This window comes from Zingiber officinale, chromosome 5B, assembly GCF_018446385.1.
Source record: "Zingiber officinale cultivar Zhangliang chromosome 5B, Zo_v1.1, whole genome shotgun sequence".
NCBI lineage: Eukaryota > Viridiplantae > Streptophyta > Magnoliopsida > Zingiberales > Zingiberaceae > Zingiber > Zingiber officinale.
The window spans coordinates 106,270,819-106,340,615 of NC_055995.1; the positions used below are offsets into that span (position 1 = coordinate 106,270,819).

Here is a 69,797-nt window from a genome sequence, read left to right on the forward strand (position 1 = left end):
TCTCTCATCCACTTTTAATTTTTCTTTCTTTTATAATTATTGCTTGTAATTCTCCACCTTCGAAAGGTGCTCATAGAGTGACCTATCAGCCCTTGGGGCTATGGTGTAGTGGTAGAGTATCTAAGTTATCACCCAGACATTCACGGCTTGATCCCCAGCTATGGTGCATTTGTAGAAATTTTTCTTCCAAATGGGATATGCAACCAAGGGATGCTGGGCTTTTGAGTTGTCCGTCACGAGTGTTTCCTTATTTACCCTAGTGGTTAGTCCATGGGACTGGACCGATCACCCCAAGGGTAGCTGAGTTTATCATTTTTCTTTTATAGAGTGACTTATCAAAAGGTTACAGGTCATAGTGTAAGATCTTGGGGGCCAACTATCGAACCATATAAAAACCAAGTTAACATTGCATTCTTTACCTTACTTTTATGCATTACTTTGTTATTTAATATTTGTGTTTTTGTGAAATAACTCTCCTTGTCAAAGCCTTTGTTAAAGGATATTCATTCTCTTATAGCCTTCTTCTAATTCTACATTTAGTATTAGAGAAAGGTCTCACTTCCTAGGTACTAACTGCCAAAGGAATGACTTTTTTGTGGCTCTATAAGAAAAAAAATAAAAAGATAGATCCACTACTTTAATGTGGCTCTACAAGAAGAATTTAACATCACAAGGCCATACTACTTTGAAGGCACCAATTTCTTCTATTGAAAATGTAAAATAGAATACTTTTAAATAAATGATATAGGTGCATGGTTTAGTACTCTTGAAGGTTTTGAAATGCACATGAGCTTCCATCTCCTTTAATATCTTCTTTGGGCAATTAGTCCTTTAGAAGTGGTTTTACTTTGATATTACTTATATGATTGATGGAGAGTCTAGAGGGAGTGGGGTAAATAGATTTGTTCACAAGATTTGCATCTCTACATATATAAGTTATGTAGAAGAAACAAAAATGCAATAGAAATTAGGCATGCAACCTAGAGGGAGTGTGTATATATTGATCAAGTTGAAAATTGTAAGTATGTGTTTAGGGGATTCTTTTGGCTTGGTGATGAAATTGATAACTCTTGGGGTGTATTTGGTTCAACATTATTGTTGATAACCTTGATTATCTATTCAAGATTATCAATAAAAATTTTGTTTGGTTTAAATAACGAGTGATTCCTAAGTCATGATGCATATCTGACACGTCAACAAATTAGGCATGCAATCTAGAATAGGAAAACCTTAAAAAAGTGAGATTTTTCTAGATTCCGGAATTAACAAAATTTTCTTTCCAAAATTATCCCTCGATATTTACCCTTTGGAACAAAAATACCCCAAAATTTTTATCAAATCTCAATTCATCCGATATAACCAAAACCCTTGCGACAAAATCCTCTCTTAATGGAGAAAGCTCTAGCAGACGACGAGGAAGAAGAGATCGATCAAACGAGGGATGGAGTCGGAGAGCAAGATTCTAGTGATCGACGCCACTGAATACATCGGTAAGCACATCGTTCTCAACAACACTCGTGAAAGCCATCCTATATTTGCCCTCATCCATGCTTTCATTGCTTGCTTATTTATCTGTAATTTTACACATTTTTAGTTTTAGAAAACTTCAATTTGTTTGCCCTAACATTCAATTTTCTCCATTGAATCCTTCTTTTTTTATGAAATTAAAATAGGGGGATCTGTAAGACCACGAGAGCCTGGTGAGCGCCATCAAGCAAGTCGACGTCATTATTGTCCTCATGGTTTTGCTTTTGGGCTCTATCCAAAATATCTCATGTCAATAGAGATATCTTTTCTCTTATAAACTCATGATCTTTCCTATGTGTTTTCAATGTGGGACTATGTTTGCAACCTTGCAACCCCAATAATCCCCCCTCAAACAAAGGACCACAAGCTTCCCACATTTGATCCTCGACCCACCAGGTCTTCCTGCCTCTCGGTTCACCCGACCTACTAGGACTTCCTTGCCTAACCGCAACTAGGACTTCTTGCCTGGTGTCTAGTCCTCTTGATCTGAATATAGGAGCCCCCACTTTCTTTGTTCGAGGTGAATATTGTATCCACATGGCTCAATCAGACCATAGCTCTTGTGCATAGTCGGTGGTTAAACCTTCTGGCAGTCCGGGCTATGATATCAATTGTAGAATCAAAAAGAATTTAGATATCTCCACAATAATATGGTATTGTCCACTTTGGGCCTAAGCGCTCATGATTTTGCTCTTGGGCTCTACCCAAAAGGCATTATGGCAATAGATATATCTTTTCTCTTATAAACCCATGATCTTTCCCATGTATTTTTAATGTGAGACTATATTTGCAGTCTTGCAACCCCAACAATTATCTCCACTATAGGCTTATGGCAGTTGAAGGATCAAACCAAGATCATCGGCGCTATAAAAAATCCAACGTTAACATCAAGGTGCGTCAAACCAAGAGTAATATAATAAAATGTTAAATTATATTATACACTAAAATCTCTACACACATAAGTTTGTATTGCATTACCTAAGTTGAACCAAATAACATTGAGTTATGTTTTATTTCTCATAACCTTGGTTATATGATTATCTAATAATCACATAATCAAGGCGATACAAAATAACTTAAACCAAACACACTCTTGGGGCTTTTTGAAAACAAATAAATAAAATAAAAGGTCTTAGTTTTAAAAATCTTTTTTTAATCTTAGCAGCTGATCAACGATGAAAAAGTTTTTCGTTGCTCATATGTGACAAAAAGGTTTTTTCATTGATCAACGATGGAATTTGTCCGTCGCTCATTTATAATGAAAATAATTTTCATTGTTGATTTGTGATGAATTTTACAATGACATATTTGCGACGAAAAAAGATTTGTTGCAAAATTTATCGTAAATTTTTTTTTAACGATTTTTTTTTTTGTAAAATTCATTGCAAATCGGTGATTTTTTTGTAGTGTAAACTAAGCAAGAAGGCAAACCAATAATGCACAATCTTTTAATGTGGTTTGGTCATCCTCTAAAGGATCATTACTCCATGGTTATGATCCTTGAGGTGAATCACTCCTCAAAAACAGCTCTAATTTCCTCCTTAGTTAGCAATAAGAGGTGAAGAAACTTCTTATAATCTCTTTTTATAATGGTGAAAACTTTATTGAGATCATTGACATCGTTTGAGGGGGCGAATATGGATTTGCTTCGATCGTGTTAGTTTGCATGCTCATGTATAAAAGATTATATTCAAAGAAAATAGATACAAGAATAAAAAAAACACACAGGAGACACAAGATTTTACGTGGTTTGGAAGCACTGTTTTCTGCGCCATGATCGACTCACTGTCCTAACAATAATATGCTAGCTTTCTCCTCGGATACCTTCCCGAAGCAAAGATACCTCTTACAATCTTATTCTTTACAAACAAACACAACCAAAGATAAAACAAAATATAAAGTAAACAACAATTTACATAAATCTCTTACATTGGTCGCTTTATAATCACTTTGGATTGCCTCTTGATGTTTGGAAATACAGCTGTACTATCCTCTAAAATTTTCAAGAACTAGAGGCTAAAATTCTCTTCAAAACCTTTCTTTTATAGTCTTTAAATTGGGATGGATTTTTGCCTAACAATTGATTGATAGTACCTATCAGTCGATTGCTCCTTTTGAATTCGATCGTTTACTTGCAAAATGACTTCTTCAAGCTTAATTTTAAACAACAATAGTCAACTATTACTATTCATTAATTGATTGTAACTATATAAGTCGAGTTCCAACTCAATTCAGAAACCTTATACCCACTAATAGTGATAACAATTGATTGTTTCTGTTCACCAATCAATTGATGTCCATCAGTTGAGTTATTCAGTAGAGTTTTGACCGATCTATTTGCTATTACAGTGCCATCAGTTAATTGCTTAAACTCATCAATCAATTGATATGCTCATTGGTTGATTGATCAAACTCATCAATTGATTGAACATGCAACAAACCCCTTCAAAATTCAAATTAGAGTTTAGGGATTCATTAGTCATTTGCTACTATCAAACAATTGACTGATACCTCTACTTCAACCTTATGATGAGCTTGCCCACTAAAGACACGATTCTTCTAATAATCTCTCTATTTTAATATATAACAATATATTTAAATTAAAACAATAAATAAAATTTGGAGCATAAACTCGGCTCCCTTACACCTAAGCTCGTCCTAGAGCAAAGAATTTTTCAAGAATCATATTACTCAACTAACAAGTATTGAGTCGATTAAATCATATTTGAGTTGACTCAATAGTAATAATTGAAGCAATTTTAAAATGGCCCAACATCGTTGACTCCACGATAAAATACAAATAGGTAAATCATGAGACGTATTTTTACTCTAACGACCTTTTATACGGAGAGGTAAGATATCCAACAAAATATTTTACACCTATTAAAAATTAATCAAAAATCTATTAAAATAAAACACCCATATAAATATCAACTACACTAATCCGTGAAAACACTCAATAGTAATCATGATCAGCCAAAAGATAAACTTTTGAACTTATTGAATTGAGTCGACTAACAAGTATTGAATTGACTGGAATGAATTTGAGTCCACTAGATAGGTATTGACTTGACTATAGATACCAACTAGTAGATAAGACTTTTTTGCATTAATGTTTAGTTGGCTGGAAAAATATTTGAGTCAATTCAAATTAAATAGAATCTATATGGAGCTTAATTTGAAGGATATAAACGAGGGAATCAACAATTACCATAAAATTATTTTACTACTTTGGATCCATGATATTTCTATTTTTATAGTCTTTATTATTATTATGAGACTCCAAGAGCCTAATATCTCTATCTTCAAGCTCTTTTTTTTGGGTGCGTTTTTACAATTTTATATTTTTGAATTATATATGTTTGAAAAAGAAGAGTTTTGAATGAGAATAGAATATTAGTGGGTTTGCAAGGGTGACTCATCTAGAGATATATCCATCACATATCCTTTATCTCGACTAACATGAATGCTAATGAGTCTTTAAGACTTGCACATTTGAAAGAGAATATATTTTTTTTTAACTACAAGCATGTGCCTATTTACCTCCCTCTCCTCCCCATCCTAGTCACACCACCAATTCTAACTGAACTCACAGTAATTCATCAGCAAATTATCCTAAAATTTCTAATAGTAAATTTAACTTTCTCTTTAATTCTAAGTCAGAAAAAATTTATTCCCACTCCACTCTATACATGGATTTTTTTTTTTTTACTTCAACTCTCTTTCAACTCTCTAATACATATCGATTTACTTAATTGTGCTTTTAAGTATAAAAAATCTAAAATGAAGTATAATTCCTTCTAAATTTAACACCATTTAAATATAATTAATATATTTTCTATCAATTGGGTAACTCCGATTGATTAGTGAATTGATTGACAATCGATCAGTTTGTCGTGAGGGAACAAAGACCCTTATTATTTTTTATAGGTATAAAAAGTTAAAAATAAGATATAATTCTTCCTAAATTTAGCACAATTTAACTAGAATCGAGTATATTTTCTATACAATTGAGTACAACTCTTTTTCCGCCTGATCAATTAATTGGATTATGCCCAATTGATTGGGTCAATTGATTCAACCTAAATCAATCGATTGGTATGAGCTTCCAATGAATTGGTCAAGTGAGAAAAGAGTTATGGTCAAATTGATAGAAAATATACTAGATTCTAATTTAAATGTGCTGAATTTAGGAAGAATTATATCTTATTTTGAACTTTTAAAATCTAAAATAAATGAGGTCAATAAGGTAAATCGGTGTGCATTAGGGAGTTGAAAGGGAGTTAAAATAAATAAAAATTTACATGCAAGGAGTGCGAAGTTTTTTTTTTATATAGGAACTTAGGAGAAAGTTGAGTTTGCTATTAGAAAGTTTAGGACAATTTACCCATAATAAAAAAAAAAAATCAAACTGATTACTCAATTAATTCAACTAGCGGTTCTAAACAAATTCATCTAATAATTTGGATTAAAATTGTTGGATGATCTAATATTTTGTCCAAAATATAAATTAAAAAAAAATAATAGAAAGAAAGTGATATAAATATTATAATTTTAGAAAAAGTTTTAAAAATAAAAATGTAGATAAAATAAGTTATGATAATTTTGATGAAAATTATCACACAAGTAACATAACTATATAATAGTTTTGACCAAAAGTATTGTATGCCCATTTTCTAAGTTCATCTATGCTTTGAAAGTGATCAAATTATTCAAAAATAATCATATAATAATATTGGTTAAAACTACTATATGACTATTTTCTTTTTAAATTTTAAAATTAAATATATAAATACCATTAAAGTCTAATATACTTTCTAAGCGATTAAACAGCTTAAAAATGACAATGTATACATTTTAGCCAAAATTGATATACTATGGTTTGCTCAAATTTTGAATTTAAGTAGATTAATATGCTTCAAGAGGGCTTGGAATCCATCTATATTTTGATGATCAAATGATTCAAAAATAATTATGTAATAGTTTTACCTCAAATTATTTCATAATTCTTTTCTTCTCAAATATTAAATTTAAACGTATAAATGCATTTTAAAAAGTCATTGGAACCTACCTATATTTTTTAAAATCGCCATAACATTGGATATTTTTTTTCTTCAAATTTTGAATTAAAAAATAGATGAACTAAATTTGGAGTTCATACATGTTTTTAAAAATGACTTAAAAATAATCATATAATAGTTTTGATTAAAACAATTATATAGTCATTCTTTTTTTAAATTTGAATCTAAATAAATAAAAGGAAATTTATCTATTCTTTTAAAATGATCAAATGATTTAAAAATAAACATATTTTAATTTTGATAAAGTTATTTGATGACTAAAGTAGTTTTGATTAAAATTATTTAATGAATCTACCAATTTTGACAAAAAAAAAATTATAGTAATTTTGATCCAAATTATCATATCATTTTTTTAAAAATAACTACTTTTAAATTATTTTTTTTGAAAAACATATTTTGTAAATATTTTTCAAAGTTTATATAATAATTTTGATAAAATAGTTTTAATTGAAATTATTATATATATATTGTAACTAAAATTGTTAAATATATTATATGGGCGTTGAAGCACTTGCAATGCAGGTGTTATTGGGATGTTATAATACCCTTTGCTATTTACTTGAACCCATTCAAGTAAAGGTTGGGTGGGCCAGTGTTGGCCCATCCCATGTTTAATTTTTTTAAAAAATTTTATTTATTAAAAATGATAAAATTTAAAATTTAAATATTTAAAAATAAGATTATTATTAAAAAAATAATTTAAATTTTTTAAAAAAATTTAAAGTGTATTTATTTAATATGATATAATTTTAAAATGATTTAGTAAAATATGAGACTCATAAATAATAAGTACTAATATTAAAATAAATATAAATAAAAGAGATATGTTGTTATAATCATGATGTGATAATGGATCCTATGTTTTCTTTATAGTATGATGGATGTTATAACAATGATATCAGATCCTTTGGATATTTTTTGTGATCTAAAAAATGATTTCTTTGTATATATAAGATGAATAATTTTCACTTATTTTATAAATAAATATAATTCATTCCATCAATACATATAAAAAAACCATTTCTTAAATTGATCATTTTTTAAATTAGAAAAAAAAATGATTCAGAGGATGTGCTCTCCCATGTACCGTGGATTCTCTTCAAGGGTTGGATTACAAATCTTATTGCCAGGCTGTCACCAGTGAAGTCTTTGGGTCACTCTTCTATTGGGAGCTACCACATCCGCTTTATCCGTTCTCCTCCCTCTACCCCCTATAAATAAACTCCATCCTTCTATTTTCGCCACGTAATCGATTGCGACCGCAGAGATGCACTGCTGCGCCCTTCCATTTCTAACTCCGACACCACCACCGTCGCCCGCAGTACAAGAACTCACCAAAGCCAGCGTTTGGCCTCCGAATCTTCCTTCCCGGTGCCTTTCTCTGCCTCCCTGCTGTTCCCTCCCCCCTGCCTCCTCCTTTCCGACCGAGTCGGTCTCTCGGCGTTCCGTGAAATCCCCAATGAAGCCCCATCCAAGCCCTAATCTCCGGAGGCTCACCTCCCGGATCGTCGAGCTCTCCCGGAGGAGGCAACTCCGTCAGGTTCATTTCTCTTTTTCTCTCGCGATTTTTCTGTCGGATTTCAGATCTGTTTCTGGATTCCGTTTGTTTTTTTCTTGGTCTCATGAGGGAGATCCCAGTCCTCTATTTTTGGTTCGATCTCTCTTAGCTTCCTGTGGGGGTTTCCAGTTTCTTTTGTGCTCATCTCAGCTGATGCTATTGGTAGCAGATCTTCGACGAAGTGGAGCTCGCCAAAAGGCGGTACGGCCGGCTGAACACAATCGTGATGAACGCGGTGATGGAGGCTTGTGTCCATTGCGGGGACGTGGGTTCGGCTCGCCGGGTATTTGATGCGATGGCCCACCCCGATGGATGCGGCGTAGATGACATCTCATTTGGCATTTTATTGAAGGTAACCCGTAATTCGGCAACCTGTTATTGCAATGAAGGCTGGATTTCTATGTAATTATTATTTTCATTATCTTTGTCCTTGAAATGTTATTAGATCTATAAGTTTCACATGCTAGGATTATTATTTTGCATATATTGTTTTTTTTTCTTTTATAACTCCTTTAATTCTGTGTGTTCATCACCAAATTAGTTATATTAATAACAATCATTATTATTTATGTGGATAGATGAAATATTTGATCATGAGTAACTAATAATAATTGTTATTATTTATTTGGATAGATGAAATATTTTATTATTAGTAACTCCTCATTTATAAAGTTACTTATGAATTTTGAGTTTCCTTTTTTAGGTCTGGTATTTAGCCACCAATAAACGGCAACTAGCTAACATTCTAGGCATGGTCAGTTGTTGATTGGTTTACATTAGGTTCTATCGCCTGCTGCTCATTTCTTTCCTTTGAATGATCAACTCCTCATCATTTTTGCATGGCAATTATAGACTTTTTTCCCTGCTACCATATATTATTTCCAATTGAGGTTGAGATATGGCAAACATGCTTTATGTATTATTGTTGTTTGGATATGAATATTAGCTAACGTCCTTGTATTGAATTGGCTGTTGATCGTGTTAAGGGTTTAGGTGAGGCCCGAAAAGTTGATGAAGCCTTTGAAATTCTTGAGTCTATAGAACAAGGGTCTGCCACTGGGAAACCACAATTGTCAGCTCATCTTATTTTTGGGTTGTTAAACTCTCTAATGGAAGCAGGTGTGTTACTGTTATTGTTTCATTCCTTGATATCCTTAAACAAAACCATTTAACCCTTTTCAATATGTTACTTCTGAGGTTGTAAACGAACATGCTGTAAACATGAATAAACTTGACAATCAGGCTTGATAAGATGCCATTTATGACTGTTCATTATTTTAAAATAAATTAAATAAACAAGTTTGAATACTAGTGAGTTTGACTTGTTATTGTTCATGAACAATATTCATACAAAATTCACGAGTAAACTTGTGTATTATCTTATCTAAAGCCTAATTATGATATTATTTCTTTAGCTTTATTAGGTTTTAAATTCTATAATTTTATATTATTTATAATATATCAGAAATGAGAAAATAATAAATTTTCCCTATTGGATCATTCTCTTAACTAATTTTTAGTTTGGTGTCTCAATTTGAGCCTGGTGACTAGCTAGAGTTTCCTCGAGCTTAATAATATTTTTAATTTGCTAATAAACAAATTTGAACAAGCTCAGTAATTAAGACAAATGAATAAGATTGAACAAAATCAAGCTTGGTTTGGCTTTTTTGTCACCCAAGTTACTTCATCAGGATTTAGTCCAAACGTAAGTAAATGAAGCTGAATAAGCAGATAAATGTACTATTTTCTACATTCATAGCTGAGAAAAAACAATGAAGTTATTGGGGGAAAAAATAATACTATTTGAATTAGACAGTAGACATGATAATTCTGAGCTGTTTATTAGCCTACAGCAATAGTATGAGTGCCCATTGCAAAGTTGTCTCAAGCACCCAATCATAGCTTCATTTGGATTTGTTAACAGTTTTCTGTTGTCAGTCTTCAAAATCGAAATTGTCAAATGCAGGAGATATGCGCCGTGCTAATGGTCTTATTGCACGTTATAATTTTGTACTTCGCGAAAAGGGTCAATCGCTTTTGCTTTACAATATGCTAATTAAGGTTAGTTCTTGACTGGATTGCAATATTCATGGTGTATCATTGGCATGTATAGTTCTTGATTTAATAAAATGCACCACTCTCTCTATTTTATTTGTTTACACAGTAAAGATCTTGGTAATGAGATGTCTGAAAGGTTTGCACCTCCATCCAGGGATATGCAAGGAGTGATTTCCCTCTTGGTGCATTAGCTGTTTGGGATGAAATAGTACGTCAAGGATTAAAGCCTGATAAATTGACATACAATACACTTATCTTTGTTTGTGTAAAATCTGGAAGAACAGATGCTGCCCTTCAGTTGCTTGCAGAAATGAAGGTCTTGAGCAAGTAGTTTGAAGGCCAGTTCAGTTATAATGGATTATATTACTCATCAACAGATACTATAATATACATTTCATGAATAATTATTCATATCTTCTTTCAGGAAGAAGCTGAAAAATCTACTTGTGAACTCATTCCAGATGCTGTCACATACACAACATTACTCAAGGTAGTATTATCTATTCATATATTTTTGCTTGTAATACTGATTTATTTGAGGTATGTTGTTGAGGCCTGTTAGTGATTCAATCTACCTCAAGATAGTTATCCATTTGCATAGGAGAACCTCTACAACAACTTCCATTTAAAGCTTGGAAGCAACTCAATTGCCTCGAAAATGGCTATCCACCTAGATGATGCCTCAAAGTTATACTCACAAATTGGCGTAGGACTAAGTTAGCTCAATATTGCCCTCCAATTGCAACCTGTTAAGACACGGACAACCACACACTTATTGAGACCCATGACAAACATACACGTGCACAGTAGTCCTGTGAAACTTTGCTTTGATGGCATGTTAAACAACAAAAGCAACTCAATCCAGCACAAAATAAGTTGACACTTCCTCCATCAAAAATGTACAAACACACCAAGTAGTGGTGATGTGGGTCCAAGTAATCTCAAAGCATATCAATAATGCGACAATGACGATAATGCAATAAAAACAAACTCTCTATTAATTTTATTTTGCTACTTTGATATTTCAACATTTTGCACATTTAGTTCCTAGAACTTATACCGCTTTGGCATGCTTAGCTTGAATACATTGACGTTAGTGAGTTAATGGCTTCTAGCTTTAGCTGATGGTTTTGTCTAATAAATTATATACCATTTCTAACTTATTATAAGGAGAAAGGTTTCAATATAGTAGGCATGGTAATTGGTCAAGCAGGTTCTTAGACCTTATAAGTTGATTGTTTCATTCATACATCTTGTGATATGCTTTCACAACATTGCAGCTTGTCATAGTTAGCTCTACTTTTTAGAAGTTAAGTTGTTCATAGCTAATAGAAATGGAAAACAGAAAACTTGAACTTGGGTAAACAAGCATATCCCTTAAAATTTTTCATATTAGCTGCTCACATGCATTGGAGTCATTGTTCAATGTAATGATTGTAACAACAATGAACCTACAGTCGAATCTAATAACTGCAGTAAATATCGATCACCTAATAAGACATTAGCCTTTTATGTTTTTTTGTTTAGGAACTTAGCTATGACAAAAATGATATTTTTTTTGTTCTTTTATGTTCCTTAATTTTTTTGATGGAATCTAGCCTTTTATGTTTATCAGTATGTTTCTTTATGTGCTTTTCCTGGTTGCATTTTAATTGAATACTGCAATGTTGAAGCTATTATTAAGAGGGATATCATAATGAATTCATATGAGTAAGCCACATGTAAAGATGCTCATTTTCTCAGACAAAGTGAGATTCTCTGTAGGGCTCAAAAACAATCTATCGATACAACAATTCCATTGACATATCTCTCATGCAAATGGATGTGCCAATGAGACATTAACAAGTTCCTCATGTCAATCAAATGATTGTGCTAGTGAGGTGATGGACAATGTGATACAACATATCATATTACCAAGACTTATCGAAGAGGAAAAATATTATTAACTAAAAGATTGCTCAATAAATAAAATTCTAATCTCCTTTGTAAACGCAAAATAAGACTGAGTCATCAAAGAAAAAGTAATTTTTATCTCTAAAATTATAACAAACTTTTAAACACCCTTTAAAAACTATAACAAACTTTTAAAATTTAAAAACATATATCATTTGTAAACTATAAAATTTTAGAAGGAATTTTGAATTCATCTCCGCTTTTTAGATGAAGTCATTCTCCTAAACAAGGAGGACTCGGTTATAAGTGAGTAGTTAGCACTTTTTGTGGTCATCATTTTAAGCTAGGAAGTGTTTCATAATTTATTATGAAAAGCAGTAGTTAGATTGCTACCTTATTATGCATAAGAGATGATAGCATAATATAAAAGTATAGCAAGTTTCATAATTGTCAAAATAAAAGCACAAGAAAAGAAATAACAATAAATAAATGAAAAGCTTCACAAGTTACATGAAAACTCCAACTCTAGTAGCGGTAATGTTTCAAAGCAACAAATATGGTAGTTTGCTGAACTGCAAACTGATGACATCCCTAACATTCACTACAAACTGATGTAGAGGTAAGTATAATTATAGAATGTTGAGTAAAAACTAGTAGGAGAGCATCACAATCGAAGTTAAATAAGGTAGCCAAAAGAAAAGCAAAATGTGTAATTTAAATGCACCATAACATCACAAGTCGATCCATCACCGTCCCAGAAAAAGGGTGAAACACCCAAATCTACCAAAATGAATCTCTCAGGTATAAAGTTGTTATGTCATGTGATCAATTAGATATCAAGGACCCTTAGCTTTAATATGCCCTCTATCTTCCTAAAGTCACATAATATTTGTGGTTAGCCATTGGTAGCCTACTGTCATCCCTAAAATCATACAATCCTTGGTCAGACATGAGTGACTTAAACTGTTATGTGTTTTGTAATATTCTTGAAGTCATATGATTCCCATATAAGCAGCACTACTACTAACCTCATATGCCTCATCACCAATAGTCAAGGGCACTCTTAGCTTTGCCATTGGGCTAAAGTCCCCTTATGAGTCCAAGATGCATGTAACCACCATTATCATAACCTACTTCATCTCATAAACTACGTATAATAGGTATAGTACTTGTTCTTCATTCTTCATTTTCACATATGACATGCTAAAGCTATAAACATGTAATAATAGACTTCTATAAACATGCATTATCCGTAACATAAGAACAACACTATGCATGCATCATTTATATAAAGATACTATAATCATAAATCAACATATATGATGAACATGAAATAGAAAATAAAGATGCTATTAACATTCAAGGAATTCAACATATATAAGAAGCAACATAAACAATTAAGTAAAAAAGTAAAGGAACTTCTATTGAGCTAAGGTTCAATTGAAACTGCTACAATCTGTTATTCACAATGTATAGTCTTCACTTATGTTTTAGGAAACAGATATTAACCATGATGCAAATGGCTACCCCACAACCCCTCTCTTTAGATTTCTCCACAAAACTTGCTTCTTATTCTTTTAAGCCTTTCCAATCATTACAAGAACTCATCACACTAACCAGACAACATACATACGCCGCTCATCTGAAGAAACATGACCACTCTACCACTTATACCACCTAAATGTAGATCCGCTACATTAACGACCCTCATAGTGTCGGCCCCACGGATATGGTGGGAGGTACATGTAGGTACGCATCAGGCGCATAGTAGGGTAAATCCCAGGTTGTTAGTTTATGAGAATCGACCCCTAGCCATTACGCCAGAGATGCCTTGCGCTCACCGTCTGTGCTACGCCCTGGGGACCTTATACCACCTAAAGGTACTGCATCACATGACTACTCTCATTCTTTGATTTTGTTTCATCATTATCTATGAGCCTCCTATCGAATTTTTTATCTTGATAGTTTCCCCCTAACATATAGGTGACCATCCTACCTTAAGATGATTTTTTTTTGATAATGAACACTTGATCCGGATTCGTTGTCTCCCCTCTAAGCGTCTGCCCTGGAAAAAAACACAAGATTTTATGAATATTTTTATGTAAAAAGAGGAGAACAAACTAACTTTTAGATCCTTAATCAACCTACTAAGTTGCTATTGAGAACTTGATTCAAAGTGGTTGCTGGATATTGAAATCACCAAGTTGCACTAAGATGGTCCCTATTGTACATGAACAAAGGGGCTTCTCAAAGAAAGGAAGGAAGATATATAGAGGGAGGAAGATACAAAGAGGAAGGAAATCAATTATGGTCATTTGAAATTTCCTTCCAAAAAACAGTAGCCATGGCAGACGCTTCCTAAAACCAGCAACCACCTAAGGTAGGAAGAAGAAAGACTGATTGTCTTCCAAATCAGGAGGAAGTGAAATTTCTAAATTTTGCAAAGCTTCCAAATCTAAGAGAGTATGACTTCCAACTCAGCTGATAGAGTACTCAAAAAACTTTTAAAAAAAAAATATAGAGGGAGAGAGATTAAATTCTTTTCAAATATAAAACAGGGTGATTGATTTTTTTAATTAAATTTAAATTATACTTATTTTTACTTAATTAAAAAAATCATGGTATAGCATTCTACCCTCACAAAAAAAAACTTAGTATGTAGTAGCAAAGAAAATTTGGTATGTAGTTACATGTAGCAAAAATATGGGGATCTTTATCTCATATTTTGTAGTATAGGTTATTTGTCTCATATGTTATGCTCATGCTCCTAAGTAGTCCTTATTTTGCAAGTAATGCTCTTTTTAATTCAGAGTACATACTAGGGGTCATGGTTTAAAATATCGACCCGTGTTAAGATTTTGGTTCTAGAACGGAACGATACGGTTTCGATATCGTATCGTACTGCGCCGATATGATTTTGATATTTTTTTATTTACATATAGTAATTAATACATAAATATATTTATTGTGTATAATTTAAAAATAAACTGTATATTAATTTTATATAAATTATTTGAACAACTTAATATGGTTAAAAAAAATTAAATATAGTTTTCTTTAAATATTATTAATAACTCAAATTAAAATTGATATATTATAATTATATAAATTAATTTTTTATTCATTTAATTAATTATCAGTTTAAATAATATATATTTAAAATAGTAAAAAAAAAAAAATCAAAATATCAATTAAACAGTAAAACAATATAAAATAATAATAAAAATTTATCATAATATAAATATGTTTTTTTTTAAAAAAAAATTTAGAATTTTTAAATAAAATTTAAAACAGTACAAAAAATTTATAATATCAATTAATAATTTTTCTAATTTTAAATATATTTTTTATATATTTTATAAGGATAATTTAATTAGGGCTTATGAAAACCTATTCGAAATATCACACCTCAGGAGTTGGGAATTGTTTAAATTAATTAAATCTTTTATTTATCTTTTTCTGTAACAGTGCATCATCATCGCGACGGTTGCGAGGCGGGCACTAGTCGCCAGAAGCATCGCGTGACGCTTCCGGGGCCAGCGGAGAGGTCGCGCGACGCTTCCGCCGGCGACAGAGAGGTCGCGTGACGCTTCCAGAGCCGACGGAAGCGTCATGGGACGCTTCGGTTTCGCTTCGGCATTGAAACGGTAAATTTCGACAGTTTCGAGCGGCACGGCTCGACACTTCAAACATTGCTAGGGGCTTCTCATAATTTGTATTAATAGTCACACTGATAATCTCTTCAAGATGTGAGTTGGATTCAACATGTACTTTCATAGCATAGACCCATAAAAGATGTTATGCTCCCCATCTAAAGAAGGTAGCAGAGCAAACCCTTGGTAGGGGATAATGGCGAAGGAAGACATCATCTTCTCTAAAGAATTCCAAAATTCGATGTCTAAGGCTTGTGTAACTCTTTTAGTGGCTTTTGTCAATCAACAATCTCTTCTTAAATTCCTAAAAACTTGTCTCAAAAGAGTTTTTCTATATAAACTCATCCCTTTCAGAATCAGCAAAGTTAAGAATGTTGTTATCTTAGAGAACCCAAAGGGACTATAATATTTGACAAGGGTCAAAATTGTGAACTTGAAGGGGAGCTTTGATACAACGGTAAAATTGCTGCTGTGTGATCTGGAGGTCACATGTTTGAGTCACGAAAATAACCTCTTGCAAAGTAGGATAAAACTGCATACAATAGATGTTAGGACCCTTGGCGGCCGACTTGAGGGAGATGTGAATGACCTGAAAAAGAAAACAATACCTTTCCCGTTCTTTCAACTCAAATTAAAAGCAACAATAATAATAACTTAAATTAACAACTAAAATGACGAGACACACTATTTACTTGGTTACAAGCTAGGTGATTGTTAATCCAAGGGCAATGAAAAGCTCTAAAAGATCTCTTTCGTGTAGGCGGAGAAGCCTCTTACAATCGTTAAAAGAATATAAGAGTTGATTGATTATTTCCTAGGTCCAGGGGTCTTTTTATACCCCTGGGAAAAGTTATCCGTGGTTGGAAGACGCCTTCAATAGGGTGGAAGGTGCCTCCAGCGAGGTAGCAGTGGATAAACGTTTATCCACTGACAATGACTAATATTCCTGGTCGAAGGCGCCTTCCATGTGGATGGAATGCGCCTTCTATGGTTGGTTGAAGGCGCCTTCAACCCTACTGAAGGCGCCTTCAACCCTACTGAAGGCGCCTTCAGTAGCTCCATGACTCTATTTTAGTTATTCCGCTGCTCCGATCGCTTGAGTGATTTCGGCCAATCGAAATAGGGCTCACCCGAACCCAATTTCCGACATTCTTCCTCGAGCAGGCTTCCGCTCTGGCTTCTCGTCCTTTAGAACGTCGCGCACGTTCTTCTCGTCCACCGGTGTATTCTTCCGCAGCACTTCGTCTTTCGGATGCACCGAGCCCGTCGGCTCCCTTCCCGTGCCATTTTTCTCGCTAGTTGCGCCTTTCGCTCGACTTCTTGTGTTTCTAAGATCCTGCACACTTAGACACAAGGGTCAAACACAATAGGACTTAACTTTAACTTGGTTGATCACATCAAAACTACCACGGGATTCCAACAATCACCCCTTTTTTGATGTGCATCAACCGAAGTTCAAGTTAGGGTAAAAATATATTGAATTAAAGAATTTTGCAAAAAATGATAAAAATAGATCATAACTCCCCCTTAACTTGTACCTATCTCTCCTCTTTGATCGTATAAAAAAAATAGAAAAAATAACATAAGAAGTTAGAATATTTTGAAATTAATTTTAAGAGGTACTTAAAAAAATAGTAAAGAGAATGGTTAAAAATTTTCATAAAGTCATACTTTGTATAAAAAAAAATAAAAGAGTTAACAAAAATATTTTGTCAATTGTGAAAATTCGAAAAAAAGAAAGGGAGTCTTGGCGCAACGGTAAAGTTGTTGCCATGTGACCAAAAGGTCACGGGTTCAAATCCTGAAATAACCTCTTGCAAAAAGTAGGGTAAGGTTGAGTACAATGGATCCTTCCCCGAGACCCCACATGGCGGGAGCTTCGTGCACCGGGCTGCCCTTTTTTGAAAATTCGGAAAAAAAATTCTAACTTGTTAACAGATTATAAGAGTAAATCGTTTTAACAGTTAGTCAATTAAATATTTATTTCAATAATAGACTTCCAGTCTGTGGCGAGACACTAAGCCTTCTTGGATATTGGAGCAACAACCACTTTCTTAGACAAAGTCTTTTAAAGAAATTAATATTTAATTTTCTTTCTCGCATTTAATCCTTTTAAAAAGAATTTTACTCTAAGTGTGTTTTTAGAATCCAATATAAGTTCCTACATAGTGGGTTAATTAAAAATTTGGGGGTACATAATTTTTAGGAATATTCCTAATTTATCCCTGGTGATGTCTAATATACCAGTTTAGTCTACCATACTTTCTAGAATTATTCAAATTCAAGCATGCATGGTCATTCTTTAAACTTTTGACTTGAATTTTTAATTTATTATTTTCTAATTTCAAATTGTCATATAACTCTACGGGGCAAGTATTGGCTAATTGTCTTTTCAAGTCCATATTTTCTTTTTCTAATTTTACTAAATCCTTGGAAGGACTTTTAATAAATTTAAATGACTTTTCAGGAGATAGGGCATGTACCTAACTTACCTCGTATTCTGATGCTCCCCCTTCATCGTAGCTTTCCTCTGATGAACCTCCCCCTTCGTCGATGCTCATCTCTGAGCTGGTTTCGTCTTCCTTTTGATGGTATGCCATTAGGGCTAGTCCGGCGTAGGCTTGGATTTCAAATTCGGAGGACGACGATTCATCCCTTGTGGCTTTTAGACTGTGCTTGGGCTGAGCTGGCTTCTTGTTCTTTTCTTTATCCTTATTTTTCAATTTTGGGCAGTTAGCTTTGTTGCAGTTGTAGCATCAGACCTTTCTTTTATTCCGATAATGCTTTATCGTCTGCGATTTAAATTTATTAGATTTAAAAAATTTATTAAATTTTCTTACTAGTAGGGCCGCTTCATCTTCGTCGATCGACACGTCGGAGTCAGGATCTTCCTTATTGGCTTTCAAGGCAATATTGTTGTTCGACTTTTCGATTTCTTTAGAATTTGCACATCAAGTTTCGTGAAGTTCAAAAGTAGAAAACAAATTCTCTAGAGTACTTACCTCGAAGTCCTTAGAGATGTAGTATGTATTTACTAAGGATGATCATTTTGGGGTTCTCGGGAAGGCGTTGAGTGCGTACCGGATTGAGTCTCGATTCGTTACCGTTTCTCCGAGATTATTGAGCTGAGTGATGAGTTCTTTGATCCGTGCTTGGAGTTGCGCTACCTTTTCTCCATTGTTTATTCGCATGTCAGCTGGGTTCAGAGGATGTCTCGCTTTGTTAACTTTGCTTCCGAAGTGCCTTCGTGGAGTTTTAGGAAATTTTCTCAGAGTTCTTTGGCGGAGTCGTAGCTGCCGATTCGATTTACTTCCTGGGGCGGAAGGACGCTGAGCATATGGAACTCTGCTTTACCATTCGCCACAAAGTCGACTTGCTCCTTTTTCGTCCACTGATATTCTTTTTTGTCTTTCGGAACTACAAAACTATATTTCATAATTAACAGAATTTCAAAATTCGTTTTAAAGAATACCTCCATCCGACGTTTCCATTGTGTGAAGTCTCTTTCGAATTTTGGTGGGTGAATGCTTGTACCAGCCATCGCCTCGTTGCTTCAGTCGACGGTTAGTCCTTCTGAGGCGTCCTGGCTCTGATATCACTTGTTAGGACCCTTAGCAGCCGGCTTGAGGGAGATGTGAATAACCTGAAAAAGAAAACAATACCTTTCCCGTTCTTTCAACTCAAATTAAAAGCAACAATAATAATAACTTAAATTAACAACTAAAAAGACGAGACACACTATTTACTTGGTTACAATTTAGGTAAGTTATTAATCAAAGGGCAATGAAAAGCTCTAAAAGATCTTCCTGTAGGCGGAGAAGCTTCTTACAATCGTTAAACGCTCAGACAGTTGCTAGGAAAAGAATACAGGAGTTGATTGATTATTTCCTAGGTCCAGAGGTCTTTTTATAGCCTCTGGGAAAAGTTATTCCTGGTTGAAAGACGCCTTCAATAGGGTGGAAGGTGCCTCTCCATTTTAGCTCTTCCGCTGCTTCGATCGCCTGGGTGATTTCAGCCAACCGAAATAGGGCTCACCCGAACCCAATTTCCGGCCTTCTTCCTCGAGCAGGCTTCCACTCCGGCTTCTCATCCCTTGGAACGTCGCGCACGTCCTTCTCGTCCACCGGTGTACTCTTCCGCAGCACCTTGTCTCCCGGATGCACCGAGCCTGTCGACTCTTTTCCCGTGCCATCCTTCTTGCTAGCTGTGTCTTTCGCTCGACTTCTTATATTCCTAAACTCCTGCACACTTAGACACAAGGGTCACACACAATAAGACCTAACTTTAACTTGATTAATCACATCAAAACTACCAAGGGGTTCCAACAATAGACCCTTCATCGGAACCCATATTGGCGGGAGTTTTATGTACCGGGTTACCCTTTACTCAAAGTTGTGAACCTCCTGCACTCCTACACTCCTGCAGTGTCTTTGGTTGTTCTCACCTGGTTATTCCCCTAAATCTTTTGTAGATCATAATAACCTTTATGGTTACAATGTGCCTAGGCAATTTTGCACTTGGCAATCAAAGGACACATTTACTAAACTTAGGCATACGACTAACATGTTGAATATTGTAAATGAATATATTAACATTAATTTGAGATTTTCTTGTGCTCCACCTTCTATCTAGTGTACACCAAAGTATTGTTAATGAATGCTAAAAAGAAATTTAAATATTTATAGAACAGTCGACCATCAAACTCATGAATACAACTGACACATTAGTGAGTCCAAAGGGCATGGCCACATAAACTCGTAATGCTCATACAGAGTCTTGAAGAGTGAACATTTGACTATCAATGTTATGAATGTTTTTGTAACTGACACATTAGTGAGTCAAAAGGGCATGACCATGAGCTTATAATGTCCATGTTGAGTCTGTTGAACATTTTAGTCTTTGACCCTCAATTAAAGATAGTTTTATCACAGAAAGCCCTTCAAATACACCTTACACCTTGATATTGATGAAGTCATCAACTAGGACAAAAGATATTTGTTCTTATAACAACATTCATGATAATCAATGCACAGCCTCATGGATCCATCCTTATATTTGACGAAAAAAGCTGAAGCATCCAATGGATATGTGTTGAGCGAATTAATCCCTTTTCAAATATTTTCCTCAAATGGGACTTAAAAGTCCTATAATTTCTTCAGCACCATATATGGTGCTTTAGAGATTAGCATGCCACCCAATTATTTCAATTAAAAATTGAATTTGTTGTTTGGGTGGCAGATTAGGCAACTCCTAAAGTGCAAGGTTATCTTGTCATTCTTTATCAATAATTACCTTTCCTTAAGGGTGGAGATCAGAGTCATAGTCTGCTCTCAAATCCAAATGAATTTATATGGAGATAAGTCAAGAGGGTAGGAGGTGATACTTCTATTTGACAATCGACCATGACAAATCTAGTAGATCACCAATTATGTCTTAAGATCAATTAATTTGGTGAAGTTTAATAAAAGGTCTACAGGGAGGACTGTGTCAAAGGCAAGTTACAACCCTTCAACTCTAGGTCTGAATAAATCACCTCGCTAGACCAAGTAATCATTGCTAATCTCTACTCCTACTTTATACCCTCCTTTCCTAATTTACCCACAAATAAGAGTGATAGAAAAGAATGTATACATTCAATATCAATCAAAGAATTTCCATGAATGTTGAAAATTGAAATCATTCCTTAGACCATCAACTCAGTGGCCAACTAGGACTCCTGCTTGTCAAAGAAAATAAGGTGATAACCCTGGTGCTTGCTGCTACTAATGCACAGTTGAGACTTGCAATGATGACTATTGTTGAGTGCACTATCCCCCCTAGTTTGGAGATTGCTGGATGCCTAGGTTGCTTACTGTTGAAGCACATTTTTTTACTTGATTGGTATACACAAGCAGAAAGGGAGCCTTGGCGCAACGGTAAAGTTGTTACTTTGTGACCAAAAGTTCACGGGTTCGAATCCTGGAAGCAACCTCTTGCAAAAAGCAGGATAAGGCTGCGTACAATGGATCCTTCCTCGGGACCCAGCTTCATGCACTGGGCTGTTTTTTCTTTTTGTTATGGGTATACACAAGCAACATGTTCTGTATTTCCGAAGCTAAATCATGTTTGACCTTTTTCTATTGGGAGCAAGATCTAAACCTGAGAAACGGCTCACCAGAAGATGCCCTCACTAGCTGAGCTATAGCCTAGGCACATTGCTCATTCTTGAAGGGGTCTAATCCTACTGTCGGGTTAAAGTAATCTTTTTTTTCTGCAGAAATCCACATCCTAATGCACTCAACAGTCGTGGCAAAAAGAAATTGATGATGCATGATCTTAGTAGCGCACATCTGATTTTAAATTAGGTTAATCTAATTCTTGGATGAAGTGCTTATGTTGTCGACCTCTTTGGGCATCATTTGCAGAAAGAGTTCAGTTAATCCCTCAAATTTAATGACATGTTTTGGCACACTCTCTGCTCTATTTGATGTTTATATATTGGTGCCTCTGAAATGTTGCATAAAGTGAAGGGTTAAAATGTATTTGGTTAGAACAATAGTACTTTGATAGCTACTGCTTTGATCTCTTCCTCATGCAGTCCATGCATGAATATGACTATCAGCAATCAATCGCTGGTCGTCAAGCATTTTTACCCAAAAAAAAGTGCTTGATTGCCCTAGAGACCTTAGATTCGTATCAAATAGATTTCATCGCACTCATGGCGGTTCCCTTTATATCTTCTTTCTTTTTAATTTTTTAGCTCTATCAAAGTGTCAAAAATTAGTATTTGACAGCTACTAATTGATTAAAATAACATCCAACTGGTTGATGGCCATCAAACACTTTGAAAGCGCTTACAATTGTCAGCTTCATGCATGCACTATATGGGGAAGATGGGTAGATATGGATGCCATGTGGAAAAAAAAAGTTAGTAAATTATATAATTTTTCTAGAAAGATAGGTTTGAAAAAGAATGGTCATGCCTAATGCTGCATGGAGAAGAAAATTTCATGAATTAATTATGCCTTATTCATTACATAATTCTAAAAATGAGTTTGAAGATGAGTTGTTGTGCATGAGCCATGCAACACATTCATCAGTTTGACAACCAATAGTCAATTGGTAAGTTGAATGATTTGGCCAAAAGTTCTTGATGGTCATTAGCTTAGTGGCTTAACAACTGCGTTGGTTGGATGAAGATGGTCGGGTAAAGCAGGTTGGGTTGAGGGACATTTTGGGAAAACCACAAAGTAGTTGTGCCCTTTGCTAGATTTGAAAGTGTTGTGCGTCCTTTAGGTATTTTACAACTTTAGGTGTCTTTTGATAAAATGCCAAAATTAATTTATTCCTTGATTGGGAGAGATCAATTTCTTTCCAAATGGAGAGAATTTAGGGGGCGTTTGGTTCTCTCCTAGGAATCGGAATGGAAATGAGTATCATAGTATTATGGAATTGGAATGGGTATGAGCTTGGGTATCATTCTTAAAAATGATGTTTGGTTAGTTACATATTTTCAATCGGAATGAACCTAAATTTCCTTTTTTACCCTTACAGGAAAATAAGAGAAGAAATTAGATGAGAGAGAAAGTTGAATGTGAGAGAAACATATGATGAGAGAGAAAGTATGTTGGGAAAAAATGAAGAGAGAAAGTATGATGAGAGAAAATGAGGAGAGAGTGCATGATAGGAGAGATTGAGAAGAGAGAAAGTATGATGAGAGAGAAAGTGTGCTGAGAGAGAAAGAGTGATGGGAAAAAATGAAGAGAAAGAAAATATTATGAGAGAATGAAAGAGTGAGGAGAGAGAAAGTATGATGAGAGAGAAAGAGTGATGGGGAAAAATGAAGAGAGAAAAAATATGATGAGAGACTGAGGAGAGAGAAAGTATGATGAGAGAGAAAGAGTGGTGGAAAAAATGAAGAGAGAGAAAGTATTATGAGAGAAAATGAAAAAGTGAGGAGAGAGAAAGTATGATGAGGGAAAAGTGGGTTGAGAGAGAAAGAGTGATGGGAAAAAATGAAGAGAGAGAAAGTGTGATGAGAGAGAAAGTGTGATTAGAGAAAATAAAAAGAGAGAGTTTGATGAGAGAAAATGAAGAGAGAGAAAGTATGATGAGAGAGTATGCTCAGAGAGATTGAGGAGAGAGCAAGTACGATGAGAGAGAAAGTGCGATAAGAGAGAAAGTATGATAAAAAAATAAGGAGAAAGTGTGATGGAAGAGAATGAAGAGAGAGAGAAAATGAGGAGAGAGAATGTATGATGGAAGGGAATATAGAGAGAACATGGTAGAGAATGTGCAATGAGAGAGAATGAGGAGAGAAAAAGTATGTTGAGAGAGAAAGTGTGATGATAAAATAAGGAGAGAGAAAATATGATGAAAGAGAACAAGGAGAGAGAGTGTGAAATTAAAAAAAAATTGAACAAATATACTAAGGGAATTTTTGTCTAAAACTTAATTCACATTCCTATTCCATCAAAAGTCAAGGGAGGGGGTGGGTTTCATCTATACCCAAATTTTTGGGTTTCATTTCAAAATCTTGATTCCATTCCCATCAACCAAATACAAGATTTGGGAATGAATCCATTCCCTCATTCCCAAACCCATAAACCAAACGCCATGTTAAAATTTACCTAATATGACTTAATAAGAAACAATTCTATAACACATCTAATACATTGAAAACTGGTGCATTATTTTACTATGTTGACTTGATTACAGAGTCCATTGGTTATGCTGGAAGAAAGAGTAAATAATTACACATTGGGTTCTCATTGGTGCATAACGTCCTCAATTACTATTGCTTGCTCTTGTTATTTAGGTTGGATTTTTTTTCACCATTTTGTTGGCTTATATGCTTTTGGACATTATGTAGGGATTTGGGGATAACAAAGATCTACTTTCAGTAATAAAGATTGTGGAAGAAATGAAGTTCTCTAAAGTTTTTATTGATAGAACTGCATATACTGCCATGGTTGATGCATTCCTCGCATGTGGATCAGTCAAAGGTAAATATCTTTCTGAGGTCCAAGTCAATTCCAATGCAGTTAAATGTTTGTCTCTATTTGAACAAAATCATGTTACCCTAAAGATTTACTTGCTTTTTAAACATAAAACTAGATTTTATAAATCATCAAAATGCCTTAAAAACTTGTAATTTTACCCCCTAATTTCTAAAACCATTAAATGAATAGAATGATAACATGATATCCTCAACTCTAATAAGATGAAGCTACTTATTTACTATATCATCATTCTAAGTGTTAGTGGCTAATGGTTGTGTATAAAATGATAAAAATTCAAACTCAGAGAAGGGGGTATACTAATGATTGTAAAATTCTATGGAGTAAACCTTAGGAGGGGGGCTTGTGTTAGGTTAAAGGTCATGTGATTGCTAATCACATAATTAAGGTTATGGGGAATAAAACATAACCTAATGTTGTTTGGTTAAACCTTTGGAATACTCAGTTTGGGGGATTTTTTTTTTTTTTTTTGGGGAATTTTTCTCTTGTTAACCCAGGAATCACATAAAACCTCACACTTTAAGATAATCACATTCCAGGTTATACCCCCCATTCGTTGACATGGCAAAGATTCTCTATTACCTAGGAATCACTCGTTACTTGAACTAAATAGGATTAAATAACATAACTTAGGTAGATAACCAAGATTATCAACAATGACCTTCAACCAAACATGCCCTAGGGGTTAAAATAAGAATTCCCTCGTCTATCAAAAAGTGCTCAAATAATTTGCTTTATTACAGTTTTTAATAATTGCTCTGACATTCTTTTTCCATTTCAGGTGCTCTTTGCATTTTTGCAGAGATAATGAAGCAAGCTGGAGACAGTAATTTAAGGCCTAAGCCTCATCTTTACCTTTCATTAATGCGGGCTTTTGCACTGAAGGGGGACTTGGATAATGTCCAAAAGTTAAACATAAGACTGTGGTCTGATTCTACGGGTTCAATTTCTCCTTCTATTCAAGCAGAAGTAGATGAATTATTGATGGAAGCTGCAATAAATAATAATCAGGTACAGGTCTTCAACAATGTAATAAATAAATTAAGATTAATGTTTTATTTTTCTGCATTAAAAGAGATATCATACCATGAAGTAGGTGGTTTTTCATAAAGCAATTATCCATATAGAGCTGCTCCTCACAGGGAAAGTTTAAATTGGGCACCTATATTCCACAATGTCTTAATTAGGTCCCTCATTTTTTAAATCATAATATCCTTCACTTTTTAAAACAATTTGATTTGTTGGAATTGACTTGTTTACCTGATAATGATTATAAAAATGATTTTTTTGAATATAAGGTAAATACCCATCTTATTTTATAAGAGAATTTATTTTTTAAGAACTTTTAAAAATATTATATTAATTAATTTCAATCCTTTAAATGGTTTGGACAAGATAGCTTGAATGACAACAAAATTTAAAAACTAATAGGAGTTGATATCCATTTAATCTCATAAGTAGTGAAACATCTTGCCTAAATGCAATGAATTTATATTTTTTTAAAAATTATTATTAATACTAATTTTAATTTAATTGATTCTTTTCAAAAAAGGGAAAATAATTTAGGGGGCGTTTGGTTCTTTCTTAGGAATAGGAATCGGAATGAGAATCATTGTATTGTGGAATGGGAATGGGTATGAGCATGGATATCACTCTTAAAAGCAATGTTTGGTTAGTTGTATATCTTCTATCGGAATAAATCAAAGTTTCCTTTTTTACCCTTAAAGGGAAATAAGAGAAAAAATTAGATGTGAGAGAAAGATGAATGTGAGAGAAAAATATGATGAAAGAGAATGATGAGAGAGAAAGTATTATGAGAGAGAAAGTGTGATAAAAAAGAATGAAGAGAGAGAAAGTGTGATGAGAGAAAATGAAAAAAAAGAGTGTGATTGGAGAGATCATGATGAGAGAAAATATGATGTGAAAGAAAGTATGATAGGAGAGGATGAAGAGAGAGAAAATATAGTGAGAAAAAATGAGGAGAGAGTGTGTGATGAGAGAGAAAGTATGGTGAGAGAAAAAAGAGCAGTGAATATGATGAGAGAGATTGAGGAGAGAGAAAGTATGATGAGAGAGAAAGTGTGTTGAGGAAAAAAGGAGTAAGTGTGATAAGAGAGATTGAGGAGAGAGAAAGTATGTTGAGAGAGAAAGTGTGATGAGAGAGAAAGTGTGTTGAGGAAAAAAGGAGAAAGTGTGATAAGAGAGATTGAGGAGAGAGAAAGTATGATGAGAGAGAAAGTGTGATGAGAAAAAAGATAAAAGAGAGTGTGATGGGAGAGATTGAGAAGAGAGAAAGTGTGATGAGAGAGAAAGTGTGATGAGGAACAAAAGAAGGAAAAGAGTGCGATGGAAGAGATTGAGGAGAGAGAATATGATGAGAGAGAAATGTAATGAGAAAAAAAGATGAAAGAGAGTGTGATAGGAGAGATTAAGGAGAGAGAAAGTGTGTGATAAAATGATGAGAGAGAAACTATGATGAGAGAGAAACTATGATGAGAGAGAATAAGGAGAGATAAGTGATATGAAAGAAAAAATAAATAAATATATTTTGATATTTGATATTAATGGAGAAAATTTTAGTTTTAAGTCAAGGGTATTTTTGGAATAAGGGAATATTTTGATTGATGAAAATAGGGTAATGACTCATTGAAGGGGAGGTACATGGGAATGAGTCATTACCCAATTTCAAGGATTCATTCCCTTATTTGTATTCCTATTCCTATAATCCAAACATTAACAATGGGAATCAATGATTCCCATTCCCATTCCCCACTTCTATTACCCTAAACCAAACGCCCCCTTAATCTTTCAAATTCTCTCCATAAAATTGTTTTACCAAACAATTTGAAAAAAAATAAATTTTATTAATTTTGACATTTTACAAATTTAATTATAAAATTAAATAGACATTTGTTATTTATTTATTTTTAATTATTTTATCCCATCAACTCTGCTCTTCTCACTTTTTTGGAATAATTCAACATTTTTTTAAAAATGATAAGAAGAAAAATTATTTAAATTAATTTCTAATCTTGGCAAAAAAATAATTATTTAGCTAATTTAAGTTGCTTCACCCAAACAATGTAATTAAATTAATTATATATTTTTTAAAAATTTAATAGCTATTTTATTATAAAATTAAATGGGATTTCCCTCCTTTTTTTCCCATTCTAGTTGTTCTCCCAAACAACCTGATTTAAATAAATCAAGTTCTTTTGAATAGTGGGTTTAAAAGTGGAGGGTATTTTGTGTTGGTGCAGGTTGCATTATTCGATCGAATATGAGGTTTTGATCTTGACAATAGGTTCAAGTTAAGTCATGTGCTTTTCTAATATGTTGATTGAGTGTACAACAAATTCCTAGTTGAGGCTAGGCACGAAGTCCTGGTAAGGGGATTGGGCATGAAGTCCCGGTAAGGGGATTGGGCACGAAGTCTTGGTAAGAGGATTGAGCATGAAGTCTTGGTCGAGAGGATTGCGCACGAAGTCCTGGTCAAGAGATTGGGCATGAAGTCCTGGTCGAGAGGATTGGTCATGAAGTCCTGGTCAAGGGATTGGGCACGAAGTCCTTGTCGGGTGGATTGGACAAAAGACTTGACCGATTGAGGATTTGGGGGGTCGTGAACACCAGGCGGAAGTTTAGACCGGTCGAGGATCGGACGTCCAGCGGAAGTCCCGGAGGTCAAGATTGGAAGTTGAGCAAAAGTTCAAATATGTGTTTGGCAAAAGGTAAATTCGCTGAGCAAAAGTCCAAATATGTGTTTGACAAAAGATAAATTCTAGAGGAGTAGGTGAGGATGCATTCCCCGTCGAGGGAATAGTAGGCTTCGGCACAGAAAACCTAAAAGTTAGGACCGGACAGTCGAAAATTATCAAATAATATTTAATTTCATATTATATGTTTTCTGTGCTAACCATGTTTTGCAGAAAAAGATAAACCTAGAAATGCTAATCCAGGCTCCTAGATGGATCTAGGCGCCTCTATCACCTCGGTGCACAACAGGATGAGGTGACAGTCTCTGATTAGTCGACGCACGTTAGATCCAGGCGCCTCAAAGGGATTGAGGCACCTGAGACCGGATAGAGGCGATCAGGAGGCACACCACTTAGCGCTCACCACGACAACAATCCAAGCGTCTCAAAGGGATTGAGGTGCCTAAACGTGGATAAGCTATGACGACTTAGGATTAGATCAGATCCAATGAGGTGCCTCAATGCTATAGAGACACCTCGATACTCCTTTATAAGGAGGGTTCGAGAAGAGCCTAACACACAACTTCTTCAAGCAACCGAACGCTCAAAAGCTCGCCGCGCTACTTCGATTTTTGATGCTACTCCGACAACTGCGCTCTACAACAGATATTTATATTGTCGGTATAATTTATTTTACGCTCAAAAGCTCACCTGGTCGTGAACACCAGGCGAAAGTTTAGACAGGTCGAGGATCAGACGTCCAGCGGAAGTCCCGGAGGTCAAGATCGGAAGCTAAGCAAAAATCCAAATATGTGTTTGGCAAAAGGTAAATTCTAGAGGAGCAGGCGAGGATGCATTTCCCGTCGAGGGAATAGTAGGCATCAACACGGGAAACCTAAAAGTTAGGATCGAACAGTCGAAAATTATCAAATAATATTTAATTTCATATTATATGTTTTCTGTGCTAACCATATTTTGCAGAAAAAGATAAACCTAGAAATTCTAATCTAGGCTCCTAGATGGATCCAGGCGCCTCTATCACCTCGGCGCGTAACAGGATGAAGTGGCAGTCTTTGATTAGTCGATGCACGTTAGATCCAGACGCCTCAAAGGGATTGAGGCACCTGAGACCGGATAGAGGCGATCAGGAGGCGCGCCACTTAGCGCTCGCCACGACAACAATCCAAGTGTCTCAAAGGGATTGAGGTGCCTGAATGTGGATAAGATATGATGAGTTAGGATTAGATCAGATCCAATTGAGGCGCCTCAATGCTATAGAGATGCCTAGATACTCCTTTATAAGGAGGGTTCGAGAAGAGCCTAACACAACTTCTTCAAGCAACTGAACTCTCAAAAGCTCGCCTGCTACTCTGATTTCCGACGATACTCCGACAACTGTGCTCTACAACAGATATTAGAAGAGCCTAACACAACTTCTTCAAGCAACTGAACTCTCAAAAGCTCGCCTGCTACTCTGATTTCCGACGATACTCCGACAACTGTGCTCTACAACAGATATTTATATTGTCGGTATAATTTATTTTATGCAAAATTGTAATCATTTCTTTGTACTTTCCTTGTACTTATTGAATTGCTAGTGGATTGCAAAGCGATCGTTGATCGCGGGCACATGCTCCGAACCTAGTAAAACCAACGGTGTCAAAATTATCTTTTTATCATTCCGCTGCTTTTTGTTACTCCGATTTTTTACAAAAAAGTGAAAAAGCTATGAACATTATTCATCCCCCCTTAGCACTGTTTCTTGATCCTACATTTTGGTGTAGAAAAATGAAAGAGACTTTACTTGGGTATTTTGAAATATTGGGGTAAAATTTGGACATTATGAGGCTCTATTTAGGTAATGTCTCTTCTTCATAAGACACATGTTAAACTATGGGAATTCAGGTTAATAGTTATGGTGTACCATATCTTCTGGTACTAGATAAAGATTAAAATATAGTTCGCATGCATTTGAGAGTGTTGGTTCCTTTTTTCTTGGCTTCCTGTAGTTGTATTAGTTCCTTGAGTTATATTACATTATAATAACTATGACTATTTTAATTAGTATGAAATTATGTGGATCTGCCAAGCTTTTTGAATTTTGGTTAAAATATAATCTAAACTTCGAATACCAGGAAAGCTTGTATAATGGAAATACAATTTTCTCTTCATTTTACTATCTGCTCTTGACCAGCTTTTGTGTAACTTACTATTTGAGCTGATTTATTTATAAATTCACGCACAATTTATTGGTCCATTAAACATGCCATTCTGAGTCTGGTCGTAGGATTCAACTGGCAAATTTGTTTAATTTTTTATTTATGATATATTGATTTCAAACTACCTAGCTCTGAAGCATACATTCTCTTGATGCTTCATCAGAATCAAATTCTTTTAAACCATGATGATGCTATGAAACATGTGTCAGTCTACTTTTATAGCTCTTTAGTGTTTTTTCCTCTTAAAAATTCCAGCGTGTTTGTTGTTGTACAGGTTGGCATTGCTAAGGATATTTTGTCCAAGATAACTACTAAAAAGGAAGGATTTTCTTGGACAAGTAGAAGTGGCATGGTATGCAAATAACTATTTCTAATTCAATTGTCACCTTATAAACAACAGGACTAATACTCAAATTAAATTTCTTGTAGTTCAAGAATAAAAAAGTTCAACTTTTCATTTGGTTGTGGACATTGACAGAAAATTTTTAGTATGATCTGATAGGATTTAAATTCTGATGTCAATCTGTACCATATGAAGGATTAAACTCAGTCTTCCCTAAATAATGCAACTAGTTTGCTTCAGATTGCCATCAAAGTAGAAGCTTTATTAGGATTCACCGGCTCGGTGCTCAGTCCTCGTATTCTTCCTCAGGTATGATAACTTGCATTTTTCTGGGTGCAGTAAACTTTTTTTGGCTTCCACATCATTTTAGACATTCACGTCTGGTGATTCAGGTATTTGTGGATGATCCAGTAGAGAAGTATATGACAACAATTGAAGAGGCCAGGCCGTTACTTGCAAGCATTACCTTAAACAAGGCCATCATGCGTTTCTCCAAGGATTCTGCTGTTCCAGTAGTGGATGACTGGGGCAATTGTGTTGGAATTGTTTATCGCACTGATTGCAAGAAGGTATTATTACACCCTTCCCCCCTCCAATTTGATTAATATATTGCTGGTTTATAACACTTGTTTACAGTGGGAAGCCACAGCATTATAGGGTTTAGAAAATCCATAAATACCAGTATTGTCATTTTAACCCCACAAAATATTTGAAACATATGATGATAAATAATTCTTTTGCTTATCTAATAAACGTTTAAAAAAATATCATTATTTTTGTAAACTATTTAACCAACATTTTAGGGTAAATATTAGATCCAGACCTATTATATTTTGAAGAGTTTAAGAAATTAAGGTATATTTTAGTAAATTAAATTATTCAATAAAATTTTTAGAATTCAAAGATGCAAGAAGTTATGTTACTTTAAGAAAGATTATCTCAATAAATTACTAAGAGATTAAATGTCTATTTATTAAAATATTTTTTTGTGCCTATTTATTAGAATATTATAACATATGTTGTTATCTAAGTGAAGGGATTAAGTAGATTAGTTACATATTTTAAGAAAGATTATTGATACCGATTCGAAGAAATTTTTGTACAAACCCGTCAATGCTGATCCAAAGGCCAGATGAAAAAGGGTGAGAGTTGCGCGTTAGGTTACCGGCGGACTTTTAGGCAAATATTCAATGAATGGATCAATTAAACTATTATGCTAATGCTAAGATGTTCCCCAGAAGGGGTCCGATTATAACGTCTCGGCAAAAATTGCTACATCTCCTGAGAATTTTAATGTAGTGTTAAATATGAAAATTAATTGTATAAGATTTGGAACATGTAATCTAGGAATGCTCACTAATAAAGTAATGGAGGTAATAAATATAATGATTAGGAGAAGAATTAATATTGTGTGTACAAGAGACAAAATGTGTAGGAGAGAAGATAAAGATGATAGAGATTTTGGGTTTTAAGTTATGGTACACGGGAATGAGTAAAACAAAAAATGAAGTATTGTTGTCGAAAGTTCGCTAAAGGATGAAATAGCAAGAGTAATTAGAAAGGGGATAAGATTATAGCTCTTAGATAGTGGTGATGTAAAAAACTATTAATGTAATTAGTATATGCACCTCGAGTAAGATTAGATAGACACATCAAATCTAAATTTTGGGACGATCAAAATGAGGTATTATAAAATATTTCTCCAACCAAAACGATTTTAATAGGAGATTTAAATGAACATGTAGGAGTGAAAAATGAGGAATATGATTCTTGCATTAGGGTTATAAATTTGGAACAAGAAATATAGACGAAAACTATATTGAATTTTGTGATAACATTTGACATTAAACTAGCTAATATTTTTTAAGAAAAGAGAAGACCACTATGTTCAAAAGTGAATAATAAATCAAAAATTGACTTTCTTATAGTTAGGAAGAAGGATAAAAAGATTTCTAATGACTGCAAGGTCATCCCTAGAAAAAACGTAACTACCAAACATAGGTTAGTAGTGTTAAATATAACACTTTAAATATAGTATCAATAGAAGGAAAATATACACAACTCTTAGAATTAAGTGGTGGAAGTTAAAAGGATGAGAAACAAAACATATTTAAGGAGAAGGTAGGGGTGCATGTATTAGGAGAAATATATGGTGAATCGAATACGACATGGGATAAGATGATATTAAAGTTGAAAATAATAGCAAAAGATGCGCTTAGTCAGTTAAAGGATGTGCACCGCTAAGTAAAGAATCTTAGTAGTTGAATGAGAAAGTGAAAAAAAACAACCTATAAGCTATTGTATATTTATAAGAATGATGAAAACTTAAAAAAATATATAATAGCCAAGAAAGAGGCTAAGAAAGCAGTGAATGAAGGTAAGAATGAAACTTTTGAACTCTTATATCGAAAATTGGATGTAAAAAAGGGATATATTAAAAATGAATTCGGGTATTGGTAAATGATGAAGAAATAAAAGAGCGATGAAAGAGGTATTTTTATTAACTTTTTAATGAAGGTTTAGGTGACCAACTTAGGTAATTTAAGTAAGTCAAATGAGTATAAAAATTTAAATTTTTATCGTATAATTCAAACTTTAGAAGTAGAACAAGCTTTTAATGAGATGCAAAATGAAAAAGCAGTTGGATCAGATGATATTCTGATAGAGGTATGGAAGTGCCTAGGTTAACAGAGTAATGTCTTACAAAGTTATTCAATATGATATTAAAAATTAAAAAAATTCTCTATCAATAGAGGGTAAATATTCTAGTTCCCTTATATAACAATAAATGAGATGTACAAAATTATACAAAATATAGGGGTATTAAACTAACTAGTGAAAAAGTAATAGAAAAAAAGACTAATGAAGGAGACCGAAAATGAATTTGGATTTATGCATGGAAGGTCAATACATTTTTTTCTGACAACTAATTGAAAAGTATTGGGAACAGTAGCAAGACACATATATGGTATTTGTTGACTTAGAAAAAACTTATAATAGAGTTCCAAAGGAAATTATATGGAGAATGTTAGAAAAGAGAGGTGTTAGCATAGAGTATGTTGAATTAATTAAGCATATGTATAAGGATGTAATCATAAGAGTGAAGACTTCATGCAGATTAATCGAAGTAGTTCTTATAAAGATAGGGTTATCACTCTGAAGTCCCTATCTTTTTACACTAATTATGAACGAACTCATTGGACACATCCAAGATACGATACCATGGTGTATGTTGTTTGTAGATGATATTGTTTTGGTAGATGAGATACGTGAAAGAGTAAATGATAAACTTGAATCTTGATAGGAAACACTAGAAGTGAAATGTTTTAGGTTTAATAGAGTAAAGATAGAATATATGAAATATAAGTTTAGTAATATTAGATGTAATAAGACAATATATGAAATATAAGTTTAGTAATATTAGACGTAACAAGACAATTGTTAAGATATAAGATGATGAATTGTCTTTAACTGAGAGCTTTAAGTATTTAGGATCATTTTTACAAAAGAATAAGAGAGGTTGAAAGATGTTTTATATAGGATACAAGCAGGATGATTGAATGAAAGAGAACGATTGGTGTTCTTTGTGATCGTAAATCACCTCTAAGACTTAAAGTAAAGTTTTACAAAATAACAGTTAGCAGTTAGATCTGCTGTGTTATATGAAATTAAATGTTGGGTTATGACTCAAGCACATGAGCAGAAGATGAGAGCTGCATAGATGAAGATATTAAAGTGGATGTGCGGACATACAAAAATTGACAGGATAAGAAATAAAAATATTAGAGAGAATGACAGGTTGCACCTATTGAGGGAAAACTATAGGAGATATGTTTAAGATGATATGAATATGTATCTAGACGATCAATAAATGATTTAGTTAGATGATGTGAAACTATGACAAATGTGCATATCAAACGGAGAAGAGGAAGACAAAAAATAGTTGGTTAACAACAATAAAATAAGATAAAATTTATTTAAAGATAAATGATGATATAGTAAGAGATAGAGTCCAATAGCGTAGGAAGATTCATATAGACAATTCCATTTAGTAAAATAAAGGCTTGGTTGTTGTATTTGGAGAAATTTTTGTACAAACAGTTTTAAATATTTTAGATAGGAAATCTTTTAGGATCTTACATGACTGTTGTGCTTTTTTTTAGCTCAAAGAGAAATTTTTATACTATGATACAATTTGCATGTTTTATTGTCTCAAACATTTGATTGTTCAGAAGGATGAGAATGCTAAAGTTGAATGCGAGTTGCTTGAATTGAAAATAAATATTAAGATCCCAGAGTTATCACAAATCATAACACGAGGGAAAATAGTTAGAGGTGGAATGGATATATTCAAAACTAGTAAATTCTATACTTAAAGATGAATTAGTTAGAATGCGAAATAATCCTCCTTTATAACTTATGCTTTCAATTTATTCAAAATCTTTTTTCATGTTATGACATCCATTTTAATCTATGTGAAATACAATAACATTTTATGTAAACAATTAATAACGTCATGAAAATTGGCACTAAAGAAAATTCAACATTGACACTACAACAAGTATTCAAAATTGAATCAAAGATGGTAGTGAAAATCATAAAGAGCATTATTGAAACCAAGAAGAAGATTATCATGGATGGATATTTAATTTTACTAATTTTTGACATGCAAAGCAATATGGAATCCCGTTTTGCATATGGTTAGTGGCTCCTTCTAAGTTTCTTTATTTACCGTTTAAAACATTAGAGAATCATAAATTTCTAACATGGATAAATATTAGAGCAATGTTAAAATGTATTTAAACCAAGACAGCAACATACCTATGCATATAAAGGTGGAAGGAACACAATAAGTATCCACCTCAATGCCATTTCAATGGAGAAAAAGATTCATGTACTCAGACAATCATTTGGGATAGACACGGCTCTAAGTTCATATAGCCAAACTTAATAGTTGGGATAAGATTTTATTATGATGAGAATAATATTGAATTCTATAAAAAAAGACTTTGGAACTCTATATTTCTATATTTGTTAATATGAAGTAAAATATGGATGATTATAAAAGTATTTGAAGGATCCTTTGATAATGTATTTTGTTGTCTATATTATCTTATTTTGGAGAGCTAGCTGATGCCATGCCATTAAAGGGTGAAAGGTGAAATGATAAAAGATATATATGTGGACACAATCTTGCGTTTAGCTTTTACATAATTCTTCAGTTTGTAATACACTAGAAAAAAAAAAATATGGTTCTGCCATTTGCTTTGGTGCTGATGTATGTTACAATGTTTCGCAGTTGGATGCCCCGATATCTTCAATGATGAGAGGCCCTCCACCTTGTGTAACAGCATCGACATCTATTGGTAGGGCCATTGATCTTCTTCTTGAAAGAAGATACCAAATCTTAGTAGTAGTTCGAAATACTGATATCTATCAAACTATTTATAGCTTTAGTTCGAGGCCTGTTGGAGTTTTCTCACTTGAAAATTTGTCTAGGCTTACGCATATTTCGTCAGCTATGGAAGAAAAGTAATTCCGTAGAACATCAGATGTTGAATGGAGAATATTATTTTTTAAAAAGAAAATTCCTTAATATCATTTTTAATGTTAACACCATTTGATACGGATGAAATTATAATTTATATACCTCTCTATTAAATCTTTGATTCAAGTCCAGCTGAGGTAGTTAGTTGGCTATAAAAGGACTCGATTAGAAAGATTGTGGATAAGGCCTTGTCAGATGTGCTGGATTAGGATCTATTATGCTGAGATGATGATTCCTCAAAGGATTGGTCCAAGATAATGAATAACTATTACATAGGAATCATTGACAATACTGTGTATTACTGTTAATTGTCATTCCAAAACCCTTGCCTCTTGAGATTAGTGGATATGTTATATGCGCCATATCATCTAAGTTGGTCGGAATCGTCCAAACTGAGATTACATTGGCTAAACTACATTATATCTTTGATTTGAACTCAAGTTGAACAACTCTCTAGGTTTCTCAAATTCATCTTGTTGGAGCATTGACACCCATTCATGTTTGAACCTCGTACCCAGGCCCAAGTTGAAGGGTACAACTAGGAAAAAGTTTATCCTAATTCTTCAACCATAACTAAGGTCGGATCCAAAAGTCAAGTTTTGTTGAATGAATTTGTATTTATAAATAAAACAGAGTAGATGCTGCACCGCCTAAATGTACAATCATAAGCCATCTTCTAACAATTACTTATGCCAAACTTCAATTACCCTCACTCTTGACGTCACTATATATTTCTTTTAGCCAAAAACACCATCATAGGATTTAAAAGAAAATTTTCATTAAAGGTACTATCTTTGCTTCTTTTAAACGTGTAAAAATTTGCACGGTGCAGCCGTATGGTGCTTCGGTGACAAGCAGGAGCATCACAATTAATCCTAACTTCAAAACATTACAAGAAAATAGGTTTCAGAGAAAAAAAAATTATCTCTGAAGATAATATTTTTTTAAAAAAGTTTAAAATGAAAAATTGGCTAAAAAATTAATTATTGAAAGTTTCGTTGTTGATTTTGAGATGAAAGACGTTTATAAATCTATTTTTGATTTAGCCAAATGATATTAATTTCAATTTTGAATCCCATCTATAATTTTAACTTAAATATAATTTTAGTTTGTTTATAAATTTGATACAATTCTATTTATAAATTTATATTATAATCTATTTTTATATTTCTCATATACTCGTATTACTTTGTAAGAAACAATAATATATTTTAAATAAATTTAAATATTAAATAACTAATTTCTCAATAAAAAACTCATACAATTAATATTAGTATTCACATCATCCAAATTAATTTAAATATTAATCAAACTGTAAGTAATTAAATAAAATTTTAAATTTCACAAGTAATCTAATCTTTATATCATGACATTCATGAGGACTAGATCTTCCTAAAAATAAATGATCATATATCTCACATTTTGAATCATTTTATGAACTACCTCTTTAATATTTTCTTCTCTTCACCTGTATTCCTCAGTAAGCTTATCTTCCCATTTTTACGATAACAAGTTCCATTTTTTTTTTACTTTAATATTTTTTTTTTGCCTCTGCCTACCTTATTAGCAACATATACATGCCTTCAATTTCTGTGATATTTCTTTATTCTTCTCATTGAAACACATCTCATTACTTGATGTAAGTGAACTTCCATTGGATGAGAAGATTATTCATCAACATTTTATTTCTCTATATATTTTTACTCCCCATATTACAATGACTTATTTTAGTCTATATTAGTCTAATCAATACAAAATAAACAAGTAAGATGTAAAGCAGTGCATTCCTTCATTTCGAAATCTCAAGTTGTAGGAAAGGAATAATTTAACTTGAGCTAATCTTCTCCAGCCCCATTGCATTCCTTTATCTCTTTCTATTAACACATACATATTGTAAATCTGAATGGGAACAATGGAGATAAGTGTATCATGTGTAAAATTAATTCTTTTGTACCAACTCCTTAATGTTTGTGAGAAGGATCATCCTGCCCTGGGATAATGGTGCAGTGAGAGGATGTTTTCTCAAGTTTTTAGATATTTAAGGATCGAGTCTTAACTTCAGCAAATTAATGAATAAATTTTTCTTAATGGATAATTGACCTAAGAACGCTGACTCATCTAGACTGAGTTGTACTATAATATATACCTCCTTTATCACTGAGCAGTCATTTAGAAGCCTTAGCTGGTGATCCAGGTTGTTTCTTTCTCGACGATGAAGCTTATCCCCCATCGTCTCACTGGCCAACCTTGATCCCTCTTATTTTTTATTTTTTTTAGAGGGGTCATATCTAGTATTCAGAGTTTGTCTTGATTTGGTATCGCTCTCGCGGCCCGCATCGAAACAATGCTATACCCCTAGATGTCCAGTCAATTGTATTAAAAGAAAAATCTAACTTTTTATTAGATAAATCTAAGATTTAGATTCGTTATATTATTTATAGTCAAATATAATATATGGGTGGAAAAAAAATATAATAGAAAAATATGGGACAAAAAATAAACCCACTTGGTACAACTCAACATCATCATTCCTTTTGGTTCGAGAAACCAAAAAATTATTCTGTAAGTTTACAAGAAGATGAAAAAAAAAAAAAGGAAATGTATTAAGAACTATGTACAAAAAAAAAAAAAAGGAGAATACCCTCGTGTTTCAAAGGAATTGCACGGATAGAAATTAAAAAAAGGATTGATTTGATTCAAGTCATAATCTATATTGGATTTTCTAATTTCTTAATAGAGGGTCAAACAGGAACCATCGAAGAATTACATATGAATATACAAAAAAAATTACATTATGTGAACCGGAGACTCAATATTACTATTACAAAAGTGGAAACCCCCTATGGGCAACCTAATATTCTTGCGAAATATACAAAATAACTACCAATTCAGTTATTTCAACTACATTGAATGATCTTTTGAATTGGTCAAGACTTTTCGGTTTATGACCGCTTCTCTATGGTACCAGTTGTTGTTTCATTGAATTTACTTCATTAATAGGCTCGTGATTCGACTTTGATCGTTATGGATTGGTACCAAGATCAAGTTCGAGGCAAGCAGACCTAATTTTATCCTCATATGTCGTCTGAGGCCTTAATTTTCCTACTAAAATATCACCTATTTCTACCCAAGATCCCAACATCACAACTCTATTTTTGTCTAAATTGCAGAGTAAATAAGCCTCTAGATGTGGTATTTTCCTATTGATTCTTTCAGGTCCTTGGCTTATCATATGAGTTTGAATTTTATATTTCTAGATGTGAAAAGAAGTATAAATATCTTTATATACCAAACCTTCACTAATTAGAATTGCGTCTTTAAAATTGTAACCTTCCCATGGCATATAAGCTACTAATACATTTTTTCCTAAAGTGAGTTCCCGACCAACTGTAGTCGCACCGTTCGCTAAAATTTGTCCCTTCAACCTTTCTATTTGAATGAATGTATCCAAAACTATTTGCTTACTAGATGATCCCTCTAGAAGAGAGGGATTATATGAAATCCGTCTAGTCTAGTTACTTCGTTCACTATTTCTACTAGCAGGATCCTGAGGAAAAAATTTCATTTCCACTAAGCTGAAACAATATGCGATGCGAATGGTTCTAGTAAATCAAAACCTCTCTCTTTCAGCTTGTTTGACTTCAATTTCCCTTTTACAACACCAAAATAGAAGATCTAGTTACGATTGTAATTAAATTTTTGTATCTTTATCCATGGATCCTTAGTCATACTTATTCAATTGGAAGATTGGATCCAGTTCAAAAAAATATGTTTCATGACTACATAATCTATTTTTATTTATTAAAAATAAAAATGAATTTCTAATAGGAATTTGGATACAAATCGTGAAAATGTATGTTCTTCCTCAAATATACTATTGAGAGGTAAAGTATTAAACTACAGCTCCTAGCTACTTCCACTTAGACTTGTTTGTCAACTCCACTTGGACTTGAGTTACCTAGCACCCAGCTAAGAATTCGCCTGTCAAATTTTAACCACTTAGACTTGATTCACCTAGCCTCTAGCTAGGAACATTATCTGCCAAATCTTAATCGCTTGGACTTTTCACTAAGCTTTCCGTTAGGAATTTGTCTGTCAAGTCTTAATCACTTGGACTTGATTCATCTAGCCTCCAGTTAGAAATTTGTCTGCTAAGCCTTAATCAATTGGACTTGATTCACCTAGCTCATAGCTAGAAATTTTATTGTTTGGTCTCCCACCAAAAATTAGTTAATGCCTAATTTCCAATTAAGACTTTAGATGTCTAGATTCACTAGGACTTAGTCACTGTCTAGTTCGCAATTAGGATTTTAACACATTTCAAATATCTTGCACCTGCAAATTTGACATAACTGGTTAAATAACAACTAACTAAATTTTAACGTTAGTCATATATCAAAACTCTGAGTTAAATGTTAAACACTCATCACCAATAATTTTTCCATTTTTGATAATATGAAAACTAAGTTAAAATTAGTTATCAATAATAAAAAATTAATAAGAATTTTAAATTTATATTCAATGTATGAAAGAAGATAAAATTAGTACGCTCATACATGAATATAATAAATGAATAAATAACTCTCCCTTAATTATTGCTCCTCCTTAATCATATAAGGAATTAAATTTAGAAGTTAATAAACATTTGATTTTTATTTTTTCTTTTATATCTCTCTCCCTTTTTCATATATATATATATATATATATATGTCCCCACGGGCGGGATCAATCGGTTATGACATGGATTCTTGCAGCATGAGTCGAGAGGTCGAGGGTCTGCGGCAGCATATGCGATAACATCAATATCTGTCCGTGCTAAAATGCCTAAGACCACCATGTCATAGCCGGCCCCGTATTCACCGTGATTTACTCCCTCTCATACTTGTGGGGCCGAGGTGAGGGGGCCGCTGGGTTGGCGGTTCCAACCTTTTGCAGCATATATATATATATATATATATAAAATGGGTTAAACTATAAATAAAGCATATAGTTAAGTGTAATTTTGCAGGAATTAAATAAATATAAGTTAAATGTGGATGAATTCAAATTAGATCAAAGTCAAAGAAATAAGACAGCTAAATCAAATACTATTAGAGTCAAATAACGTTAAAGCAAAAAATAATTCAAGCAAACTAAGCTAAGAATTCAACTCAGTTATGAATATTAGAATCCAAGTCAAGTTAAAATAATTCAATTATAGTCAAAGGTAAACTGTACGTCATAAGCATAGTAAGCAACTATAATAAAATCAAGTATAAGTCAAGGATAAGTCAAAATTCAAAGATACGTTAACATGCAACTCCAACTATGAAAAAAATCAAAATTACTTTGAATAATTTTTGTAGATTTTAAAAGTCTAGGTCTGGTCCAATCTCTGGAAGTTTGATTTGCTGTCTTAGGGGTTTGATCGACCGATCCTAATATTCGGTTGATCGATCCCGGTCAGACTTAACCCTGCATAAAAGTATTAGTTTTCTGCAAAACAGAGTTAGAACACAGACGATAATATATAGAAATAAATTTGACAGTCTCCAGACTGTCCGGGTCTGACTTCGGATTTCCGACCGAAAAGCCCTAGATCGACCCGACGTCTACTGTTCCCTCTGCGGAGAACGCGTCCTCACCTACTCCTCTCAGGAGAGTTACCTGATGCCAGCTCGATCATCCAGATCGACTGGACTTTTGCTCGGCACTCGATGCTTCCGTACTTTCTGCTGGACTCCTGCTTCCCGGCTCGTCCAGTCTTCCACCTGGTTCGCGACACCAGGACTTTCCACCTAGGGTTACCACCCCCTAGGAATTTTGCCTGAAGTTCTCGACCCGCCAAGACTTTCCGCATAGGGTTACCGCCTCCTATGACCTAGGGTTACCACCTCCTAGGGTTTTCCACCTGCCTAACCGTAGCTAGGACTTTTGCCTAAGTACCACTTAGGACTTTCCTGCAAGCTCCATGAACCTTCTTAGATAACAACATAACCTTAACTTTGATTTCCTTTGTCATTATCAAAACAATGGTTCGATCGTCGGATGCTTCCCGCACCAACAGCGACTTGATCTGAACATTGGATTTTGCTAACTTATGTATTAAATAATTAATTAAATTATATAGACGATTTGTACTTACAGAGGGGTTTGGCCCTTCGGAAACGGATGTGGATCCGTGACTTCTCTCAGACTCTGCTTCCGATTCGTTCTCGCTTCCGGATTCGTTGACGTAGTCCTGGGCCGTCATCGCGAGAAAACTCGTCTATTCGAGTTATTCGTCGTCAGACTCTTCTAAGGATGACTCATCCCAAGTTGCCTTCAGAGTTTTCTTCCTTCTTGGCTTCTTTACATCTTTCTGATTTGGGTAGTTCGCTTTGATGTGCCCCTTTTGATTGCATCCATAGCACGTCACCTCGAACTTTACCTTTGGTTGGGCCTCCTTCGACTGAATTACCTTTTTAACATCCTTTTTGTTGAAGCCTTTCTTCTTTCTGTAGAGTTTCTTCACCAGGTTGACGAGTTCGATCGTGAGTTCGTCGTCGTCGTCTGAGTTTGGTTCTCTTCCGATTCTGGTTCGGTTCTGCGCTTTGTTTTTGCTTCCCTGGTTCTGTTTGTACCTGCAACCAAAGCAACACCTTTCTCGGTCGGACGTGAGTTTACCTGTTCATGTAATTCAAACTCTGTGGATAATTCATCTAACTTAATGGAAGAGAGATCCTTGGAAACCTTGTAGGCGTCTACCATGGATGCCCACAAGGTATTCTTTGGAAAAGCGTTTAAGGCATACCTCAAGATGTCCCAGTTCTCTACTTTTTATCCGATTGCATGTAGACCGTTGAGTAGATCTTGTATCCGGGCGTGAAGCTGGCTAGCCGTCTCACCTTCCAGCATTTTAATATTATACAATTTATTAAATAATAAATCCCTCTTACTTACCTTGGTGTCGGACGTTCCTTCATGAAGCTCGATCAGCTTCTCCCAAAGTTCTTTGGCGCTTGTGAATGAGCCGACGTGGTTCAACTCCTCCTTCGTCAGTCCGCATTGGAGGGTGCAGACCGCTTTAGCGTTGACTTCTACCTTTTTGATAAGGGTTGCATCCCAGTTTTTGTATAGTAGTAGCTTGCCGACGCTGTCAGTTGGTATTTCCAGCCCAATTTTGACGATCACCCAGACTTCAAAGTGAGTCTGGAGATACGCCTCCATCCGACCCTTCCAATACCCGAAATCATCTCCAGAGAAGAGCGGTGGGCGAGCAGTACTGAACCCTTCTTGGAAAGCCATTTTAGATCTACCACAAGGAAAATGAAAGAAAAGAATGTCCCAAGACTTGATCCTGGATTAACAGTGCGGTATAAAAATAAAAGTAAATTACGTTCTCGAGTGGTGTTGCACCAACTTCGAGAAAAGAGTATGATTACGAAAAAAATAAGATCTGAAGATGGCAAGAATATCGATTCCGATCGACTCTGAAAAACTGAAATCACCACGAAAAGAATGCTTGATTGGTGGTTGCACCAAATCGAAGCTACCCCGCTCTGATACCAATTGTTGGATCGAGATCGCGCTAGAGGAGGGTGAATAGCACTCGTGGCTTTCACGCATTTCGGATTCGTAAAACGATCGAGAATTAAGCACAGCGGAAATAAATAAACAACCACACACAGAAGACCAAGGTATTTACTTGGTTCGGAGCCTAGGGCAACTCCTACTCCAAGGCCCACGCTCTTTGAGCGTTTACTTTGGGCAACAACTATATCGCGCAAATAGTTTACACAAGTATTACAACTTAATAGTAATTAAAAACTATACCGACAACAAAAATAGTAGATTATGAAGCTCCGGGTCATCGGAGACTTGTAACAGCACTTTTGGGCGTCTCTTAGGCAGCAAACAATGGCTAGATCACTTGTGAATTGATGTCCTAAACATGCTGTTTGAGACCCCTTATAAAGGTCATTGGAGGCGCCTCAAACCTCTTCCAAGGCGCCTCAATGTTGCCGAGTCAACCGCGTGGATGAGAGCTGAAATCGTCATCGCTGATCCTCTTGAAGGCGCCTCCATGCTAGTCCAAGGTGCCTCCAAGCAGTGGCCCAAGGCGCCTTAGATTCCCTCAAGGCGCCTCCAGCTCCACTTCGCAGCCAACTTACCCCTTGCACCCGAGGCGCCTCCAAGCTCCATGGAGGCGCCTCGGATACTATTCCTTCAAGGGAAAGCCTTGTTCTTTTGTACCTGCAAGACATGTTAGTCCCAAAACACAAAGATATCCTGCAAAACAAAGTTAGCACATATAAATATATTAAATGAAGTGTTTGACAGTCTCCAGACTGTCCGATTCTAACTTTGAATTTCCGACCGAAAACCCTAGGTCTAACCGACGCCTACTGTTCCCTCTTCCGGGGAACGCGTCCTCACCTACTCCACTCAGGAGAGCATACCTGATGCCAGTTTGATCCTCCAAACCGACTGGAATTTTCGTCTAGGGTTATCACCCACTAGGACCTAGGGTTACCACCCCCTATGGTTTTTCTCCACCTAGGGTTATCTCCCCCTAGGACATAAGGTTAACCCCCCTTAGGATTTCTCCTCCACCTAGGGTTACCACCCCCCTAGGACCTAGGGTTACCACCCCCTAGGGTTTTTTCTCCACCTAGGGTTACCACCCCCTAGGATCTAGGGTTACCACCCCCTAGGACCTAGGGTTACCACCTCCTAGGATTTTTCTCCTGCTTAACCGTATTTTAGGACTTTCCTACAAACTTGTTTAAGCTCGTTAGATAACAATTAACCTTAACTTTAAATCTCTTTTACCATTATCAAAACTAAGGTTTGATCGTCGGATGCTTTCCGCACCAACAGTAACTGCTACAATGTTATGGTCTAGCACATTGTAGTTGTTGGATCGTGAAAGTCGATAGAGGGGGGGGGGTGAATATCGATTTAAAAACTTTTGAAAAGAGTGAGCACAGCGGAAAAGTAAATGCAACGCTAACACAAAACCTTTTTACTTGATTCGGAGCCTGTGCCGACTCCTACTCCAAGGCCCGTACTCGTTGAGTACTTTCGTTGGGCAATTCACTAGCAGTTCGAATATAGATTACAAATTCAGTACAAGATTGCTAATAAAGAAAATTACCGACAATAAAAAGAATTAGAACAGAAAAGGAAAGCTTGTCGGAGATCACAGCGTCGCAGGAGCACGAGGAAGCAGATCGTCAATTCTGAGTTGTGTGTTGAGCTCCGCCTTTGACCCTCCTTATATAGGAGGCTCGGGGCGTCCCGGATCCCTTCCGGGCGCCCTGGTGTGATGTAGCAGGCCCAACCAGCGAGCACCGCGTGTCGACGCCGCGATCAGGATAAAATTTACCTCCGGGCGCCCGGACCACCTTTCTCCAGAAACTCCTTCTCCTGCAAGACAAGGTTAGTCTGAGGCAAATATATAATGTATATCCTGCAAAATAAAGTATTAGCACAGGTTATAATTTTAACATAAAGAGTATGACTTAGATTCTGTCTCTCCGAGACCGGAATCTAGTCAAGATCTCGACTTAGAGTTCGGAAATGGTTCTAAATCGGATCGGCGCCTAAGTTCCCTTCTCGGGAACGCGTCCTCATAGTCACTCCCCTCCAGTGACTTACCTTTACTTACCTGCCAGACGTTCGGTCAGCCCTTCGACCCGTCTGGACTTCGCGCCAGCTATCCGGTCAGCCCGTCGACCTAGCTGGACTTCGTGCCAAATGTCCGGTCAGCCCATCGACCCTTTTGGACTTCGTGCCAGCTATCCGGTCGACCCATTGACCTAGCTGGGCTTCGTGCCAGACATCCGGTCAGCCCATCGACCTGTCTGGACTTCGCTTGCACACTCGATCAGAGTGTTAGACAACGACAAACCTAACTTAATCTAATTTGTCATTCATCAAAATCTGAGTTAGACCGTTAGTGCTAACTGCACCAACAATCTCCCCCTTTTTGATGGAATGACAACCTGGTTAAGTTAGAGAAAAATTATGCAAGTAAAAACAAGCATTTATAGGGTTTTTTAAGTTAGATTTTATTTTCAATTTTTTTTAGCTAACTTAACCACCTAACCCTCCCCCTTTGGCATTCATCAAACATGAACATAGAAAAAATGCACATAAAAGAATACAACCAATGTAAACATTACACGAAATAAGGTCAAGTTGACTTGGGGGAGTTTAAATTTTAAAACATAGTCAATTTAACTTTTATTTCTTAACTTTTGTAAAATGACTAAGTTTTGAAAGATAGCTAATTTAGCAACATAACTTAGTATTGATTAATTTTCAAAAGATAATTTTTGCAATATAAAAGTTAATTTTTCAAGTATAAGTTTAAAGTTAATTAAGTTTTAAAATTTCAAACTTTCAAAACATAAATGTATAAGTTCCAAATTTCAAGATCAAGTTTTAAATTTTCAAAATAAGTTTCAACTTTGAAACACATTTCAAACATAAGTTTTCAAAACCAAAATTTCAAAACTAAGTTTGAAAAATCTATTTTTCAAAACTAATTAAAATTTATTTTTCAAATCTAAGTTTGCAAAAGATTCTATTTTCAAAACCTTAGTTTATAACATCCAATTTAAAAGCTTAGTTTTTTTAAAAAATTTATCAAATTAGATTTCCAAAGATCAAATTTAAAAAAAAATTTAAGAAAAGACATTACTTTTAAAGCGGGGAAAATAGTTTTGGTACTAAGTATGAAAATAAGTTGATTTAATCCTCCCCCTAAACCTAATATTTAAAACAACTATCTAACCAATTAGGTGCTCACTAACTATCAGAAGATAGCAGCTTTCACTTGGTTAGTCAAATTAAGTGCATTGTAATCAGTTAGTGTTTGATTAAACTGAATAACTTAACTTGATCAATGTCTGTTTTGTATTTAATGCCCAGACTTATATCGATGCACTGACATAAACATCTTAAGTCCAGGCAACTGGCCTATGCATCTCACCCTTTTCTATGTTTGTCAATCACAAGCAAGGTAGACTTAGGGTGTTGGTGAGATGCTCAAGTACTAGTCCTAGGGGAACATGATTTCTAGGAGAATTTTTTTAGTCTAAGGCTAAAATGGTTTTGAAATTCTAAAAAAAGTTTTGAAAACATAAAAGTATTTTACCTTAGAATTTGAAAATGACCATTTTTGAAAACAATTTTAAAATTCCTAGTCTATTAGACAAGTCAGAATCAATTAAGATATACCTAAGTAGGTGAAGTCCAAAATGTCATAACTCAAGGTCAAGGTATAATGATAAAATATACATAATGGTCAGGATGTCTATCAAGATGAAGAGGAGGGGTGTGATCCGGGTGGTCTGGCTCCGAAGGAACGGAACATCTCGATCAACTCAGCGTGACGGGTCTGGGCATCCTCACGGGAACTAGATAGATCGTGTCGAAGATCGGTGATATCCTGTCGCACGTCTCGTCGCACGTCCGAGATGTCCTGTCTCGCGTCTCGTCTCAGGTCCGAGACTTCCTACCGAAGACTCGTCATGGATAGCTCGAGTTCAGCAACTCGGTCTCCTAGAGTGCACTGTGCAGGACGGGGTGCTCGGCCTGGAGGTGGAGCTGGTGCTAGAGCTGGAGCGTCGTCGCTGAACAATGCAACCATAAACTCATCATGCTTTGGTGCCTCCTGGGCATCTGGGTCTGGTCGGTGCTGTGGCCCCCTCCTCCAAGACATGACGCCGTCATCCTCATCTACGTGGGCACCCGCTAATGAGAAACTCCTAGATCCTATGACATCGAACTCAGTCATGGCCCGAACATTACCTCAGGTGACGTTAATTTGACGGTGAGCAAAATATGCCGTCAAAATATGACAATATGGCATATGAATTCGAGCGCTGGTGACATATCCAACTGCGTAGATAATGGTTTGAAATATATGTAGACTAATATCTATGTCTAGTCTATGGCAAAGTGCGTACAACAGAAAGGAATGGAATGGACGCATCATCGCTATGTCGCGAGTGGATAATGGTAGTATGCAGTAAACTAAGACCCTATATAGTGCATAATCATGAACTCGAAGGCCAACTGACCTAAACATAGTGATGGTGGGTACACGCTCCCCTCTGAAAAAATACGAATAAATCGTATCCAGGGTGATGTGTGAGTAGGGATCACCAAATGATAGATCTCTAGGGGGGTAACACTGAAAATGACACGTAGGTGCTCGTAATCCTAAGAAGTCTTGGATAATGGTAGGGGATAGTGTCATATCTATACCAGCTATCCTAGTAATGTAAGTGAGATCATCTACCCTCACTAAGTTATTATAGAATTCAGCACATAAATCTATGTTTACTAAATCGGTACAGTAAACAAGGTTCCGTAAGTTATAGTGGCTAATCACCTCTATAACTGGAACACAAGAACGTAAGAAGAACACTCTATCTAGACACTTAGTCCTAATGGCTACGTAAATGGTTGACTCAAACTTAATCCTAAGTTTGTCAGTCGGAAACCTAGGATCTATGCTAGCAGTCGAGGGCCCATCACCAGATCTAGAATGTTTTCTACATTAAAAAAAATATTCTTAAGTAACAAACAAACTAGCATGCAACAAATTAAATATTTAGACAAGGGAAAAGAATTTTATCAAGGAGGCATCGCAAAATATTATTTAGAAATGACGACCTCGGTTGATTCGTAGCAGCGTATTAACCGAAATAAAATTTTGATTTTAATCGCTCTCATAGTAAAATTCGGTTAGAACTTGGTGAGAGTGAAGGAGATAAGGTCCAAAAGAAGGGGGGCGCCCGTTGCCCCTCTTATATAGAGTGTTCCGGGTGCCCGGGTATCTCCCGAGCACCCGGGGTCAAGTGGGGCGGGGCGCCCGGAGTCCCTTCCGGGCGCCCCGGGTCAGTATACCAGGGGCGCCCGCCCTTGGTTTTTGAACCGAGCCTTGATTTTTTTTTAAAAATTCAACGTAAAATTATTTAAGTTAAAAGGAATTTTTGAAAATTTTTTTTGAGTAAACAAATTAAGTTAACAAGATTTTTGAAATTAAGATGATTTTTAAAAGAATTTTTAGGAAAAAAAATTAAGTTTACTTTTAAAATAAATTTTTAAGTAAAAAAATTTTATTTTTAAAATAGATCTTTAAGTAAAAAAAAATTAAGATAAATTTTTAAAAAATTTAAGTTAAAAAAATTAAGTTTAATTTTTAAAGTAAAATTTTAAGTTAAAATTAATTTAAGTTTAATTTTTGAAATAAATTTTTAAGTTAAAAAAAAATTAAGTTTAATTTATAAAGTAAATTTTTGAGTTAAAAAATTTAAGTTTAATTTTTGAAATAAATTTTTAAGTTAAAGAAATTTAAGTTTAATTTTTAAAATAAATTTTTAAGTTAAAATAATTTATTTTTAATTTTTAAAGTAAATTTTAAAAAATTTTAAGTTTAATTTTTAAAGTAAATTTTTAAGTTAAAAAAAATTTAAGTTTAATTTTTAAAGTAAATTTTTAAGTTAAAAATTTAAGTTTAATTTTTAAAATAAAATTATAAGTTAAAAAAATTTAAGTTTAATTTTTAAAGTAAATTTTTAAGTTAAAAATTTAAGTTTAATTTTTAAAGTAAATTTTAAAGTTAAAAATTTAAGTTTAATTTTTAAAATAAATTTTTAAGTTAAATAAATTTAAGTTTAATTTAAAAAAATTAAGTTTAATTTTTAAAGGAAATTTTTAAGTTTAAAAATTTAAGTTTAATTTTTAAATAAAATTTTTAAGTAAAATAAATTTTTAAGTTAAAAACAATTTAAGTTTAATTTTTAAAATAAATTTTTTAAGAAAAAAATTTATGTTAATTTTTTAAAATAAATTTTTAAGTTTAATTTTTTTTTAAATACATTTTTAAGTTTAATTTTTAAAATAAAATTTTAAGTGTAATTTTTAAAATAAAATTTTAGTTAAAAAAATTAAATTAAATGGAATAAGGTTAATTTTGATTTAATTTTAATTTTGATTTTTAATTTTAATTTAATTTTAAATTTTTAATTTAATTTTTTAATTTTAATTTAATTGGAAATTTAATTTAATTTTAATTTTTAATTTAATTTTAATTTTTAATTTAATTTTTAATTTTTAATTTTTAATTTTTAATTTTTAATTTTTAATTTAATTTTTAAATTTTAAATTTAATTTTTAATTTAATTTTAATTTTTAATTTAATTTTAATTTTTAGTTTTTAATTTATAATTTTTTAATTTTGAATTTAATATTAATTTAATTTTAATTGAGTCCTTAGTCATCTCACCTGATTTATGTTTTCAATCAGGGAATCCTATTATTTTGTGAGATGAGTTAGGTTCAATTTTAAGGTTTGGTTTTAACTTGTGTTAGATTCAGGTTTAGCTTTGGGTTCAACAAATAGGCGTTCTCTGGATAAACTTCTTGGCTATGGTGAGTCACTTGGACATCATTTGAGTAACCATGCCTTCGAGGTTTTCCAAATAGTCCTATCCACTGGACTTAGTACAAAACCTTGGTCTAATTGGTTAGGATCCATAAAGGGTAGCTTCGATCAGTTCCACTTAGCCAAATGCACCAGGTCGAAGTCATATCTTCCTAGACATGCATAGACTAAACTTCCCTAACGTACTATCATCCAAAACTTCACCAGTACTGTTTTTCAAGTTAAACTTGAACCCTTCTTAACTAGTCCTAATTACCCTGTTGGGTAGGTTGGTTAGGGTTACCCTGTCGGGTAGGTTAGTTTTGGAAGTGCAAGCTATTCTGGAGCATCCCCCTAAATTATTGGCCGTTAATTTAATTTTTAGTTCTAGGTTTATGTCTATTTCTTTTATAGTTATAATTTACAGGTGATAGTCTAAGTTTTGGTGAGTTTTAAAATATTTAGATTTTGAATTTTTTGGTTTAGGTTTGTATTATGGTTTATTTGACTTTACGTAATATATTTTACCTTTAGGGATATAATATTGGTTAAGTCCTACTTGCGTGATCAAATACCCTTTCGGAACTCAGACTTTACTTGTTGGTTTGTATGGGGTTATTAATGATTTAAAAGTTTTATTTGAGTTTGACTTGTATCCAAGTCCGATTTTGTTATAACATGCTTTTTGATTATTTAAAATTAGATCTAAGTTTTCAGATCTCGTTGTAAATTTTTCTAACATTTCTTTTAAATTATTAATTTCTTATTTTAGTGATAGATTCTCTGTTGGTGCAAGTTGCACTAAAATCAAACCTGAGTTTTGATGTTGTCAAAGGTTCAAGTTAAGTCTTGTTGTGATCTCACAAGTTGACTGAGTGTGCAGGATGTTTATTCAACCGGGAAAGACCTAGTTGGAGGCTAAGCAGGAGAAATCTTAGCAGATCGTGGAACCCAGGTGCAAGTCCAAGTGGGTCGAGAGGACCAGATGCTTGGCGGTGTGATCGAGAGGTCTGGAGGATCGAAGATCAAAGGAAAAGTCCCGGGGAGCCAATCAAGGCTGAGTGAAAAGTCCAAACTAGATTTGGAGGATCTAAGTTTGGCAGGTAGGTTGAGGTAAACAACTGGAGGAGCGATAGTGAGGTCGGGTTCCCGAAGGGAACAACCTTAGGTCGCTGATCCAACTGAAGAAACCAGGAAGGTTTCAAAAGTTGAGATCAAGACAGTCCTACTGTCTTACATTTTATTCCTGTTTTATATTATTGCTCTAACATCTATTTTGCATGAGATTTTTTTTTGTCTAATATTGTTTTGCAGATCTGAGCTGATCGGTCGATCGAATAGTAGGATCGGTCGACTGAACCAAGCAGAATCAGCACAGAAATCAGATCAGATCAGAACTGAGTCCAAGTCAGATCAAAGCCTGATCGGTCGATCGAACCGTAATATCGGTCGACCGAACCATAGTGACTTAGCACAAGACAAATCATCAGCATCGATCAGCAGTAAAGGAAATAAGCTGATCGGTCGACCGAACCTGGGGATCGGTCGACTGATCCAATCAGCATTTATTCAGCATTAAATGATGATCTCGGCAAAATCATGACGAACAGGGAAGGAAGCTGTTCGGTTGACCGAAAGGCATGATCGGTCAACCGAACCATTAAAGACCAGTAAATGCGAAAGATCGAGCCAACATCGAACTTTAGCCAGGAAGGAAGGGAGCTGATTCGGTCGACCGAACAGTGGGATCGGTCGACCGAACCTCCAGTACATCTATAAAAGCAGGCTCAAAGACAGAGGCCAAATAGAACTTTCTGATCAACTCTTGTGCTCTTCTGCAAGCTGCTCATGCTACACGTCATCATCAAGTTTGCAAGCGACTTCATCCAACAGTGCCGACCGAGCTATGATTTACTACTATTGTCGGTATATATTTATTTTAGTACTGCACTTAATTTCTGTAAGATAGTAGGAGTGTTACTATCTTACATATTTGTATTTGTACGATTCACTTCTTTCCGAGGATTTCGGAAAGAAGGATTATAGTACTTTGCCCATCGGTGCGGTCAAGGACCGCGAGCCTTCGAGTAGGAGTCGAGCTAGGCTCCGAACGAAGTAAACACTTTTGTCTCTCTGTATTTTCCGCTGCTTAATTCTGACTTTAAAAGATAAAGAATAGTTTTAAAAAGACGTGATATTCACCCCCCCCTCTATCGCACTACTCGATCTATCAATTGGTATCAGAGCCGGTTAGCTCTGAAATTTCTTAACCGATTTTCAAAGCAATTTTTTTTAAAACTTTTCTCTTTTCTTTTAGAAACATTTTTTTTATTTTCTTCTCAAGCACTACTAATCCCAAGACGAAAGTCTTGGAAATATTTTTCTCTTAATTCTTTTCTTGCAAGGATGTCCAACTCTTATCAAGAAGGTTACAACACCGTAAGGCCTCCACTGTTCAAAGGAGAGAACTTTAGTTATTGGAAAAATAGAATGGAGAGCTACTTGAAGTCTGACATTGAGCTCTGGTTTACGATCCTAAAAGGTTACACTCTACCGATGAAAGACGGAACAACTTTAGAACCAGAAGAATGGACTCCTCAAATGATTAAGAAGGCTCAACTGAATTACAAGGCGATCAACACCATTCAGTGTGGGCTCACAATGGAGGAGTTGAACCAAGTCGGTCCCTACGACAACGCCAAAGAATTGTGGGATTCACTAGTCAAACTACACGAAGGAACTGACGACTCGAAGGTAAACAAAAGGGATTTACTCTTAAACAATTTATTTAATATAAAAATGTTTCCTGGAGAGACGACCTCGCAACTACACGCTCGACTGAAGGACATACTTAGTGGCCTCCACCTGATCGGACACAACCTGGAAAACCGCAACACGATAAGGTACGCTCTGAACGCCTTTCCGAGGAATGCTTTGTGGGCATCAATCGTAGATGCATACAAAGTTTCCAAAGATCTTTCAATTCTTAAGTTAGACGAGTTATTTTGTGAATTGGAATTACACGAACAGTCTACACAAGCCATGTCGAGAAAGGTGTAGCGTTGTATGCAGGTTCAAGCAAGGAAACAAAATCAAAAACGAAGATCGAGTCGGAAAGCGAACCAGACTCTGACTCAACGAACGAAGAAGAATTAGTCAACATGGTCCGAAGGTTGTTGACTAAGAAGAAGTTTAAAAGAAGCACCAAAAAGACCCCACCGAACCAGATCCAAAATAAATCAGAAGTGATCTGTTATGGATGCAATAAGAAGGGGCATTTCAAGAATGAATGCCCAAATCGGAAAGAAGAAAAACCCAAATCAACAAGACGAAAGAAGGCTCTTCAAGCGACATGGGACGAAACTTCTTCCGACGAATCCGACGCGAAGCAAACGAAGCACTCGAGCCATCTTGCATTTATGGCAAGAAACAAAGATTCTAGGTCAGAGTCCGACGAAGAGTACGAATCCGAGATCGACATCGAGTCCGACGAAAGCAACGGATCAGAAGATCCAAATATGGTAACAATTTATTCCAAGTCTAATTTACTTAAAGTAGTTAAATGTTTGTTTAAAAAATTATCAAAATCTGAAAAACAAAATAACTTGTTACTTAAGGAAATAGACCACCTTAAGCAACAAGTTAACTTGAGTGAATCGACTAACCGAGTTCAAGTCGGAACTTCAACTCAAGTTGAAAACCTTGAGGAAGAAAATTCCGATTTGAAAGGTCAAGTCGAGCGACTCAAGAAAACTTTGGAAATGTTCGAAATGGGATCCAAGTGTCTAAATATGGTACTTGGATCACAACGAGCCGTGTACAACAAATCAGGACTCTGTTACAAATCCAAACAAACAAACAAATCATATTTATCCTTAATCAGTCAAAATACTAGAAGACAAGTCCAAGCATGGGTTCAAACAAAATTTTTAACCAAACAAATTGAATCAACTCTATACTTGGTCCCTAGGAGTCAGATTCATTACTTAGATAGACCTTATCTAAGCTATGACTCAGGGGGAGCAAGTAGAAAAATAATACAACCAACTTGATTAACCAAACTCAATACTTAGGATTAGGTTTATTTTCTGCTTAGAATGGTTAGATAATAAAGGTTTACCAAACCCTACAACATAGCATCGGAATGGATTGGGATGATAGTACGTCAAGGAAACTTTGTCGAATGCATGTCTAGGCTGAATATGGAATTCTACCTGGTGCACTAGACTTAGTGGATCTGACCAAAGCTACCCCAGTCAAACATGGGCTAGTTTGACCAAAATTTAGTATTAAGTTTTTTGGACGGGAACAGTTTGGAAAGACTTCAGCAAGTGGTCTAATGATACACAAGTAGACCATATGCCTCGCCATTGAACTGAAATCTTATCCTTATGAAGCTTACTTGATTAACCCAAACCTAAGTTTGAATCTAACATGGGTTCAATAACTTTTTTCTAACCTAATTCAAACATAATTATCAAATTAAATTCAAATTTAATTATCAAATCTAATTCAAATTAAAATTTCAATCTAATTATTCAAACATAATTATCGAATTAAAATTCAAATTTAATTATCAACTCTAATTAAATTCAAACCTAATTAATTATCAAACCTAATTAATTATCAAACCTTTTTTAAACCTATTTCAAACTTAATTAAAAACCTTTTAAAAATTATTTTAAAACTTATTTAAAAATTATTTTAAAACTTAATTAAAAACCTTTTAAAACTTATTTAAAACTTATTTAAAAATTATTTTAAAACTTAATTAAAAACATTTTAAAACTTATTTTAAAACTTATTTAAAAATTATTTTATTAAACCTTTTAAAAAATTATTTTAAAACTTAATTAAAAACCTTTTAAAAATTATTTTAAAACTTATTTAAAAATTATTTTAAAACTTATTTAAAAATTATTTTAAAACCTTTTAAAAATTATTTTAAAATTAATTTAAAAACCTTTTAAAAATTATTTTAAAACTTATTTAAAAATTATTTTAAAACTTATTTAAAAATCATTTTAAAACCTTTTAAAAAATATTTTAAAACCTTTTAAAAATTATTTTAAAACTTATTTAAAAATCTTTTTAAAACCTTTTAAAAATTATTTTAAAACCTTTTAAAAATTATTTTAAAACTTATTTAAAAAGTATTTTAAAACCTTTTAAAAATTAGTTAAAAATCATTTTAAAACTTTTTAAAAATTATTTTAAAACTTATTTAAAAATTATTTTAAAACTTATTTAAAAATTATTTTAAAACCTTTTAAAAAATTATTTTAAAACTTATTTAAAAATCATTTTAAAAACCTTTTAAAATATTATTTTGAAACTTATTTTAAAACTTATTTAAAAATTATTTTAAAACCTTTTAAAAATTATTTTAAAACATAATTAAAAACCTTTTAAAAAATTATTTTTAAACTTATTATTTTAAACATATTAAAAGTTATTTTAAAACTTATTTAAAACCTTTTAAAATTATTTTAAAATTCATTTAAAAATTTAAAAAAAAAATTTGTTCCGTCGACCGAACAGAATTATCGGTCGACCGAGCCAACGGTGAACGGGTCAAAGATACTTAAATGATTATAAATTAATCGGTCAACCAAACCGAATAATCGGTCGACCGAACATCATAAATTCTCATCCGTTCAACTGCTCTCCACCTACCATGTATCTGTGCCATAGTTAATTTATCGGTCGACCGACCCGATTTATCGGTCGATCTAACGTCTGCTCATTGGTCAAAAGGACGAGGAATTTAAGGGATCGGTCGACCGAACCCCTTATCGGTCGACCGATCGACCTCTATAAATACAGGTTTCGGCAAACCGAAAACCTCATCCCCCAAATCCTCTCTTTTCTTTCTTCCTTGTATACGAAGTTTTTTCTCGCCGGTTTCAGTTCGTCTAGCAGCCCGACAATGCCTCGATAATGATTTCGTTGTTCTAAATTTTTTAAAATATTTATGCACAATTATTTATTGCTATTTTTTTTATATATATAGTGAAAAAAGTAGAGCTATTGCGCAACGAGAGGCTAGCTCTCTTAATCTCAGTCAGGACCCTAGGTTTTCTACTGAAAAGTTAAGGCAATCTTTTCCTAATAAAAAATTTAAGGTGATAGTTACTCGCTGTCTAGATCTCCAATTCTACCAAACCTTTTGTCCTGAAGCCATAGAGATCAATCAACACTATCAACTTGATAGCATCATCTTTTGTAGACATGCATACAATCCTATTCTCTGTTCGAAATTTTACCACAACTTGTGCGAGCTTGATCCTCATCACTATAGGACTAGGGTTGCCACTAGAGAAATGCTCTTTGATCTGGATATGTTTCTTAGGTTTTTACGGATACGACCCTCAGTTAATCGTATCTTTTTCAATGCTTCCATTCCAGATCCATTACCTGCTCCATTTGCACATCTTACTCTTGATGTTATGTATGCTGACTTCTTTGAGGGACCACGTTCTAAAAAAATGTCTACTGTACCACTTAGTCCGAGAGACAATGCTTTTTATAAGATGGTTGTCTCCTGCATTCATCCCCTGTCATCTAGAGATCAGGGTATTTTACGACCGGTCCATCTTTTTCTGATGTATGCCTTACGACATAGACTAGAGTTTGACTTAGGCTACTGGGTGTTCCGATCCATTATCTATTATTCGGGGTATAACACCTCGAATAAAGTTCATATGATCCAGTGTCATATTCTTACTGCCTATATTGCTTCTCTGGGTGTGGGTGTTCATCGGGGTGAGTTGATTGAGTTATCAGATTTTGATCTTGTCGGGGTTAGGCAATTGTCCTTGGCTGGGATTAAGACTAGCGACGAGGGTCTTGTGTATAAACGGACTCATCCACACTACATTCCACCGGCTGTCGATGATCCTATTACTGAAGATGATCCAGTCCCAGTTACTGCACCTTCTCCAGTATATATTGATCCAGGATTTGCCATGACACCCTACTTTGATTTTCCTCAGAGCAGTTCATATGCTCCTCCTCCAACTAGTGACTTCTTTACCCGTTTGCGAGATGATATTTTTAGTCGATTTGACTCCTTGGAAACAAAAATGGATGATCAGTACAGCTCTCTTTAGGGACAAATTGCAGATTTTCGTCAAGATATGATGGATCGTACTGATGCTTTAGAGAAGGAGCAGCGGAGGATGTTTGACTATTATCGAGATGATGAGGATGTGGATGAGTGATCTTTGGATCTGTTGCTTTTGACTTATTGTATCTATTGACTTGGATTATGACTAAGTTTAATCTTAAGTAATTTCTAGTTAGTAATGTCTTTTGCTAAATTTTATAGAATATGTTCTTTTGTTTTGGAAATTATTACTTAGTTTATTTTTCAAAATTATTTTTGTAAAAATCCCCTTTCAAATTTTTGGTTTTCAAACCTCTTTTCAAAATATTTTAATTTTCTAGAGTAGCTTAAGATCTACCGTAGACTGCGTGATCCTATAGTTCTAGGAGCCAACGTCTCACCAACACAGTAGGATTTCTTGTTTGATAACTTAGAATGGGTGAGATGTTTAGGTCTTAGCCCTAGATTTCAGATGCTTATGTCAGTGCATCGCTATAAATCTGGGTTTTAAACAACATACATGAATCAATTTGGGTTAACTAACTAGTAAAAACCTAGTAAGTACTAAATACTCAAATTGACCAACCTGAGTCATCAGCTACTATCTTGTGGTAGTTAGCCTTAAACAAAGGTTGGACATTTCATCATAAGGACAAATTTTCCTTAGTTTTCCTACCCATGCTTGGACTTTTAGGAATTTGTAAATTTTAAGGGGAGCTTCAAACCAAATTTTTTTTATATATCATTGTCAATTTTTTAGTGACCAAATCATTTTCAAAATATAATTTTCAAAATTTTTTTCAAAATTTGATTTTCAAAATGTTTTTCAAAAACTTTTTCATATATTTTAACTTATTAAATCTTTCAAATTTTTCAAAATTTTTATTGACTTGGTAAATTTTTTAATTTTTATCATTTTCAAAATTATTTTACATAGTAATATTTTTTTAAACAATTTAATTTTAAGTATATCCTCCATAGTAAATTTTTCAAAATTATTTTACTTCGTAACGTTATTCAAAATTTTATTCAAAACTTAGTAATGTGTATAAATTTTTTACTTAGTAATATTTTTCAACAATTTTATTCAAAATTTACATTACTTAGTAAAATTTTCAAAATTTCATTATTTTTACTTAGCAAATTTTTTTATTCATATTTTTTAATTTAAACTCCTTAGTAAAGTTTTCAAAATTAGTTTGCTTAGTAAAGTTTTCAAAATTTAGTAATATGTTTAAATTTTTACTTAGTAAATTTTTTCAACAATTTTACTCAAAATTTACTTTACTTAGAATTTTTTCATTATTTTTTACTTAGCAAAATTTTATGGTTAAAGTTTTACTTGGTTATTGAATCTACCCCTATTTTTGATGTGTGTCAAAGGGGGAGAGATAGTGAATTCAGGGGGAGTTGTTTAACTCAGGGAGAGAAAAGTTAAATTGTTGCTTATTTACTTTTTGCATATTTTTAAACTTAACTTTGAACCTTGGTTGCCAAACATAAAAAATGTAACGCCCGAAAATTCTTGAAACTACATTATAAATATTCTATGATTTTTCTGGAATTTTAGATATTTTTCCGGAATTTTCCGAGTAGCGGAAGCAACAAAAATAATTAGAACCGCAAAATAGCTTAGGCGGGAATTGAACCCGAGACCTATGGCTTAGGGATAATGTTGGGAACCAGTTGAACCCAGCAGGGCCATGCCGAAAGGAAAGGGGACCAATTATATTTATAATTGGGTTGGACGAATTAGTTACTTAGTATAAATAGGAAGGTTAAGTTGGGGGTTGGTTTATTTTGAGAACTTGGTTCGGCAACATCAAATTTCACCGTGACCTATCCCTCTCCCAAAAACATTCACCGCCGCCCACTCCTCTTCCTCCTCCTCTCTCGGCGCCCAAGCCCCAAGGGCTCTCGGATCATCTTCCGGCAACGACTCCAACACGAAAGAGGTTCTTGTCCGCGAGAGGAACGCAAAGACGTGAGCGGATCGTCGAGAAGGTCATCTCCACCGGAATTCTAGCGAATAGAATCGTAAGAAATTACGAACAGGAGGTAAGAAACCCCTCACCTGCAGTATAATAGCTACCATTTGATTTTCTGTGCATTAGTTTAGTTATATGCGTATGTTTTCGACATATAGGGTGTATTTAACCTTCCTCGCAAGTTTAGGGATTTAGTGAGTACCTTTAGATGGGCCGGACACGTCTTTTCTCCTTCAGTTGGAGGTTTAGATGCTGTTGGGTGCCTAAAGGTAGTCTCCCTAATAGAGAAGGGAGTTAAAGCACACTAGGTGTTCGATTAAATAACCAGCTTAGAAAAAGAATGCAACTTAGGCATTTTTATTAGCACAGTTGAATGCATTAGAAGCATCTAAATTAGTAAATCAGTTTATTCTAGCTTATATGGGACTACGGTCCAATGGGTGGGCTCCCACAGTCGCCTCTAGGTTCAGACAACCTAGCTCTAGGTTCAGATAACCTAGAAACAGCAATTTAGAACAGTTTAGCTATACTCAGTATTTTACTTTTCAGTTGGCACTGTACTGGATTAGATATCCATTGGGCTGGGCTCCCATAGTCGGTCCCTAGGTTTAGATAACCTAGTAGCTCTACTAAATTCGGGACTTGCAACCCCGGGTCTAGTTAGAGATGCGCGCATAGCACGTACAGTTGTCGGGCCCATCAGCAGCATGTTTAGTATTTTCACTTATTATATGTATATGGTTTTCAACGTTTCATAAAGTAGTTCGTGAATTCAGTACAGTTCTAGCAGTAGCTCAGTATTAGCGTAGCTCAGTTCTTAGTATCAGCTTAGTTTTCCTTGTGAATATGCATGATGACTTTATGCTCAACTTTAGATATGCCATGATTGTATGCTTCTATGCCATGCCATGCTTAGTTTATTCAGTATATCCAGCATATGTTTTAAACAGCATGATTTAAAATCATATTTGCATCGTTGCATGTTTTTGTGAGGTAGATGGTTTCTTACTAAGCTTTTTAGCTTATAGATACTACTTTTCTTATACTGCAGATAAAGGTAAAGGAAAAGTGGACCAGTAGCGGAGGCTGGAGGTCAATGCAGATCAAGATGTGTGTGGAAGGAACTGGAATAAAAGATCCTCAGGGGTTTTAGCAAGCTTAAATAGTAGAAGTCTTAGTATTTATTCTTTTATGCAATTTTGAACGTTAGAGTGTTTAAATCATGGGAGATTCATTTAGTTTGTTAGTAATTATGTTAGAATGCTGGTTAATAGTTATTAGAATGTATTTCCATTGATTTTAGAATTGTTGTGTGAGATTTTGGCACGCCAAAGTGCTGAAATCAGAGTTCGGTGAAATCGAACCGATCCGGAGCACACATCGCTCTGATGCCACTAGATCGGTCCACCGACCGATCCAGATAGATCTGATGTTATCAGATTCTCCGGATCGGTACCGATCCAACATGATCTGATGGCGATTGCGGTGTTTGGTGCACGGATCGGCCAACGACCAATCCAGACATACCGATCGGTCGACCGACCGATCCAGCCCACTGGATCGGTCCACCGACCGATCCAGTTGGGAACAGAAACTTCCCCAGCTTCGATCAATCTGTAGATCGATCAGCAGGCCGGTAGGTAGTTGGGAAGTTAGTTTCTAGTCCCTAGCTCAGTTGGGATGTTCAGTTTCCCCTCCTTAGCATATGTACACCAGCAAAGAAGGTCTTTAGACCTTTCTTATCAGTTGTATCGGTCATTAGTAGAGTAAAATTTTAATTAGCCCAGCTTTCCGCACAGTATAGTTTAGCATTATTGTGACGATCGGCCTTACAGCCAGTGCCCAGAAGGTGGGTCGTTACAAAAAAGGGGGAGATTGTTGGTGCAAGTTGCACCAGAATCAAACCTGAGTTTTAATGTTGTTAAAGGTTCAAGTTAAGTCTTGTTGTGATCTCACAAGTTGACTGAGTGTGCAGGATGTTTACTCAACCGGGAAAGGCCTAGTTGGAGGCTAGGCAGGAGAAATCTTAGCAGATCGTGGAACCCAAGTGCAAGTCCAAGTGGGTCTAGGGGACCAGATGCTTGGCGGTGTGATCGAGAGGTCTGGAGGATCGAAGATCAAAGGAAAAGTCCCGGGGAGCCGATCAAGGCTGAGTGAAAAGTCCAAACTAGATCTGGAGGATCTAAGTTTGGCAGGTAGGTTGAGGTAAACAACTGGAGGAGCGACAGTGAGGTCGGGTTCCCGAAGGGAACAACCTTAGGTCGCTGATCCAACTGAAGAAACCGGGAATGTTTCAAAAGTTGAGATCAAGACAGTCCTACTGTCTTACATTTTATTCCTGCTTTATATTATTGCTTTAACATCTGCTTTGTCTAATACTGTTTTGCAGATCTGAGCTGATCGGTCGACCGAATAGTAGGATCGGTCGACTGAACCAAGCAGAATCATCACAGAAATCATATTAGATCAAAACTGAGTCCAAGTCAGATCAAAGCCTGATCGGTCGACCGAACCGTAATATCGGTCGACCGAACCATAGTGACCCAACACAGGAAAGATCATCAACATCGATCAATAGCAAAGGAAATAAACTGATCGGTCGACCGAACCTGGGGATCGATCAACTGATCCAATCAGCATTTATTCAGCATTAAATGATGATCTCGGCAAAATCACGACGAACATGGAAGGAAGCTGTTCGGTCGACCGAAAGGCATGATCGGTAGACCGAACCATTAAAGACCAGTAAATGCGAAAGATCGAGTCAGCTTCGAACTTCAGCCAGGAAGGAAGGGAGCGGGTTCGGTCGACCGAATAGTGGGATCGGTCGACCGAACCTCCAGTACATCTATAAAAGCAAGCTCGAAGACAGAGGCCAAATAGAACTTTCTGATCAACTCTTGTGCTCTTCTGCAAGCTGCTCACGCTACACGTCATCATCAAGTTTGCAAGCGACTTCATCCAACAGTGCCGACCGTGCTACGATTTACTACTATTGTCGGTATATATTTATTTTTGTACTGCACTTAATTTCTGTAAGATAGTAGGAGTGTTATTATCTTACATATTTGTACTTGTACTATTCACTTCTTTCCGAGGATTTCGGAAAGAAGGATTATAGTGCTTTGCCCATCGATGCGGTCAAAGACCGCGGGCCTTCGAGTAGGAGTCGAGCTAGGCTCCGAACGAAGTAAATGCTTTTGTCTCTCTGTATTTTCCGCTGCTTAATTCTGACTTTAAAAGATAAAGAATAGTTTTAAAAAGACACGATATTCATTTCCCCTCTATCGCACTACTCGATCTATCATTCTCCTCCTCAAGTGTTAGATCTTGAGTTGGATTATTATTTACAATTTGTTCCTTGAGGTTTTGATTCTCCTCAAGGAGTAATTTGTTTTCACTTTCTAATTTAACTAATTTATTATTTAAGCAAGAAATAATTTTAAAAAACTTTCGATTTAAAGTTAGGTATACATCTTCGGAACCTTCGGAAATGAGTATAGACTCGTGGCTCGATTCGGGTTCGGACCCGTCTTCTGATTCGTCTTCTGACTCTGCTTCGCGGGGCATCAACGTGAGGTGGCTCTGGTGCTTCTGATCTTCGGCCTCCGATTCGTCCGAGGAGGAGTCGTCCCACGTCGCTTTGAGGGCCTTCTTTTTGGTCGGCTTCATTTTGTCGTCCTTCAATCTCGGACACTCGTTCTTGTAGTGCCCCTTCTTGTTGCATCCGAGCATGTCACGTTCTTTGATTCTGTTGGAGAATTGATCTTCTGAAGGTCCTTCTTGCTGAAGCTTCTCTTCCTCCTGGTGAACATCTTCCTTACCAGGTTCACCAGGTGCTCTTCATCTTCGGAATTTTGGTCAGAATCTTCTTCAGGTTCAGGCTTGTTCTTCTTTTCTTTAGAGGAACCTGCAAATAAAGCAACACCTTTCTCGGCTCCAACGTTAGTCTGCTCATGTAACTCTAATTCACAAAATAATTCATCTAATTTAAGTTGAGATAAGTTCTTAGAGATTTTGTAGGCATCCACGACAGATGCCCACAAATTGTTGCGTGGAAACGCGTTTAATGCATACCTGATTAGGTCTCTGTTTTCCATCTGATGGCATATTGCGTGGAGCCCGTTGAGGATATCCTTGATCCTCGCGTGCAGTTGACTCGCCGTTTCTCCTTCCTGCATTTTTATATTAAATATTTTATTTAATAGCAGATCTCGTTTCGTTACCTTTGCGTCATTGGTGCCTTCGTGCAGCTCGATCAATTTGTCCCATAGCTCTTTAGCGTTCTGGTGCGGTCCTACCCGGTTCAGCTCTTCCCTTGTCAATCCGCATTGTAACGTGTTGATCGCCTTGTTTTCCGTCGACGCTTTCTTCTTTATATATGCCGTCCATTGTTCTGGATCAAGCATATTTCCGGAGTTGTCAACTGGCGGTTTGTAGGCTTTTGTGACGCTAAGCCACTGGTCGAAATTCGTCTTGAGATACACCTCCATCCGCTTCTCCCAGTACGGGAAATCATCCCCGTTGAACAGGGGAGGTCACACTGTGCTGAAGCCCTCAAGTTGCAACATTTTAATCTGCACACATGAGAACAAACAAGAGTGGTTCCAAGACTTGGTCTTGGATTAGTAGTGCGGGAAGAAATAAAATAAAAAAAATAACTAAATTTGTAACGCCCGAAAATTCTCAAAATTATTTTAGAAATATTCTATGATTTCTTTATGGAATTTTAGGATATTTTTATAGAATTTTTAGAGCAGCGAAGGTAGCAAAAACAAATAGAACCGTAAAATAGCCTACGCGGGAATTGAACCCGAGACCTATTGGGTTCTATGACTTATGGTGAACCTTAGTAACCAGGTGAACCCAGCAGGGCCGTGCTGAAAGGAAAGGGAAACAATTAAATTTATATTCAAGTTGGGCCGAAATTACCACTTAATATAAATAAGAAATTATTAAGTGATGGTTTTATTTTTAATCGTGATTCTCTTCTCCTCAACCCTCACCGCCGCCCACTCCTCCTTCCCCTCCCTCTCTCGGCGCACCAAGCCAAGGGTTCTAGGAGCACCTCCCGGCAACATCAAGGGCACGAGGACGCTCCCCTCCGCGAGAGGAACGCATAGACGCGAGAAGATCGTTGAAGAGATCTCTCCTCCGTGAAACCTAGCGGTTAGAATCGTAAGAAAATTACGAACAGGAGGTAAGAAACCCCTCACCTGCAGTATAAGTAGCTCTCGTGTGAATTTCATGTATTAGTTTAGTAATATGTAGACTATCGACACAAAGGATGTAAATTAGCGCATACCAAGTGTTCGATTTAAATTGTTTAGCACAGAAAAATGCAGCTTAGGCATTTTACTAGCCTAAATAAATGCAATAGAAGCATTTTATAGCTTATTTAGTCTTGCTCCAGCTTTTACAGGACTAGATGTCCAATGGGTGAGCTCCCACAGTCGCCTCTAGGTTTAGATAACCTAGTTCTAGGTTTAGACAACCTAGTAAAAGCAAGACAAGAATTTATTAGCTTATGTTCAGTATTTTACTTTTCAGTGGCACTGTACTGGATTAGAGATCCATTGGGTTGGGCTCCCACAGTCGTCCCTAGGTTCAGATAACCTAGTAACCCTACTAAATTCGGGACTTGCAAACCCGGGTCTAGTTAGGGATGCGCGCACAGCACGTACAGTTGTTGGGCTAATTAGCAGCATGTTTATGTATTCTCATCTACTATATGTATAGTTTTTAAACTCTCACCAATCAGTTGCGTATACAGTTTAATTCAGCACTAGCTTAGTTAGTTTAGCTTAGTTCATGTTTCAGCTCAGCTCTTTCACATGAATATATATGATAGTTCTATGTTCAGTTTCTGTTACACATGCTTTAGATAATAGTATGCCATGACTAGCTTTGATTTCTATGTATGATAGCATGCCAGGTTTCAGTCTAACCAGTGCATTTTTTTCAAATAGCATGTTTTAAAAGCATATTGCATCGAATGCATGTTTTTGTGAGGTAGATGGTTTCTTACTAAGCGAAAGCTTACAGATACTTTTTTCCTTATACTGCAGATAAAGGTAAAGGAAAGATGGACTAGCGGAGGCTGGAGGGCAATGCGATGAAGATGTGTGTGGATGGAACTTGGAATAAAGATCTTAGAGAATTTTAGCAAGTTTTGTTTTAAGCATTAGAACTTTTCAGTGTTTTATCATTCTCACTTTAGTATGTTAATTGCTATGAATTAGTAACCATGCACTCTATTAAGCTTAGAACACTATTTGTATGATGTTAGAATGTTAGTTATTATTGTTAGGGTGTTCTTAGTCATTTTTGGAGTCATTATATGTGATTTGGCACGAGACAGTGCTGAAATCAGACCTTTGGCACGAAATCAGAAACTCGAATCGATCAGCTGATCGACTCGAGGGTTTCCAATCGATCGATAGATCGACTGGGCAACTCGTCTCGCGAACAGTAGGCGTCTGGATCGATCAGCCGATCAATCCAGCCAATTTCGTCGCGAACAGAAGGCTCTGGGATCGATCACTGGATCGATTGGCCGCCTGGATCGATCAGCTGATCGATCCAGAATATTGGTCCGAGCACAGTAGCGTGCTGGATCGATCACTGGATCGATCCAACCTGACTTCTGCATACAGTAGCCACCTGGATCGATCAATGGATCGATCAAGCCATTCCAATCGATCCGTGGATCGATTGGAAGGCCTGATATCAGCAAGAAACTCTTAGTTAAGTTCCTTGACCATTGGGGGATGTAATACATGTCATGAATAGTTTAGATTACACCCCTTAGCATGTGTAGAACCAAGAAATGATGATAGTTAGCAAAATTTTAATTAGTACAGCTTCCGCATCTAGATTTAATGATGGTCATGGAATAGTTAGCACAGATTAATGTAACGATCGGCCTCACAGCCTAGTCAGTAGAAGGCGGGTCGTTACAAAATTGGTGTTGCACCAATTTAGATTTAATTACAACAGAAAGAAATTTCCAAAAAGGTAATAATACCAGTTTGGAATTATACGAAAAACTGAAATTCGAAAGAAAAAATTGTTAAAACAGATCACCCCCTTGTCTAATTGGTGGTTGCACCAAATCAGAGCGGTACCTGCTCTGATACAACTTGTTGGATCTTGAAAGTCAATAGAGGGGGGGGGGGGTGAATGTCAATTTAAAAACTTTTGAAAAGAGTGAGCACAGCGGAAAAGTAAATGCAACGCTAACACAGAACCTTTTTACTTGGTTCGGAGCCTGTGTTGACTCCTACTCCAAGGCCCGTACTCGTTGAGTACTTTCGTTGGGCAATTCACTAGCAATTCGAATATATCTACAAATTTAGTACAAGATTGCTAATAAAAAAAATTACCGACAATAAAAAGAATTAGAACAAAAAAGGAAAGCTTGTCGAAGATCACAGCGTCGCAGGAGCACGAGGAAGCAGATTGTCAATTCTGAGTTGTGTGTTGAGCTCCGCCTTTGACCCTCTTTATATAGGAGGCTCGGGGGTGCCCTGGATCCCTTCCGGACGCCCTGGTGTGACATAGCAGGCCCAACCAGCGAGCTCCGCGTGTCGACGTTGCGATTAGGATAAAATTTACCTCCGGGCTCCCGGACTTGTTCCGGGCGTCCGGACCTCCGGGCGCTCGGATCCCCTCCGGGTGCCCGGATCACCATTCTCCAGAAACTCCTTCTCCTGTAAGACAAGGTTAGACCGAGGCAAATATATAATGTATATCCTGCAAAACAAAGTATTAGCACAGTTTATAATTTTAACATAAAGAGTATGACTTAGATTCCGTCTCTCCGAGACCGGAATCTAGTCAAGATCTCGACTTAGAGTTCCGAAATGGTTCTAAATCGGATCGGCGCCTAAGTTCCCTTCCCGGGAACGCGTCCTCACAGTCACTCCCCTCCAGTGACTTACCTTTACTTACCTATTAGACGTCCGGTCAGCCCTTTGACTCATTTGGACTTCGCGCCAACTATTCGGTTGGCCCGTCGACCTAGTTGGACTTCGTGCCTAATGTCCGGTCAGCCTGTTGACCCATTTGGACTTCGTGCCAGCTATCTGGTCGGCCCGTTGACCTAGCTAGGCTTCGTGCCAGACATTCGGTCAGCCCGTCGACCTGTTTGGACTTCGCCTGTACACTCGATCAGAGTGTTAGACAACGACAAACCTAACTTAACCTAATTTGTCATTCATAAAAACCTGAGTTAGACCGTTAGTGCTAACCGCACCAACAGTAGTAGCTACAATTTTGTAGTTGCAACAACGTTCGATCAGAATCTTGTAGTAGTTACGATTTTGTAGCTGCTACAACATATTAGACCAGAAGGTTGTAGCAACTATGATTTAGTAGCTAATACAACGTTAGACTATAATACAGCTACAGAATCATAGCTGCTACCATGCTATAGTTGCTACAATCATGAAAGTTGGATGTCTACTACAAAGGAGTAAGATGTTCGGGTACTTGAATAAGAACTGAACTGATACTAAAATCTAAACCGTAAATATATACGAGGAGAGCATTCCATTGGATCATATCGAAATACATACAACATAGAGGAAGCTTAGGAGGTGGCAAAATAGGCGGTGCAGTGAAGTTGATCTGTGAAGATGGCAAAGAGTGAACGACTTAGCTCAAAGGAGGAGGGTTCAAAATGTGCCCTTTTATTTTTCGAGAAGCATAAAATGTTGGTGCAGCGGGGTTCGACAAGAGGGGTGAATTGCCTATAAAATTAAAATAACCTTTTTCGATTTTTAGAGTTGATTAGTAGCACAATTAAATCTAACAATAATAAAACTGAACTAAACAACTTAAAAGGAAGATTAAGAGGCCAAAATTTTACTTGGTTATAACCTAGGTAATCTGTTAATCAAAGGCTGTGAAAGACACTAAAAGATCTCCTTCGTTGTAGGTGAAGAAACCTCTTACAATCGTTGAAAAGCTTAAAGAAATGCTAGGAAAGTGTTACAAGAGTTGTAGTTTAAGTTATTGATTATTTTCTAATTCCAGGGGTCTTTTTATAGCCCCTGAAAAACTCTATCTGAGGGTGGAAGGCACCTCCATGATGGTACAAGGCACCTTCCAACAGATAAGTCTTATCTGTCGAAGATAAAATCTTATCTCCGCTAACGGTCACTGGAAGTCGCCTTCTATAGGCTGGAAGGCGCTTTCGCACTATTTATCGAAGGTGTCTTACAAGCCTTTGAAGATGCCTTTGGTACTATTCATCTAAAAATGGTTAACTTTCATTGTTAATTATTTTTCGCTTCGTTCTCTTGGGTGATGCTCCAGCCGTCCGGAATTGAGCTCACCCGAACCCGACTCCAACCTTCTCCTCGAGCAACCTTCCTCCCCGGCTTCTCATCCCTCAGACTGTCGTGCACGTCTTTCTTGTTCGCTGGTGTACTTTTCCACAGCACCTCGTCCTTAGGATGCACCGAGCATGTCGACTCCCTTCCCGTGCAATCCTTTTCGTTAGCTGCATCCTTCGCTTGAGTTCTTGTGTTCCTAAATTCCTACACACTTAGACATTAGGATCAAATATACACATGATCTAAATGTGTCACGCCCCGAGAGTAAGGTTGTCCGACGAAAATCGGACAGCACCTCCCCTGTAGCAGTGACAAATGAAACCGGTATACATCACCAACAGATAATACATATCCAAATTAAATCACAACCACGCAGATAATATGC

The 69,797-nt window shown here is 35.4% G+C and overlaps 1 protein-coding gene across 2 annotated transcripts; it reads left to right on the plus strand.

The window, feature by feature from the left end:
- The first annotated feature begins 7,844 nt into the window (after positions 1-7,844).
- On the plus strand, positions 7,845-36,624 carry LOC121985280 (pentatricopeptide repeat-containing protein At5g10690-like). 2 transcript variants are annotated; one of them, XM_042538629.1, is made up of 12 exons: positions 7,845-8,148; positions 8,336-8,518; positions 9,153-9,285; positions 10,133-10,227; positions 10,379-10,432; positions 10,649-10,714; positions 24,622-24,754; positions 25,551-25,780; positions 30,955-31,032; positions 31,264-31,332; positions 31,416-31,592; positions 36,323-36,624. In XM_042538629.1, the coding sequence occupies exons 1-12, from the start codon at positions 7,876-7,878 to the stop codon at positions 36,557-36,559; spliced, it is 1,728 nt and encodes a 575-aa protein (XP_042394563.1). In that variant the 5' UTR covers positions 7,845-7,875; the 3' UTR covers positions 36,560-36,624. The 2 variants fall into 2 exon arrangements, with proteins under 2 accessions (XP_042394563.1, XP_042394561.1); XM_042538627.1 differs by having other exon boundaries at positions 7,846-8,148; positions 10,379-10,540.
- Positions 36,625-69,797: the final 33,173 nt, after the last annotated feature.

Excerpts from the sequence above, each read along its gene's own strand:
- LOC121985280 (XM_042538627.1), top strand. The coding sequence starts at position 7,876 with ATGCACTGCTGCGCCCTTCCATTTCTAACTCCGACACCACCACCGTCG. Across the intron at positions 8,149-8,335 it reads GGAGGAGGCAACTCCGTCAG|ATCTTCGACGAAGTGGAGCT; the intron begins GTTCATTTCTCT and ends TATTGGTAGCAG. Across the intron at positions 31,333-31,415 it reads GTCCTCGTATTCTTCCTCAG|GTATTTGTGGATGATCCAGT; the intron begins GTATGATAACTT and ends CTGGTGATTCAG.